The 72,089-nt window shown below is 35.6% G+C and overlaps 2 protein-coding genes across 3 annotated transcripts; one reads left to right on the forward strand and one right to left on the reverse strand.

Moving 5' to 3' along the window:
• Positions 1-5,293: 5,293 nt before the first annotated feature.
• jph1b (junctophilin 1b) lies at positions 5,294-40,521 on the reverse strand. Of its 2 annotated transcripts, none has more exons than XM_056476891.1 (6): positions 39,861-40,521; positions 35,028-35,790; positions 16,738-16,856; positions 9,215-9,897; positions 7,468-7,565; positions 5,294-7,306 (listed from the first exon to the last, which is right to left on the reverse strand). In XM_056476891.1, exons 1-5 carry the CDS (start codon positions 40,237-40,239, stop codon positions 7,485-7,487), a joined length of 2,025 nt encoding a protein of 674 aa, XP_056332866.1. In that variant the 5' UTR covers positions 40,240-40,521; the 3' UTR covers positions 5,294-7,306; positions 7,468-7,484. The 2 variants fall into 2 exon arrangements, with proteins under 2 accessions (XP_056332866.1, XP_056332876.1); XM_056476901.1 differs by having other exon boundaries at positions 5,295-5,780; positions 39,861-40,520.
• A 23,047-nt stretch (positions 40,522-63,568) lies between these two features.
• Positions 63,569-67,506, forward strand: pi15b (peptidase inhibitor 15b). The gene is made up of 5 exons (XM_056466847.1): positions 63,569-63,838; positions 66,306-66,424; positions 66,693-66,825; positions 66,896-67,011; positions 67,133-67,506. The coding sequence occupies exons 1-5, from the start codon at positions 63,569-63,571 to the stop codon at positions 67,266-67,268; spliced, it is 774 nt and encodes a 257-aa protein (XP_056322822.1). The 3' UTR covers positions 67,269-67,506.
• The last annotated feature ends 4,583 nt before the right edge of the window (positions 67,507-72,089 follow it).

A 72,089-nucleotide genomic window follows, 5' to 3' on the forward strand; every position in this document is an offset into this window, starting at 1 on the left:
TTAAAAGTATGTACTATTTTGTGAAAGAAAAATACATACTTTTGAGTGTGTAACAAAAGAGTATGCAAGCTTTGGGACATACTACTTCCTCGTTAACAAATCGTTGTGTTGCTTATGAGCCCTGTCAATCATCCACACGTCATCCACATTTCTATCATATTTAATTTCCTACCTTATTGGAGAAGAAGCAGCAGGTAAATCTCCTATTCACGAGTCTTTCATGCAGAGAAATCTCCTCAGGTCTTTGGATAATTATAATTCAGAGCAGACGTTAATGTCCAAACACGTCTTTATATAAGTTCAGTATTGTTGTTGCAGATTATATAACACAGAAAACGCAATTTAAATATTTTCCAGCGAGCTAGATGTTACTTAACAGTCATTCAACCATACCGAAGTCTCTCTACCTGACGGTTGGTCTCGCGCGTCCATCATGACTGTAGTTTATTTACACTTTTCACCCGCGATTGTAGTTCAAATCGAATTCAAATCCAACACGCAATGTACTGTGGGCAATATCAGTGGTTAGAGTATTCATTCATTCAACTTTATTTATAAAGCACTTTTCAACCACCCGGCAGCTGACCAAAGTGCTTAACAGTAAAATGAAAAGGAAAACATTAACCACACATAACACATAGTATACATCTCAAGAAGTAAAACAACTGCATGCGCAAAGGCTGATTTATACTTCTGCGTCAAGCGCACGCGTATGCTACAGCGCAGCCTACGCGTGGACGCATAGCCCCTTGCCGTGGCCGTCGCTGACGCGCACCTCTCGAAAAATGTAACCGTACGTTCAAACCGAAAGCGGCGAGAGCGTCAAAGTAGCCGGAAGTCATTCATTTTCAATGAAAGCCGGCGGCGAGGAGCAGCGCGGCGCGGCTTCGCCAGTGTGGGCGTCGAGCAGAATTTAAAAACCAAGTCAACTTTATGGTAATGAGCTATGACGCAGTTCGGCGGCAAGCAATAAGAATGAAGAAGTCCACCGCTCGGGAGTTCAGAGAACACAGACCTGTGAACTGTGGTTCCGACCACAGTTGTTCCCAAGGGTTTTATTATTGTGGTAAATAAGTTAAATAAGCATTAAATAAGTTACTGGCGAGTTACTGATGTGCATTAATGTTATATATATTTATCTTTAAAAAAGAGGGAATCTCACGCGACAGTACAAAACAGTATTGCTGCTTCAGGATATTTCAGACATATGGACACATTGGATAATTAAGTGGAGCAAAGCCACACCACATGCAACTTGATCTTCCAATGGTAAATGAATTTGATAAGAAATGCGCAACATTTTCATGCTAGAAAGCATCTTTTATGCAGAAATGAACTAATATGCTGCAACGGCTCCTTTAAATATAAGATCAATGTAGCGAAGTTGGACGCTCTCGCCGCCGGAGCTAAAGGCAGACCGCGTTGTCGCCAGGGCGGCCAGAGCGACCTTTGACGCTCTCACCGTTTTCGGTGTGAATGCACAGTATGCGTAGTGCAAGCTCTGTGGATTGGTCAGCTTGGTAGCGCTGACGAGTGTGGTCGGAGGTGAGAGTCACACGAGCGTGATGCAGCGGGTGTTTACAAGTGTCGAGTCCCGTGAAGGAGCTCCGGATGGAGACTGCTTTGTGTTTACCTTATGATTAAAGTTGTTGCACGTCTGCTGGTTCCCGCCCCAAAATGAGCGAATTTAAGCCATTTGGACATTAAGGAAGCGTTCAGAAAAAAAAAATGCCAGCGAAGGAACTCGACACAGAAAAACAAAAACACCTACTGCCAGCTAGCGGTTTGGAAGTGTATTGCAGAGCAACAGAAACAGCGCGCAGAAGTATAAATGCACGGCTACGCGCAAGGTTTGCGCCGTGGGTCACACCGATCACTTGACATAGAAGTATAAACCAGGCTTAAGGCTTACATACATACTTTCCAACAGAAATCAAATCAGGTGACAAAGGAAAGTGATACATTTTTTTATAAATTGGTAAAATGTTGGTATTTGTGATGCAGCATGCGCAGAGACTGATTTTATATATAGTTCTCTTTAAAGTGTGATATGACTAAAAAGTGGCCATAAACGAACATTTTCTCAACCATACGTCACAAGACTCACGACTTAACAAGCGGATAGGGGTGAAGCAGATCAGATATGTAGGTTGGGCAGAACCATTTAAGGATCTAAAGACAAACGAAATAATTTTAAAATGAATTCTATATTGTACAGGTAACAAGTGAAGTGTGGATAAAATCATAGTGATATGATCAAACTTACGACTTCCTGTTAAAAGACGTGCTGCAGCATTTTGCACCAGCTGTAGATGGGCCACAGAAGACCCACTTATGTAGAGTGAGCAACAGTAATCTAGGCGGGTAGTGACAAAGGCATGGATTACAGTTTCAAATTGTTATCTTGACAGAAATGGCTTTATTTGCCTCAGTTGTCTCGTTTGGAAAAAGCAACTGAAAGTATGGACGCTTCTACACTTAAAATCTTTACCGGAAAAAGAAAACCATCCGGGAACCTTTGGCATACTCTTTTCAACATACTACGATTTGGGACATTCTAATTCTATTTTCAAATACTATTTAGGACAGATAGTATGTGAATTGGGACGCAGCAAAAGCTTCTTTACCGCAAACCTTTTCTTTAAAAGAAGTGATGACCTGTGAAATATGAGCCGCTGAGTGTAGTTTGAGATGGTTGAGGTTTCTCACTGTCTCCCATTCACATGCCACGAATTCTGTGTAACCGATGCTGTTCGACCTTGGCGATTCCCACTGAAATATTTCTCAAACTACCCAGCCCCTTAGTTTGTCTCAGCCATTTGAGTTTCAAAAAATGACGCAAAACAATGGCAGAGGAAATTCCGTCAATGCCAACACTGTGATGCCACGTAACCACCATGCATGATCCTCTTCCTGTCCGTGCATCAGCAGTGAGATATTGAAGTAAAACGTCACGTGAGATCAGACGGCTGATGAGAAACAGAACTTTGTGTGTTATGTCTGTTGGCAGAGGCTCTATTTCAGTCCCTTTCTATATTAGCTGGTCGACTATGGGGTCCGTGCTCACATGCTAAAAGAGAACAACAAAGCAGCTGCTGGGTGACCTTCCACTCCGGTGAGACGGCATAGGCTGGCGCAATACTCAAATACGGCCCTCTCCCAGCCAACAGCAGCTGCTTCACACTATTTTGGTCTTAGGATCACCGCAGCAATCCTCCAGACAAGGAACAATTTTCACACTCAAGGGGGAAGGACTGCTTGGAAATAAAACATATCTGTAAGCCTGCTAGAGAGACGTGGAAGTAACAGGAGCCCCCTGTATGAGCTTTTCTCTCTCTAATAATTTTCTGTTTTAAAGGCACTGTGTAATTAAAGTACAGTTTTTTAGATGTTAGCATCAGTGTGTTAGTCTTGAGGATATCTATTAGCTAGTGTGCTCGAAAATAGTGACAACAATCGCATTTAGAAGATATAAACATTACAATTTTTTTGACATGACCTCATGCTTTAGTTTCTCAGCAAATCTTCTGACCAATGAAAAGCTCTATAGTACCGGACATGTCCCGCCCACTTCAAAATGCTTCTAATTAGCTTTTTATTTGATTCGCTCGAGCCATAGATTGTAAAAATATAGACGTAGTATCTGTTATGTCACCCATAGGTTTCTGAAGAGCGCAAATGAAGCTCAAGTAGGCCTGGCCAACTGTCGCTATTTTGTTCGTGCGTCATTGCACCAACCACGGGTAACCAAACATGGGCAAAGAGGCGAGGCATGAGCGGAGCTACAGATGCCTGCTAGCATTTTGTTTGGATGGGTTTTTTTTTTGGGAGAAACGCTTAATACTTCATTACCTGCCACTCGTTTGTGTTCTGACCAAATGTGCTTGGCTGTATACTATATTAATAAATTATCTTTGGTGGTTTAAAACACTGTTAATATAGTCAAATATAGTCTGTGTTAGAAAATGCAAGGCTATTTATGAAATCCAGGCAACACTCCATAACGTTTCAGATGAAAATTCAGATAGAATTTTTAAGAATAAGAATTTCACTCACCTGGGAAAAGGAGGTCACTTGACTGGTTTGTGAGCTTGAAATAATTCCAAAAAGACAACTGACTGTGTAAAACCACATAACACAAAACAAAAACACAATATATATGCAGAGCTCTTCAGCTAATCAGCTGGAATCAGCTGAGGTGATGCGACGGCAACCAGCGAGACGTAGCTGTCACTCAAGTGGCCACGCCATTAATTATGCAGTTTTAATAAACTCCATATAAATTAAACAGATGAGTTATAAAGAAATTCACCCCTCTCACAGTTGTCATGAAGGGTAATATTAGCTATATGCACCAAAACCATCTTTTGTACCAGCTGTAAAAATGGCCAATTTACCATTGCAGTCAGTGAACATCTGGAGTTCCTAGAGCCAGCCCCCAAAGGCCAGTCGATGAATTGCAATTTCAGTTACTTCCATAGTGGCTTCACAAGGGAGAGCGGGATGTTGCCACTTGGCTTGAGCTCAAGGACTCTAACTGGAAGAGCTGTGATAAAAAAAAACAAAATGCTATTGGCTGTTTTTTAAAAAAGGGAGGGGCTACACTATGGTACCTTTAATATCTGTGATCTCTTCTTTGTAATTTTTTAGAGTCTGGTTTCTCTCAAGTTTTTTTCCCCTTCACTTTCGTCAATTGGTGAAGTTTGTTCCTCGCCACTGTCGCCACTTCCTTGCTTGGTTAGGACTTGTGGAGCTGCGCATCGATGGATTTGCTCTTCAGTGTTTGGACTTTCAGCAGTGAAATATAAACCACACTGAACTGAACTAAACTGAACTTCAACTCTGAAAACTGGACTGACACAGTTTCAGTTTACTAAAACTTCTTGACACAACCTACATTGTAAAAGCGCTCGAGAAATAAACATGAATTGAATTAGATGTGATTTGGGGTGCATGCTGGTCAATGAAATTGGAAAAAACAATGTCAGGACAGGCTTCAAGACTTTGCAAAGTCACCTTTTAATTGTATCAATAATTTTCCAAAAAAATATCATATATCTTTAAACATAGTTTTCAGTTCCAGTAAGGTGTGTGGGACAGTTCATATCAAAACTTGTAACATTTTTGTTCCATCTTTAGAATGAACACAATACATTCAAATCAGTTTGAAAATAAGACAGATTAAAGCCATTTCATATGCTGTTTAACCCTTTCGTGCTGTTGCAGGGCATTTATTTATTTACCAGTTTTATATATATATATATATATATATATATATATATATATATATATATATATATGTTTTACTGATTTTTCTTCTTTATGTCAATTAAACCCGGTAAAATCTACACTGGATCTTAAAAATCATATCAGCAGGAAAGAGCTAAGTCAAACACTTTTTACTTCAGAAAAAAAAAAACAAATACAGAAATTTGTCTGGTAAAAAGATGCTTAGAAACAAAATGACAAGAATCTTTTTTTGTTTAACATCTGCCAAATTTCACGGGGAACTTTGAATGACATCTAAAATGTACCAGGATGGAATATAAACAGAAATAGAAAAAAACAACAACACAATTAGCCATATACATAGCCAATGAGTGTAAATCAGAGGTGTTTCCATTCCCTGCCACAAAAAAAGATCATCTTTCTTTAAAAATAAGTCTGTTCTACTTTTGAAGATTAATCTTTCTTGTCAAAAGACAAGCCACCATCCATTCTGTTGCTCTTCTCTTCCCTCCTCCTTCACTCTCACATACTCTCGCAGTCTGACAAAACCTCTGTAAAAACAGTCACCCTGTTACTGCTGAAATTCATGCTTCACACGACACATACAGACCCCCATCGGTAGCCGCCAAATACACCATGCACACTGGATGACTGAATCAATCAGCAAAAGTTGCGGTGCTGTAATTTTAGTCAAGGCCATTAAGTGTCCAACTGTCGACTAAATATATTCTGACTTCGTATATAAAATAGATCTATTAATAAGTATGCATTTGTCGTTTAAATGTGCACAATAATTGCAACCACATCCTCATGCACCACCAGACCAAACGAATGGAGAATAACAGCAGATTTCCACTAAGTTCCCAATTAAGACAGCATTTGAAAAATCACATATCGTCTGAGGTAAACTAGAACACTGGTACAAATTCTTTAAAGGCAACCATCTCTACATTCGCATATTCAACCAGTGGGTTGACCTGAATGTATTCAACACAATTTAGCAGGCATAACATTGAGGCAGGTACCGCTCTGCGCAATAAGGGGGTAGTGCGAGGATTTTTTTGTGGGGGGTTTAGAGGGCACAGTCTCAGGCCATGAAGATTAAAGGTGCAAAATGTCACAATTAGTCATTTCTCCAAAAATAAAAGCCATGCATTATACCCTACACTAAGTACAATGTCAAACATACTCCCTTAAAGTGTTAGAAAGAAACACACAATTTCACAATAATGCTTCAAATAAATATATATATATATATTAAATTCAAACCACACAGTACTGATATTTAAATAAATAATAGATTTCTTCTTCTTCTTCTTCTCTGTTGGACATGTTACAAATGTAACATGCTGTTATTTGAATTACAAGAACGAGAATGCAACGGACTAGCGATATTTTCATCATCTACAGGTGCAGAGAAAAAACCAACACAACAGAAAACAAACAAACCAACGAACGAAAACGAAGTCGTTAAACCAGTACCATGCACAGGCATGTCATGGATGAATCTCCTAAAACAGGAGCTGGAGATGTTAGACAAGGCTGTAGAGATGGGTAATGGAATAAGACTGGCAAGTGACCCTTTCAAAATGTGCATGGTGTTTTAAACCAAGCAGAAAGCGGACACTGGTACACACTCCTGCTGCCCACACACACTGGCAACCCACTGCACATCTCCCCTTTAAAACGTCAGTTGGTAAAATAGTAAGGCAGCTGTTCGCTTCCGTCAACTAAAAGTGCATCTCCGAACATATCCAGTTAAGTCCCCCCATTCCACCCCTCCCCGCAGAGCAGCGGGGTGGACATGCACTTGACTGGGTACGGCTTGGATCAGCAGATTCTTTTTCTTTCCCAACGACTGCTTGCTTCAGCTTTCAGAGCCCAAGCGAGTCACAAATCATCGCCAGAGGAACTGGGCTGGCTCAGGCCGAATGGTCCGGGTTTCGTCTTTCTCCCATGATTTCATTCGTCCAGTCCTTTGCCTGTGTCTGAGTCTGACTGGCGCCATTTTGTTTTAAAGGCCATTGACGCAACTGCGGAGAATTAGGGGCCTATGCCGCTAGTTTTCATGAGCTCACTGAAGGGTCGAAACAGTTAGAGGGTAAGTAATTATGTTGAATAACATTCAGGCACAGCTGCAATAACATGGCAAGAGTAAGGTAGACTAATATTTAGGGGGCAAAAGATCAGGTTCTATGGCAACCTGCAAAATCCTCCATCTGAGTGCGAGAGTCTTACCTGAGGTTAATGTTCCGTCAAGTGAGGAAATGGACAAAAATAATTGCCAGTCCAATATTTATCAGCATCACTAGTATGACCAATATTGAGTTGGGACCCTGAGGAATTAAGGGAAGAGACAAAAATGGACATCAATAATTGAATGTCTGATCGAAACAGCAAATAAAACACTTTCGAGTATTAGTAGATTATTAGAAGACTGTTAGGTTAGGGTTTGGTTAGGGTTTAGGCTCTGATATACTTCAGAGAAATCATAGACTGAGAAATCATATACTTCATAAAATCAGAGAATGAATTCGTGTGATGTTTTTTTCAAGTGTTCTTTTTTATATATATATCTAGTGCAGTGAATTTTAATATTAAACCTCATTTTCACGGTCCACTTTAGATATTTCTTTGTCTATGAGTAACTTTCCAACAAATCAAACTCGGTCCTAGAGGTCCGGTGTCCTGCAGATTTTAGCTCCAACTTGCCTCAACAAACCTGCAAGGATGTTTCTAGAAAGCCTAGTAAGAGCTTGATTAGCTAGCACAGGTGTGTCTGATTGGAGCAAAATGGTTGGAGCTAAAATCTGCAGGACACCAGACCTGAAGGACTGGATTGAGAACCCCTGCTTTGTGGCCCGTTTCCACTGAGTTGTACGGTATGGTTCGGTACACTTTTAAGGCTGTTTCCACTTTCAATAGTTACCAAAAAGCGAACCGTTCCATACCACTTTTTGGGTACCCTTTGGGTAAAGTCCCTAGCACAATAAAAGAAGGCGGAGCAAGACATGCAGCTGAACGCTATTGGTTTACAGAGATACATCACTAGCTCATGCACAAGCTAGGAGAATGAAAACCAAGGAAGCGCCAGTTTTAAATACACAGCCGAGACATTACACCGTAATAATATATACATATAATAACGAGCCGTGGTCGACCCAAGCTTAAACAAACCTTGTAGTCTTCTTGTTGAACAGCCACAAAGCCAAGAAAAAGAGCAGAACTACCCTGTGCCCCTTAGTTGTTTACAAGGCTGACTAAAGCATGAGTGGTTTCGTTTTCTCGCGTGCGCTCACCGCACGTCTATATTTGAATTAACAAACTTCTTGAGCTGATGATAATAACGTGTGCACGACTATTGAAGTGCTTCTGACATCCGATCCTTTCAGAAACAGACAAACATGAGAGTGAAGTGCGAAAAAACAAAGAAGAAGCCAAAAAACAAAACAAAGAAGTAAATGATTGTTTCAGCAACCTAAAACATGAACAAACTGTTTGCACTGACTGTGGGCTTTATGTTGCATGTTGTTTTTGAACCCAAATAAGGCTAAGATGTATGCTGTGCGTAGTTTTTCTGTAATTGTTAACATACCGAAGACTGTAAGGGTCTGTATTTGTACCATTAGTACCCTTTTGGCTGTGGAAACGCAAGTCTGATAAAGGTAACCCGTACCAACCTGTACCGTATCGTACTGTACCACTCAGTGGAAACGGGTCATTAGACTAAGGTTTGGGTTAGGGTTTAGGTGGCGATATACTCCCAAGTGACGAAATGATGTAATGTCATTTCAAACAATCAATCAATATAAATTAGTTATAAATATTTAAATAAAAAAAAATATATAAATGATTTAAATATATATAAATATATAAATAAATCTTATCAAATGATATTGCTAAATATTATGCATCACTGAAATAAGACATTAAACATATTGTGGAAAGAATATAGTCAAAATAAAAACATCATCATATTACTTACTGATTCCTCCTCAACAATGTCAGTAGTAATTTCCATGCTGGCTTTCTTAGTTTCTGCTAGGCTCTTTGGCTTCAGCGATTCCTGCTTCTTCAGTTTCGGTTCGGGTTTGCTCTCTTTGGCCATTACTGGTTTGGGGGTGGGAGCACGATACTGCTTGACAGGTGGGGGCATCCTGGTAAGAGCAGTGGATGTTTCGTGATGATGGTGATGATGGTGATGATGTTCTTCATCCTCCAGTTCATCGGGCGGCATCATCACCTCCGCTTTCACATAATAGCCGTGATACTGGGTGTGCAGTTCACCGTTCCCAGGGCTGGAGGCGTTGGCGACTGGTGCCGGTGGTTTAGAGGGTTTGGCTACAGGTACGACCTCCTGGTTGACTTCCTGCTTGTCTGATATCCTGGAAGTAGCCTTGCTGACACCCGCGGCCACGTTTTCGGCAGCAAGGGGCTTGTTCTCTTTGATGGCTTTCGGGGCACTTCTGTTAAAGAAGGGTTTTTTCTTGGTGACGGGGGGAGATGGAGGTGGTGTTGGGCCAGGGCTTTGGGAAGGAGACTGGGTTGGGGTTGTGCCTTTGCGATAAAAGTGCGGACTTCCTGAAGGCGATTTCTCTTTCTTTTCTTCAGGTATTTCTTTAATCTCGATGGGCTCGCTGGAAAATCTTTGCTTGATATAGTCGGGGCCTATAGAAATATAAAAAAGTCTGAATTAGCTCCGTATTTGTTTTCATTGTATAATATTGTTGCTGTTAGGAAGTTTTTGCTATTTGTTCATATTTCAGTTTTAATGGTCATCCTTTTCATCTGTTGCAAATATTTAACCAATGAAAAGTATGTGTGACTTGTTACATCTTGTATCTGTTTTGCATCTTCAAACTGTCAGTAAAACTGGCAGTAGTTCTGCCCGCTACCATTTTGAGACAATCTTAGCTTGTTTGCAATAAAAGAGTAAAAAAGAACTGGTTGTTTGAATTAATGCAGTTTAAAAATAAATAAATAAATTAAAAGAACATCCCAGCAGGCACAAAACATAATAAGACATTAATATTAGGTTAGATTTAGGGTTAGGGTCATGTCAGGTGACCAAAATTCAATGTCGAGCCAGCGTCTGAGGACAACATTATTTTGACATCCAATAATGACGTCAAATGTTGATTTTTGGTGAATTTTTGGTTGTGTTGGAAAGTTTTGGTAACTTAAAATCAACCAAATATCAACGTCATTTGATGTCGTTATTGGAGAACAAAATAACGTCCAACAAAATCCAACGTTGAGCCAACATCTTAAACCAACGTCATATTGACGTCAAATACTGACATATATTCATCAGGTATGGAATCCAAAATCCAATGTTTGATTGATGGTAACATCCACACAACATCAAGCTGTAACATCATCAGACGTTGATATTTGGTAGATTTTGGATGATGGACGTTGGACATTGACATTGGCCTGACGTTGGATTCTGACATTGAATTCTGACGTCAACCCGATTTTTATTTCCAAACAAAATACAACGTCCCCACTACATTTGGGGTACAACGTCAATCTATTGTCATGTTGACAGCCTGTGCCTGCTAGGCTGTGCTGTAGAGCTGTAGAGGCTGATGTTTCAAAAATTTGAGGAGTGTAGAGGAGTCTTGAGGTGCGTCCCAATCACATATTTATGCACTATTTTACTCCATTTTGTAGTTTAAAGAATGTAAGTAGTGCGTTTACACTGGAAACTCTAAAAAGAATAAGTGCACTTTAAATACCCGGATGATACACTTATTCAATCGTTAAAATCAAGTGTGTAATGATGGACACTTCACGCACTCAACAGTCGCTGCTTTGCTCATGTAGTAGAACAGGCGGAGCTTCTGGGCACTGATGTTGGATTACTTTATTTATGTTGTATTGTGAAAGCAAAATATTCCTAGAGAATGATTATACCAACTCCCGATGTTGAATGCGGTTATACCCATGGCAGGTATTATTTAGTATTTTGGACATTTATTTCACTAATTTGGCAACCGTCAAACGTAATCAGGGAAACAGTCTGAATTTCCGCTTAGTAAAAAAATGTTAGTGTTCCATTTGGGACAATACTACATGCATATACTATGCTGTTGAGTGTGTAAGTGCATAAGGAACTAGTGCATAAGTCCATAGTGTATAGTGTGCCATTTGGGATGCAGCTGTAGTCTAGCATTTGCTGTCTAGCCATAGCTAATACTGTATTTGCACACCCCTTCATCTATTGTAAGGTGATATAAAAACCTCATAATTCCACTTGAGAAAGATGTAGAATTTATTTTCATGCAGATTATTTTAGTTTTTCGACAGTTAAGGTTTTAAAACAAAATCAGTTGTCCACTGTATTTGTTTGGTTCTGTTTGTTTATTAATTCCCAGAAATATTGCATAAACATTTGTTAGCCTAAATGTTGGTAATTGGTTTCTGCATACAAAAATTTATCGGTGATCGTTTTCAACAATTATAAAAATAACATGTTTAATTATATCAATTAAATAAAAGGTTTCACTGATTTCTCAAAAACTAGCAGGTTTGGACATACAGGTTTCATATGTGACTATTAGAGACCACTTAAAAGAGCTCAGATTCTCTGGATATATCAGGTACAGGTAAAACGCTAATATTTGATTGTGTTCTATGAAAGTCAAACAACATTTCTTTCAATTTTCAAATAGAATTTCTGTCAATAAGACGTCAGAATAATGAATGTAATTTGGCACAACTAGAAGTCGTAAAACCAGAGAAACTGGGAATTTTAGCCACTTATTTTTTTCCATAGCTGTAAACAGTATAATATAATATAGAATATTGCATATTATGTATATGGACTCACAATAGTAAAAAGATTAAATTATTACTTTCTGACAAAAAAGTCTATGCTACACTCTTAATACTCAGAAACAAAACATCTCAGAGTGCTGAGTGCTGCTTGTGAATATCAAGCTCAGAATAAACTGTCGGCACAACAGATGCAATTTCACGTTTTCACAGTTTCAGTCTGTTGCTGTTTATGCAGAGACGGACATCAAGAACTTTGCCACTTGCTTTATGATTGCAGCATGAGCTTCCAGTCATTCTCCAGATTCTCCAGAGCACGGATGTGGCCGCAGTGGCCTCGCAGCTGACACACATGGGCTTTCTAGAACTTACCCTGGACAGAGCCCAGACTGCAAATAAATCATACTGTTTTTCAGTCTTTTTACAAAGCTGAGTGTGGAACAGATCATCTGCGGAGTGTCTTAAAGAGCACTCTAACAGGACTGAGTATGTTTTATAAAAAAAAAAAATCAGTACATATTGTTCCCCATGAGAACACTGGCACAATGTCGAGGCAGAAATGAGTTTTCAAATTTCTCTATGATATTTCTACATATTTCAGAAAGTCTCCAGGATATGTAAAAAATAATTGTTTGTTATATTTAGTTTGTAAATATAGTTTTTTTTAAAGTTTGTAGTTATCTTGGACAAAGCCCCATTAAGGCAAGCCATTTCACTCTGCGGCCATCTTTAAAACGCTCAGGCATTCTGTCTGAACGGTGAAACACTAAATTCTCCAAAACTGTTAGCCAAGCTTACGATTACATAAAATATGTGGAATCACCAATAAAATTAAACATCAACTATCTCATAAGTTTCGTTTCTAAACGTCCGAATCAAACAAAATTGGTATATTTTCAGGTTGCCCTGGCTAATGCGCACTTGAAATGAACGAGATCACGACACCAACCTAATTTATGGCTGTTCTACATATTATCATCTTCTGGATAATGATCGCACTGGTCTTCTGAAGTAATCCACAACTTGGTCTTGATGGAGAATCTCCTCCAGAAATGACAGCGACTCTTTGTTTACAAGTTTGTGGGGCGTTTGAGTAGTTGCTGTCATGTGATGTGCGTTTGACAGGGTGGACTGTACCTCGCGTTTGTTTCATACAGATTACAAAACCAAAAAAACTTTTGTTTTTAAGTGCACTTGGTTCATTTAAAACTACAGATTTCAAGCTTTATTTAAATATATTTCTTATGTCTGTGAATCAAGTATTCGTTGAGATTCCAGTGCGTTTGTTGACCACCAAACTGTCGTAAAATCACACGTCTGGTCCAAGCTTCTCCCCCAGACAAACATCAGACTATAGCAATCGATGATTGGCTCCTATACTAGTAGGCAGGGCTTCATTCTCCGTATTGACTGTTACACTTTTCCCCATTTAAAACTACATGAGTGACATGTGTTGTGAATTCTATAGCCTTGGATATAGTAACCTGATTTTCAAATGTATATACTAGCAGCAGCTTAATATCATGAAGTCCAACATGCTTTTAAACAAAAAAAGTGTGTCTGACTACAGTAATTTAAACATTTAGCATATTTATGCTAATTAAAATTAATTAAAATGTATTTTAAGAACTATGACAAGTCCTGGACAATATTTATCTAAAATGTGAGGTCAGTGAAGGTTGTGCAAAATTGAAATCAGAACTGCAGAATTGAAGTTGTTCTCATATATTGAGCCAGCAAGCAATGAAAATGTGAGTCATGTTATGCTTGAGTTTGAGTAAAGCCATCCAAATATTTTTACTAAACTCATAATTTTCCACATACAGCTCAACAGCCCTATGTAAAATTGGCCATAACCTGCAGTTAATGCATTCTGAAAACTTAAACAATTTGCAACCTGATCCAAAAAAGTTAATTAAATATGATGAAATATATAAACCGCCGTGCTCCAGGTGGTATTTCAAACCCTTGAATTCAGCGATATGAATAAAATCCACCCACTCCTTATAATGGAGTTATTTTTTCCTCTAAACAGGAGGTTTAATCTAATTGTGGTTGTGCTGTCAGAACAGGCTATTGTGCAATTAACTGACCGCGTCTAAGCTGCTGATAATATAATACCATTTTATTTGACAGCAATGGGAGGCTAAGATATGTATTTGAAACTCAATTTCCATGGTCGACAGCTACTACTATACATCCTGAAAATAAAACCCATATTGAGCATTTCAGGAAGCTAGATTGATTATGAACAAGACTACAAAGTGTAAAATATATTTCACTTTGCAAGGAAGACGTCACTGAACTGCCATGCAGACCTGCCTTCGAGTTGGGGGTTGAGATTTAAGGATTCCACTTGGAGTGTTTGGGAATTATCCCGAAACCATTTGGTAATGTATGGACAAATGCCAAAGGCTTTTTGGCTTTAACAAGGCTTTATATCAGCAGAATGAGGTTGAAGAAACTCTGGCCTCACTGAATTGGGGTTAATGTGATATTATTCTGGATTCATCAAATATCAAGTCAGTTCATGTTGATAATGCTAACATATCAACTGACATGACTGATACGATAGGTCATTTGATTTCCTGAAGGAAAACTTGAAAAAAGGTTTTTGAAAATAGAATCATAGTCCCATAGAGTTTGACCATTTTTAATCCATTCAGCCCATTTCTAGGTCTGGTGGGACCTTTCACCAAGTTAAATTTAAGACTTTCTAGACATTTTTAAGACCATTATGAATTAAATTTTAGACTCATGAAGGGCTAAAAGCTAAAGAATTTTTCAAGTGGGCCAGACGGAAAAGATTTTTTTATGTGCCGTGTCAAAAGAATAATTATAATTTAATACATTTAATAATACAATGATAATAATAATTATAATAATAATAATAATCTAATAACAAAAAATACATATTTTAGATATTGTGTCAAAACAAGCAAGCTCTAGTTATGTACACACACGCACACGCACACGCACACACTTTGTTTATCAATATAAACTTTCTTTTAAAAAAAATTAAGATGTTTTAAAAGTTTTAAAAACTATAATAAACTATATCTATGAATGATAATCTGTCCAGGTCAGTGTCCTCAGCAGTAAATACACGGAGAACTTTTAAACAAATGTTAATGTAGGGGACATAATTAAACCATTATGCTAAATAGAGTTAAAAACTATTTTTTTTTAAATAAAAAGTTTAACGTTTTATTGAGATGAATTGTTGGTGAATCGATGTTGGCCACATTGGGTAGCAATACATGAACAAAAAAAATAAAAAATCTGTTTAAAAAAGATTTATGACCTAGAATACAATATTTCAGTATATTTAAGGCTTTTTAATGCCTAAAATTCAGATTTCAAGATTTTAGACATTTTCAAGTCCACCTGTTTTACTTAGCCTAACTCATTAAACCAGATTAGACCATTAGCATCTCTCTCAAAAAAAAGAGTTTTGAAAAGTTGCTAGTTTCTACGCTGATATGACTAGGAACTATACTTAATAACCAGACACAATAAAATTACACAGCGCCTGAAAATAGTCCACAGCTGGATAACTAGGTAACAGTGCTGCTTCGTCCCAAATTTCTTGATCATTGCGAGTATAGTTCCTAGCCATATTGGTCTTAATAGCCCACATGATGTAACCACAGAAGAGTCTGAGGAACTTCAAATAGGAAAATTATAGAAACTCTTTTTAGAAATTTTTGAGCAAGATGCTAATGGTCTGATTCAATGATTTATGCTAAGTTAAGCTAAAGTGCTCCTGCCAGACCCAGAGATTAGCTGAATGGATTAAAAATGGTAAGAGAGAAAAAAAAAAAAGAGTATTCCTTTAAAGTTAACCAGGGTAACCAGGGCTTAATAGGGTATATGCTGAGCTAGTGTTGTTCCCATACAAATAAACTTCTGGTAACCTGTTATTGTGAGTTTTTTCATCATTTTATACGGTTCCTTTTACAGCATCGATGTTGTAATGTAATTCAAATACAATTGGTTAAACAGACTTTGGCATTCATTTAGTTGTTGAAGCGTAAAACGAGACAAAAAGCCGTTTGCTCGCACGCACCCATCAGAATTGGCAGGCTAGTGCAGAAGCTCCATTGAATATACCTGGGTAAAATAAATGCTCATATTATAAAGACATGTTGGGAAAAATGTAATTTAATGCAGTGCTTCTTGTACAATCTGAGACCCACTTTATATCAGATATCACTCAGCCTGTGGAAATCGCTGATTTTTAAAGAAAACAGACCTTAAATGCGCCGATTTTGCATTGCATACACTTCACTGGAAACGATTAACCCAGGTTACTGGCAAATTAAAAGTCCTATTAGCATGCTTCAGCATATACCCTAATTGTGCCAGAACATGCCAGATCCGGCACCTGTGAAATCTGATCCAGCACCTCATGTTATCCTTCTAGATTAAAGTGCATGATAAAGGTGCATGTGTTTTTGCCTGTGGTGTCTCACCTTCACTCTAATGTTTTTCTTAAAATCATTAAAAGCATTAACAGCAGCTAAAGATGTTCTCTGAGAAGTGGTAGATAATGTATGCAAATGCTATTCCTCCCTTTCACAACTCATTTGCAGTTGCATCTGCTCTCTCTTTTTTCTTCGTTTGACAGGGAGGCAAAAAGAGACACTTGACCCAGACATAAAGACAAGGACACCAAGGAAGTAATTAGTGCTGCAGGAAAGTGAGTGAATGTGGACGGTGGGATACCTGGTTGGTGGAAGTTGGGGGACAGATCTCGGGCCACGGCTCTGGCCAGATCAGACTCCTGGCTGGCAGAAAGCGAGGCCTGGTCTGCTGCCTCCGCTTTGGCCCTGGCGTGTGCGGTTCTGGTTAAAGCAGAGACATAGAGCCCGAGTCAGACAGCTTGGAGAATTAGATATGGGAGAAGGGTGCATCAATTTAACACCGTTCCTGGCACTATCAGTCTCCACCACTCACAACAAGCAAACAGAGCATACATTCATTAACAGAGGCTAAGGAACAAGATACTATACTGTGTGCTGCTTTGGTTTTCGCATTACCAGAAAGTGAGGAGTTGAAGAAAACAGAACTAATTGTTAGCATTAAACTGTGGAAGAGACTGTCCTCTGTCTATATACAAACAACTCAGGATGAGTGACCAAGAAGTCAATTAGTGAATGAATAAAGAATGAAACAAACAAATTTATTAATGAGTGAATAAGTGAATGAATATATAAATACAAACAAATAAATAAATACATTTAAAATATTTAAGTATTTGATTGAAGTAAATTATAAAAACTAATACAATAAATGAAATACAAGTAAAACAATTAATTAAAATGGTGTCTTTAATGTAATACTTCACTATATATAGGGTGATTCAAAAAGAATACCACAACTTTGAAAATCTGTATTTAATCAAAGAAACACGATGACAACAGTGCTCCTAGCGGTCAAATGAGCAACCAAATGAAACTTCAGGGCTTCCTTAAATCATCGACAAAAACAGCTTAGCTCTCCTTTTCTTCTTTGCAGAGTTCTCGATTTTCAAAGTTGTGGTATTCTTTTTGAATCACCCTTATATACAGTTGTCAAGATTCGAAGTGGATCAAAAAAGTTTTTCATTGTCCCCAGATAATAATACGGGATATTTAATAGTTTAAAGGTAACGTTGCGTCTAATTGTCTTCAGAAAGATTTTTTTGTTGTGCTGGTTGAAAGTCTTTTCACATTCCAATAGGCCCACACAGAATTTGTGCACGTAGAAATCCTCAGATTTCTGCAGATTTTTAGCCCATCATTGAGTCTATGTATTTACATATGTAAATGTGCGTAAATTTATATTTATTCAGTTTTTTTATTAATTTCAGTAATATTATTGACTAATATGAAAGTGTTTGTTAGATTAATTTACAATACAGTTTTTAAAGTCATATTTTCTGTTTTTTAGTAGAGATATAATATGAGAGTCTTGCTTTTTTACCAAACAAGTGGATCAAGATGGATTGGTATTGTAAACATTAAATAAACTTTTAAAAACTAATATTTTTCATTTCATGTAAAATGAGGCCGACAATTGTCTTTATTCTGAAAAAGTAAACCAAACTGTCTGTCAACAAATGTAGATTTGTACGTCTGCACAGCTGTTCACGCAGATCTGTTGATTGACTGTTGAGAGAGAGAGTGACCGGTAAAAACAAATGCTCAATCAGAACTTTTTAAAATCCAGAATCCATATTGGAGTTAATTTTGCACGCTGGAGGAAGGATGAAACCAATGCTGAAGGATTTCAGGTAATGTTATGCTTTAAAACTATTTTAGTCACCCAAATGTGCACAGAAGTGTTGTTCAGCCACTGAAATCTTTCAGCTAATGATTGATGTGACTATTTTCAGTTTCAGTTTACAGCATCGATAATGTCGATTTTTACTTAGTTTAACTTTACTTTACTGAGGTGAGGTTGGTTTCACATTGGTTCATTTTTGAACAATGACACCCTGTGATGCAGTCCCTACAGTATATTGTTTATCCTGCTCCTTTGAATATTCAGTCTGAAATGGCATGCAAGTATGGTTTAGTAATAAGTGTATACCTGCATGCCGCCGGCCAACCACTAAGCATACAGTAGTCGCTTTAGGACAAAGTGAGTGATAGAGTGAGACCAGCGATCCTTGCGTGCTTAAAATACTGCACATTTTGATGAGTTTTACTGAAAATGTGCTAGATAAAATACAGTTTTTGATCGCAATTGTAGTATTATAACATACTATAAACTATCTAACTGGCGAATGACATGACCTAGTGGGTTGTCTACTGTCATCTTTAAGCTGCGCGTTCATGTTTCAGGAAGCGTGACTTTGTATGGCAAAGGTAGGACTATGTTTCAAAGATATTATGCTAACCAGTTAGCATTTTGGCAGATCACCTACTGCACCTTTAAGACAGCTTTGAAGAAAGGTTTTGATCCACTTCAAATGTTGACTACTGTATATAAAACACAACGCAATACACTGTTAAATTCTAAAAAACGGATTTACATGTAACAACTGTATAAAAAAACACTACTAAACATTGCGAACCAGGACACACTCTATCCTCTCTGAATGTTCAGTGGAAATAAATAAATAAAATAACTATAACTATAAAATTAAATGAAATAAAAATATCTATTGCAACTCTTGATGATTTGAAGCTTATTTTATCCTCACTTGTAAGTCGCTTTCGATAAAAGCCTCTGCTAAAAGAGTAAATGTAATGTAAAATGTAAAAACACACTCTGTTAGCAGAATTGTATGCGTAGTATTGATAAATCACAGTATATAATTGACATTTCTTTTTAATTTAAGCGACATTCACATCTCAAATGCAGTCTAAACTGATTTCAAATGACATTTTAAACTGACCAACCTCACTTTAATGAATCAAACATCTCTAAACACATGCTTTGAAACTAAATATTATTCCATACATCTTAGTTATAACTTTTGCATCAGCCTAGCAATGCCTTAAATAATGCATCATATTAAAGATATGAGTGTGAGTCAGTCAAGAGAGTGTTATGTATATAGATGTATGCTGCAGTATAAAGCTTACATGCATTTATACAGTATGGAGTGCCATGAAAGGCGATACAAGCCTAATTTTAGTTTGTTAAACATTTCATCCAGTGTGGCCACTTTTGAAGGCTTACTCATGTCAGTCAACTGGACAAATGCATAGCGAAATATTAGTATCAGTCCGTCATCGTTTGTTAAAAATTTTACCATTACTATATTTTACCAGGCCTATAGTCATGCTATGAATGAAGCCATAAAGTGTTAACCAGCTGTTAAAGACTGTCATGACAAATTATCTTATGTCCATCCACATTACAACAGATATGCTAAGCTTGCTTTTAAGGGATCATAGTCTTTAACTCTTGCAGTGAGGAGCTTTGTATTCATCACATACTAAGAACAGCGGCGCAAATAAATTAAATTGAGTCAAAAGCATCAGCTGAATGAATGAAACTAGTCAGCCTTCTCTTTTCCTTATAAAAAAACAATATATACTTAGCGCTGTACGGCTGCGATATAAAACACTGCTGCTCTGCTGAGAATTGCAATAATGATGATAAATGAAAGCCTAAATGGGAGGAAGATCTACTGTACACTTGATTTAGAGAGAAGTGTCATGGTGTGGCAGTGCTAAAACAAATATAGTGAGCGTCTGTGGCTCATATAGAGCAAAAGTAGCTCTAATGCTCTGTGAGAGTGGAATTAATGCTTTATCATGGTTCAGTGAGGAGAGGAGATTCACTGGGACTCTGTAGCCACAGGGCTAAATTACAACTTAATACAGTTGGCTATAGTTGATACTGTACAGAATACTTTAACAATGCATAGAAAATATCTAAAAATCATAATAATAACAAACAACAGAGAAATAATATTGTTGGAATCACTTTTTGTTCCGGTTGATGAATGATTAAAATATTGATTAATCCAACAAAATCTCACAGTAATTTATATCTTTCTGATTTTGTGGATAATTTGTGCAAACTCATTTGAACATGATGTACATTCTTACAATTTGCTCATCCCCCAATGATTAGATTAGATTAGATTCAATTTATTGTCATCACACATGTACAAGTACAAGGCAACGAAATGCAGGTGAGGCACGCCACTTTTTAAAAATTGTATGTTGTATCAGGGTTTCTGCAGGTTTCAGCAATTAAATTACATTGAAGACTTTTTAAGACATTTTTAAAACCATTAGGAATTAAATTTTAGACTCGTTCAGGAATAAACATCAAGGAGTTTTTTGAATGGCCCAGTTGGGAAAAGATTTTAGCCCTATCAAACGTCTTTTTTAATAATTTAATAAATTTAATAATAATTTAATAATTTAAATAAATTAATATTTTTGTTAATTCTAAGCAAAAATACTTTAAATTCTTTAAATACTTTAAAAGCTTTAGTTGTATACATACACTTTATTTCAACATAACCTTTCTTAAAGGTTTTAAAAACTATAATAAACTAAATGTATGCACAACAGCCTGTCCAGGTCAGTGTCCTCAGCAGTAAATCAGTCCCAATGTCCTTAGAATGGCGATCCCCCACCCCTCCCCCGTCGCAGGAGTATCCTGCTCGTGAAAATACACTCTTAGACCCCGTTTACACTAATACGTCTTAGTTTTAAAATGGCATTTTAGAACGAAAACGATCCACGTCCACACTGGCGATTCATCTGGCATTTCTGAAAAGTTCTCCTTCCACACTATACCGCTGAAAAGGCACATCATGTGACCACACATACACACACACACATGTATGCACTGCAGCATATGCACATGTCTGAGCTCCAGGCAGTCAGCAGGTGTTTTGAGCACAAAACCCCAGAGAGCAGTGCATGTCACACAGTTTATCAAGGATGGTCGCGTCTCACTATAGTTATTAAACATGATATTTGATTAATCTTGTCTCTATCTAACGGCTCTTCTGTCTTTTGAATCTATCAGGTGACGTGTCACATCGTCAGCACACTGCTGCAATCTTTCGCTTTCACACTTTTTATTGAAAACCTCAGATACTGTTGGTTGGTTCCTGTTGGTTGTGCACCTTTTTTTACCAACCAGGTTTTTCGACACCATTATAACGACACAGATCACTCTGCCTGTTCATGCCAGAGTCCTGTGGAAAAAGTGATTGACAGGTGGTATTTTGTATGTAACTTATCTTAATTTATTTATGATTTGTTTATGGGTAAAACAAAGACCATGTGGGTCAGGTTGAAACATTAGGCCACAAATAATTAATTTGTTGTGAATTAATGAATTATTCATAAATAATGAATTAAACAGAGCCAATGCCATATTCCATCGCGATGGTTCACATTAGACATTGTACAATGCCAAATTGGTTGACATCGCCCAACCCTAGTAGCTATACATGAACAAACAAAAACTAAGATCTGTTTAAAAAAACCTACAACAGTAAATTTCAGTAAATTTAAAACTTCTTAAGGCCTAAAATTTAGTTTTTGAGATTTAAGACCTTTTAAGACCCCGCGGACATCCTGTGTATATATCATATGAATTGGACACTGTTCAGAGAATAAGTAAAAGAGTTACATTTCCTTGTGCGATCAGTCTGGCCAATCAGAGTCAATCATTTTTGACATTTAATCCTGAGGACATTTTAAGTGGAAGATGACAACACTCTAAAAAATGTCAGGTTATTTCAACCCAATTCTAGGTGTAAGATGGATTAACCCAACTGCTGGGTTATTATTTTTAAATTAAATGAACCAAATTTAAGCCAATGTTTGAGTTAGTCCCTATTTGGTCACACTTTATTTTGATGGTCTGTTTGTTGAAATAAGTTCCATTGTATCTACATGTTAACTAATTCTTATTAGATTATAAGTAGACTGTTAGGTTGGGGTTAGGGTTAGTGTAGGTTGACATGTACTTACAAAGTTTCTTATAGTCAGTTAAATGTCTGTTGCAGGAGCAGTATCAACAGACATTAAGCAGACAGTCTACTAATACTCAAATGGACCATCAAAATAAAGTGTTACCAAATATTTTAATGGGTTTAAATAACTTAAATATATAAATTTATATATATATATATTTATTTATATAAATTTATATTTATATAAATTATATATATTTATTTATTTTCTAATGGAAGCAGGTAACAAAAAGATTGTTGAAGTCCTATTTAATGTCCTAATTCTTTCTGAAAAATAAACATTGCATATTTTTACAGCAATGCCACAGAATACTCTTAAAAATAAAGGCTTTTATTAGCATTAATGGTTCAATGAAGAGATTTTATTTGTGTGATTTATTGAGTGTGTTTGAAAAAAATGTTTGGTGTCGTCTGTGAAAAATCTTATTATTATGGGTTGGGTCCTAAAAGAAAAATAGCAACACATCAGTTTTCAATATCCATAAAGATCAGATGTTACCAGAGCACAAAATCAGCATATCATGGATTCTGGGCCTAAATAAGGTACATTGAAGAAAGCTGAAAACCTGTAATCATTGACTTGTATTTTCAACTATGGAAGTCAATGGTTACAGGTTTTCAGCTTTCTTTAAAATATCTTCTTTTGTGTTCAACAGAACAAAGAAACTCAGAAAGGTTTGGAACCACTTGAGGCTGAGTAAATAGTAAGTAAATTGTAGAGATTTGTACAGATGTTCTTTGTGTGTCAGGACCACAAAAGTGTTTATATTAATGTGCATCACTCACTCAAACACACTCACACACAAACCCAGCTTTGCCATCAGAAAAATTAATTAAACTTCTCAATTTTGCAAGTATGGAAATGTCATAAAGGTGACATGACAGAATTTCCATATTTCTACTATCCCATTAAATATGCGACTCCGCAATCAGTAGTCATCTCTTCCTATTGATTACAATTCCAAACTATTTCAACTCAACAACAAGCAAGCGTGGCCCGGTGAATATTAAGAGAGCATCTCCATACAATCCGTCAGCCAAGTAATAAGCAGCACCTTCTCCAGGCGTTGATGGACCTAATGTGATATTCACTGGAGTCTGAGCCAAAGCACATCTCCTAGGCGACAGATGGAGCACTTGCAGAAATTCAGAGGGTTTTAATTTGGCAGTGTCTCCTCACATTCGCCCACTCCATCACACGCAAGAGCTCAAATGAAGATGAAGAGGAGCACATCCTCACTGCTACTCAACAAGTGTCTTTATTCGGATCTGTCCTGGTAGCCTTCACTAATGTACGAATTCATATGATGCTAGATTGGATATTTTAATGTGCAGGACAGTTGATATACACACTTATGAACTACATTGTGTTTCTCAAACTGACACATGAACAGCTGTACAAATCTGTGATATGCAAAGTAAGATGTTTTGGTAGCAGGGTTAGTTCACACAAAACTGAAAATTGACTTGCTATTTACTCAGCCTCAAGTGGTTCCAAACCTTTATGAGTTTCTGTATTCTGTTGAACACAAAAGAAGATATTTTAAATAAAGATTGAAACCTGTAACCATTGACTTCTATAGTAGAAAAAACAAGTCAATGGTTTGCAGTTTTCTTTAACATGTCTTCTTTTGTGATAAACATATGAAAGAAAAACAAAGAGGTCTGGACAAAGTAAAGGGTGCATAAATGATTACTTAATTTTCAGTTTGTGAACTATTCCTTTAAGTATAATTTAATTTCATATTTTAAAGAAGTCCAGGGGTGCATTTCTGAAAACCATTATTAGCCAACTAAGGTCGTAAGTTTTGTTGTTACAAACATAGTTTGTTGATTTGTTGTTTCCCAAATCCGTCGTTCAACGAACATTCGCTAACTGCATCGCAAACTTGTACGCTCACAACTACACCTCTAGAGCTGTAGTTAGAATCATGGTTCTTGGCTGTGTTCTATTCCCAGTTATCCCCCTATGCCTTATTCGTTTAGAACATTCTAACATTTAAATTTGGAATGATTTAAAAAGAAAAGTATTAAAGTCATCTCTCTTAGTTGTAGTTTGCGTTGAAAGTATTTTTTAGAGTTCAGTTTTAGCAATCTTCATATTGACAATTGTGCCCCCTTCGTAGTGCACAGATTCAAAACATTCATGCCATTTTTAACGCAGTCTTGGCTCATGAAGAAAGCTGTAGGTGACCTATTATTTAAAAGTGGTTATGTTAAGTCTTCATAGCTTGTGAAAACTAAAATATAGGCGTATGATACGTTAACGGTTTAAATTTATAGTAGGTTTTTTATTAAGAGATGTCTCTTTACTGTATATGACATGGGCCTGTTGGTTAGAACATTTCTGCAGTAGTTTGAATGTGTCAAATTGTAAAAGTAGACTTTAAAAAAACAAAACAAATAAAAAATAAATAAACAATATCACACCTAATAATAATAATAACTACTATTAATGAATAGCCTACTGTGAATTAGGCCTACAACCATTAAAAATTTATATTTGAGATTAGAAGAAACATATAGGTGTTGTTTACATATATTTCAGTTAATATGGAAAACGAATGCATGTTTTTACCAAAACTAATATTGGATTTTATTTAATGATGTGTGTGCGTGTAACACAATATAATTTGCACAAAAAATGATGGGGGTTTTCTTTAAAGTAGTTACTCCACCCTGTTTAGAGCTTCATTATGGGTGTTTTACGTTATAACCAATGTGGTTCAAATGATGGGTCTGCGACGGAGAAACTACGGTTTTGGAAAACACTCCTCACTACATCCTTCTTTTTGCAAACGATGTATCGTACTATGAAATTTAAGCCTCGAGTTACGTCGTTGTTTAGGAAACGCACCTCACATTAGGGCTAATTAATATAAACGAGAAATACATTTCGGCAAATACTACAAACAGTAATAAACATCGTCAACATGCACTACTATTCAAAGGTTTGGGGTCTATAAATGTCTAAGCTATTCATTCTTCAGTAAGTTTAAGTGATCAAAACGTTTATGTTATTACAAAAAATAAATGATTTAAATAAATGTCCTTTTGAACTTTCAAAAAATATCAAAAAAGTCTTAAAATATGTTACTGTTTCAACAGAAAACTGTTTATGCATTTATAGTCATAAGATAACTACTAATTTATCATATTACTATGCTTTCTGAAGGTATATGTGATACTGAATATCAGAGTAATGATGCTGGTTATATGTATATACCATCTACATATATAAATATCATATTCCACTTTAACTGTCCTTAAAGCAGGATTGACTCTAATTGGCCACCCTTAACTTATGAGGAAGTATAACTATTTTACATATTGCCAGATACTATACGTAAAACGTGTATGTATATATATACACAATGAAACTCCAAGAGTTCCCTTATTTGTTTGGGAACACAATGGAATTCCAAGAGTTACTTTAATGTTATACATTAGATTACTAATATATACATTAGATTTGTCAGTACTGAAGCCAAATCTGGGGCTTATATAACAAAATAACCTATGATAAGGGTCCAAAAACTAGTACACCCAAATTTATATCTCATAGAAAAACAAATAAATACAAATTTTAAAAAGAGGCAAAATCAAGAGAAACAAAAAAATTGAAAAAAACTTGTATGTTGTAATTTTTTTGGCAATATTTTGCTTGAATTTAATTGTATTTTCTTTACATTTCTTAATATGTTTGGTGACTAAAATATAATTTTAACAAATATATCTGTTTAATAAATCAGTTTTGTTTAAATGCACCAAAATACATTGCCTATATTCACTGAGAAATAGATAAAAATATTCATTTTCAAAACGGGCTGTACTCAATTATGCTGAGCACTGTATATTAAAAACCATAAAGAATATTTAATAATATTGTATTTTGATCGAATATATGCAGCCAATTTCATTTTTCAAAAACAAAACTCTTACTGACACTGAACCTTTAACTGTGACTTTAATTAACATTAAAGTAACTCTTGTTTGAAGCTGATTTGTTCCTAATGTATGCATTTTATACACTATTTTTGTGTTTAACATATGTTTATGCATGAACTTGACCATCATAAACCAATAAGCAGCAATAATACAAAAATAAGGGGTAATTAAGAGTCAAATTAAGTTGCCTATGGAAACATTTAAAACATCTGCTAGCGTCAAATTAATTTTTGCAACAATTCACTACAAAACAAAGCGTATAAAGGAGACTATCATAAAAGAAAACATTCCTCTACATAAACTGCTGTGGAGGACAAACAGAAGCTTAAGAAACATGGTTAATCTGTTAAGGTAATCCCATATATTAAAGCCTTGACCAGATCTAGAGATTCACAGGATACATAAATCTATCATATAAAATCAAAGGAATTGTTCCCACTGGAATACCAGTCTTTACAATGCCGCATAAAATAAAATTAAATAAAATAAAATAAAATAAAATAAAATAAAATAAAATAAAATAAAATAAAATAAAATAAAATAAAACAAAATAAAATAATTATTCATTCATTCATTTACTTTTCGGCTTAGTCCCTTTATTAATCTGGGGTTGCCCTTCCAGCTGCAACCCATCCCTGGAAAACACCCATACACACTCATTCACACACATACACTACGGACAATTAAGCTTACCTAATTCATCTATACTGCATGTTTTTGGACTTGTGGGGGAAACCGGAGCACCCGGAGGAAACCCACGTGATCATGGGGAGAACATGCAAACTCCCCAAGAAACAGGGAGAAATGCCAACTGACCCAGCCGAAATAAAATAAAATAAAATAAAATAAAATAAAATAAAATAAAATAAAATAAAAAGCAACAACAGAAAAATATTGGGAATAACTACAAAATTAAAAAGCTACTCATTCTTGAATAATTAATTCTTCAAAGTTATTCCTGAGAAGCTCTGAAAAAAAAACACAGATTGGGACCATTTTTTAAGCATGTGTGAGGTAACTACGTATTTTATCAGGAATTATGATTGCCATGAATAAAAAGAAGAAAGTCAGTGCTCACATACTCACACTTGTAAACCTGAGTGCTCTAGCAGATGATAACAGGACTCAAACTGGCTACTGTATCAGTGACGGCTGCAAGACTATATATTCTCCTCAGCGATTGAGAAGCTCAACTCCTGCCTTGCCTTATTTAGTCAGGCTCAGTGCTGACACACAGTACACATATATGTGAGAGAGACCAGGTCTCACAAACCTCTCTCTCTCTTTCTCTCTCAATCCTTTTCTGCACTCCTTCAAGGCAATCCAAAGCCCTCTCAGACTCTCCACACATTCCCTGAACCCTCACAGTGCTTATCACTACTCTCAGTAACAATCTTCAAAGGCACTGAGAGATATTTAATTCATCCAGCAAGCTCTGGGACATATTACTATTTCATTAGCTACATGGACTGTGCAAGCCTCATTATAGCAGCAGCTTTCATTAAAATTCATGCTCTTTCAGCTATCAGAAAGAAGCACATGGTAATGAATGAATAGGACAAGGACACGTTTTTTGTGTGTGTGCTGGCGGAAAGAAGTAAATAACACTGTTAACAGAATAAAAAAAAAATGAGTACATGGAAAACAAGGAATGGGTGTAATACAAAATGTTGTGTTTATTTCTCAATATGTTGTGGTTGGAAGGGCATTTGCTGCGTAAAACATATGCTAGAGTCGTTGGGTTTATTGTACTGCAAACAGACTATTTCCTGATTATCAGTGACTAAACCGAAGGAAAGAGAATGTTGTGTTTATTCAGTGTTTAAATTTCAGGTGAATTTTTCTTCCTTTTATTTGGAAGACAAAAAGAAGAAAAAAAAATCACAGTCTTTGCTCTTGAGCTTTTAAATACAAAAGTATCACAAAAGTGGCTCAGACTGAAATTAAGGTCATTGTTCATTGATAATTGTCAGTGAATTGTTTACCACTAGAACTCTATAAATGAGTACAGATAAGCTTGTGAATTAGTTTGGTAAAAAAAAATTCAAAACAAATCATTCAGACAGGTGATAAAGTTAATTAACTGATTTGTAAAATAACAATCAGATTCTAGAATATATTCATTGATGAATGAAACTGTTATTGAACACTCTCCAACATGACAAACAAATCAAGGATTTTTACTATACAATATCTAGACTGGATCCATAATAATTCCTGTTAACTAACATAATCTCATGGCAATTCATAGTCAATTGACATTTTTGGTGAAGTATTGGCTAATCTTATTTGTACAATCCATTTATAACTTTTCCCCCCAAGAAATCATATTTTTGTTTATTAATGATATTGCATGCAAATATTCAAACCAAAATACTTACAGTTGAAGTCAGAATTATTGCCCCCCTGTATTATTAGCCCCCCTATTTACTATTTTCCACAATTTTTGATTAACAGAGAGATTTTTTCAACACATTTCTAAACATAATAGTTTTAATAACTCATTCCTAATATCTGATTTATTTTATATTTGCCATGATGACAGTAAATCATATGTTACTGAATATTTTTCAAGACACTTCTATACAGCTTAAAGTGACATTTAAAGGCTTAACTAGGTTTATTAGGTTAACTAGGCAGGTTTGGGTAATTAAGCAAGCTATTGTATAATGATGGTTTGTTCTGTAGACTATCGAAAAAAAAATAGCTTAAAAGGGCTAATAATTTTGACCTTAAAATGTTTTTAAAAAATGTAAAACTGCTTTTATTCTAGCCAAAAGAAAACAAATAAGACTTTCTCCAGAAGAAAAAATATTATCAGACATACTGTGAAAATTTCCTTGCTCTGTTAAACATCACTTGGGAAATATTTAAAAAGGAAAAATATTCAAAGAGGGGGGTTAATAATTTTGACTTAAACTGTATGCTTTCCCAGATAATCTGTTTTTTTCTTATTAATTAATTAGTTTAATGACTTTGAATGTCTAATGTATTTGTACATTTTGATTAAATTACTTATTTAGTGAATTCAAATAAAAATAATTACAGTAATGAATCAAAACAACAGAACATTAAAAATTTTAACCAACCAAAAATAGCATTTCATTTTTCTTCAGCTTAGTCCCTTATTTATCAGAGGTCACCACATTGGAATGAACCGCCAACTTATCCAGCATATGTTTTATGCAGCGGATGTCCTTCCAGCTGCAACCCAGTACTAGGAAACACTTATACACTCTCACATTCTCACACATACACTACCGCCATTTTATTTTAGTTAATTCACCTGTACCACATGTCTTTGGACTGTGAGGGAAACAAAGTTAGTTAACAGATTCGTTGAAAATATCTGACTCTTCAAAATATTCATTGATGAATGAAACACTGGCTGCATGGTGGTGCAGTGGGTAGCACGATCACCTCACAGCAAGTAGATCTCTGGTTCGAGTCCCAGCTGGGTCAGTTGGCGTTTCTGTGTGGAGTTTGCATGTTTTCCCTGTGTTCGCATGGGTTTCCTCCGTGTACTCCGGTTTCCCCCTCAAGTCCAAAGATATGAACTATTGAGGAAGCTAAATTGTCCGTAGTGTATTTGTGTGAATGAGAGCGTATGGATGTTTTCCAAGTGATTAGTTGTGGCTTGAAGGGCATTCGCTGCATAAAACATATGCTGGATAAGTTGGCAGTTCATTCCGCTGTGGCGATCCCAAATTAATAGAGGGACTAAGCCGAAAAGAAAATGAATGAAACACTGTTACTGAATATTCTGAATAACACGACAAATAAATCAGGGCTTAGTGTAAAGATTTTCAGTATACAAATTATAAACTGATTCCAAAATAATACCTGTTAACTAACATAATCTCATGGCAATTCATAATCAGTTAACATTTTGGTGAATTAATTGCTAATGATATTTTAATGAATCTTCCCCCCAAGAAATCATATTTTTGTTTATTAATGATATTGCATGCAAATATTCAAACTAAAATATTTATGCTTTCCCAGAAAATCTGATACTTTATTATTAATTAATGAGTTTAATGACTTTGAATGTCTAATTCATTTGTACTCTTTAATCAATTACTTATATAGTAAATTTTTTTAAATAATTACATGAGCAATGAATCAAAACTACAGAATGTTAGGAATTTTAACCAACCAAATCTAGCTTTAAAATGCACAAGCAAATATAAAATATTAAAGGCAACACTTATTTCTAAACTACTTTTCAAGTCATTTTGAAGTTTGTCAAAAGTCTTCTAAAATTAACATTTTAAGTTTTAGTAAATGTGAGATTTTTGTGAGAAACAAAACCCGAATAAATGAGTGTCTCATTCTCAATCTGAAAGGAGCATTCCTAATCAGAAGGATCAGAGACACCACTTACTGTATCATCCCTGTTTAACAAACGCTGATCTTTTTCAACCTGCTTCTACTTAATGAAAAAAAGTACTTTAAACCGGCTTTGTCAATGAATTACAAGTAAAAGAAAGAAGCTTTCAGTAGTTTCTAAAGTGTCAAAATGCCTGTTGTTGTGTTTAGAAAACAGTATTTCTTCCACTACTGCATGACTGCATGTGCGGCTTAATAATTATTTGTGTATGATAGCTATTAAAAGCTCTGATGGTAATTCGATCCCAGAGGTATGAAGCAGCTTCGCCTTTGAAAACGCATTTGGCGTTTGATTTACACATCCCACCACACCACTAAGTTACATAAGTATCTCTTTTGAGCTTTACACATCTGTGCTTAACTCTTCTCAGGAACATTCAGGCCTTTTCATCGCCATAATGAGCGGTAACGATAAAAGTAGCATGCCATTTGTCCTTTAAAAAATATTTAACTGAGTGTAAGCGTTACGACAGGCACCCCTGAGTCCTCTGCGACTTCATTCAGCACATCCTGTTGGCCCTGCATTGATTATGTGATCAGCATGAGAGCTTTGGCCGGAGGGCTTGTGATGGCACTCATGCAAACAGACTATTCAAGGGGGCTATTCTGCACAATAGCTGCCTGCCGGTTTGCCTGGACTCCTCCCTGCTGCGTTTGGTTCATTCACATAAGAGAGAATGAACAGACCTCATCTCAGATACAACATGCATGTCTGACACTACTTAGAGGTAGGGGTGGGAATCTTTAGGCATCGATCCAACTCAGTTCTGGTTTTAAGAATGACAATTCAATTCCTTAAGGCTCCTATAGAGCAATTCGTACTACAGTTTTATGTTTTGGTCAATTAGTGACATTCATATTTGCGTATTTTCACACAATGGTGGTTATGATTAGAAGTAGGCATTGATGCTTACTTTTTTCTGAGAATCCTACATTTAAATGTTATATAAAATCATACAAAATAGCCATTAATTCACCAAAATGTGAATCATTTAAGTTTCTTGATCCTTTTTGTCTTAGTAATTATTTTCTTTAAATATATGCATACTATAAATATATTTAAACAAATGTTTTTGTGCATTTTTCTTAAAATTACTTTGAACTATTAAAGTACTTTTAGTATAAGTTCCATATTAAATGAACACTCCAAGTTTTAAACGAACACTTTAGGACTAATTTTACAAGTCACCTAAACACTTAGCTTAGCATAAATCATTGAACATGATTAGACCGTTAGCATCTCACTCAAACAAAAAAAGAGAGTTTTGCTTATTTTCTAATTTAAAGCTTGACTCGTTTAGTAGGAAAACTACAGAAACTCTTTGGTTATTTTTCAGCAAGATGCTAATGGTCTAATCCAATTTAATGATTTATGCTAAGCTAAGCTATAGTGATCCCAACAGACTCAGAGATTGGTTGATTTGATTCAAAAATGGTAACTCTTTAACCCTAGATGACTTGTAAAATGCCTATTTCCAAAAAAAGTGGACTGTTTCTTATATAATAAATCAAAACTAAACTAAATATAGCTTCAAAATATACAAGTAAATTTAGATCTCAGTATCTCCTATATAATAGAGTGCTTTAGGTATCTGAAAATTTCCAGACAAGCTGTTTAGTACTACTGATGACAGTATATTAAGTAGATAGGATGCATTCAAGCTAATGCACAGATCTAATTTTAACATATCAGATATTCTCAAGACATAACTGACCATCTTTTGTAGTAAGGCTTAGTTCACCTCAAAATGAAAAAATTCTGTCATTTACTCGTCCCCCACTTGAGTTTCTTTCTTATCTTAAACACAAAAGAAGATTTACTGAAGTATGTTGGAAAAACTGCCATTGATTCCATAGTACGTAACTGCCTTGAGCAAAACTCACTCCAGCAGGTCAAAGGGTTCACAGTGAGAGAGAGAGAGAGAGAGAGAAATGGAGTGTACTTTCATTCTCTCAATTACAGTGAAATAGTGGCTTCAGCTGTAAGTGTAAGCGAAAGACTGTCCAGCAAACACACACGCAGTGAAAATGTGCACAGTTTCTGCGTTTTCAAGTAGTTGGAGTGTTGTAAACACTCGCACTCGCCTCCCTCGCCATTGTAAGCTACGGCGACATAGCGCATATGAGATAAATGACGTCACTACATAATAACCAGTTATGATTTTTACTGAACCGATACCGAATTGTCCGGGTCTGCATCGCGGTGCACAGAAGAAACAATTAATTTTGACACCCCTAATTAAGGGTGTGTCCGAATCCACTTTTGCTTTTTTAAGGACGGATAAATACGCTTTGCTCCGCGGCGGAAGGTCTAACAGGGTTGTGCTTATTCTCTTAATGAGTTCTGGGTGTGTTTTGAGAATAAACCAATCAGGGTCTCATCTCCAATTCCCTTTCAGAGTTGTTGCATTGCGCCATGGCACATTTGCTATTTACATGTTGGACTTTGTAAGAGGAAAAACTGAATGTTTCACTAGTGAGAGAAAACAGTTAAACAGACCATCTGCAGTGTAAGGATAAAGAATGAGCCTCCTCCAATCGGCCTTTAAATTGACTTTTTCTTTTTCTCTTTCGTTGATAAGGAAACGGTATTGTATGCACAGACATCCATTAGCCTACATAATTAATTTCGTTTGTTAAGCGCAAAGATTTGTGTCAAAACTATTTCTAAATTCTGTTCTAATTTCCAGCAAATTAATAAATGAACAACAATAACAAAGTGTGGTCAAAAATCTGAGTTATCCAAATACTCATGCTATGCCCTAGATGGTCCAAAACCTGACAGGTGGATCTAAGCTTGTTTTTAATAAAACAAATATAAATATGCATATAATAAATAATCATGCATATAATAAATAGTCATGAATAAACTAAAAAAAGCCACCCAAGATGAAGAAGGCATGGAGGTAGAGGTTTTTATATTTATGTAGAAAGTAATAACTTTTGTAATAATTTATTCCTTTAATAATTTTTCATTTGTGAAGATATTTGCGTTTTGCTTTACATCCTGTACTTTTCAAGCAATGTGTAAGCGAGGCGCATAACTAACACGCTCTGCGCTGGACTTTAGACCTGCTTTCAACTAGTCTACTGCACAGTCTATTTTAGTTCCTCAAAATATCAACGTGCCAACAATGCGCCTTAACACACCTCTTTTCTAGACCAGAACACCCATGAGTCCACAAAGTGGCACAAATGGATTTACTGGGAAAAATACTATACTATAAACTGGAAAATTAAGGTTGCGTTGCTCTGAAAATAGTAACACGTTGGGGCAAACACGTGTTGTGCCTTATTGCGCTGGGTGTATGATAGGGCCCTAATTTTTATGAATTCTAAAGATCTCCTTAGTACGAAAATTTCTATTTGTTAACTAAAATAGTTACAAATTTCTGCGAGACTGGCTATGTCTGAAATCATTTACTCTCTTTAACTGATACTGATACTTATTCTAAATAAGTAAAGCCATCATGAACAGAAAAAATTATGTTCTAAATAGCATGAATGTGTATAGTTAGTATGAATGTAATCTGGACATACTACTGTATATTAGTCACTGTCATGTGACCAACCAGAATGAGTTGCATCGCTTAGCTGTCATTCACAAATCGTCTTCTGTGGCTTAGTAAAGTGTCTAGCCATATACAAGCTTTAAAATGTATCCAGAAATGGTTCATCATACTTTACGTCATACTGGCCACTTTTTCGTTGTTGTTGATTACAATTAACTGCAAGCTACTTATTTTGTCACATATTTTCATAATTTAAAAAGTATTTGATTTCAGCTTCACTGTTGGCTTATGCAGGGTTAAGAACAGCCGATTCACATACAAAGCAAAGATGAGCAGTGGAAAGCAGCTGCCTGTCAATAAGTGAGCGTTGTGTATCCAATTTAATGCTTTCCAATCTACAAATAATGCCTTCATATTGCCTTTGCAAGGTATAACACTTGAACTATGAGCTGGTGAAACATCACTCTGTCGAGCAATTAAATAAAGTCCACAAATGGCCTTGAATTTAGCTTAACCTTAAAACTTTATGCAGCTCTTAAAAAGTTTTTTTTCTACCACCTCTACTTGATGGAATGCACTTATTCTGTGCAACAATGTAGGTTAGATGAAGACATGTAGGAAAGAAAGCAAGAAAGAAAGAAAGAAAGATGTTATTGGTATTACACCATTGAGATGTAATTGTAAGTGTGATGTAGGGCAGATCTGAATGAAGTATTAACCTTGAGGTGGCAATTTCTACTTTTGTTCGGGCAATGGCTGATGCTCTAATGGCTCCTTCGACAGCACGGTCCACTTTCTGCTTCGTCTTGGTGTTCTTGAGGGGAATAAGCTGCTTCTTTATGCCCCGCACCAAAACGTTATTTTTATACTTCCCCTCTTCTTTCGTCCCATCAGGGAACATTGTGCACCCGTAGCCGTGGCGTTTGTTGTTTATCCACTCTCCTTCATATTTCATCCCATTGGAGCGTTCGCTGACACCGAAACCGTTCCGCTTATCATTTTTCCACTCCCCCAAGTATGATTCTGTGGTGGTGGCATCCACGTTGTCCTCAGCCGGCATGTATTCATCAGCCACTTCTCCATCTCCAAAACTAATAGTGGAGTTTGCGTCGCTAGAGCTGATTCGGCTCATGGTGGCGTCACTTCGTGCAGAACTGCGTTTGCTGGATATGGAGGACCGGGAGTCCGACTTCCTCAGCTGCTTGAGGCTCCCAAACAGTGAACCTCGTCTGAACAGGCCCTTTTTTTTGCCGGAGACCACTTCGCTGTCGCTGTGGAAGTTGAGGACGAAGCCGCCGCGGGTGCCAGCAGGGCTGTCGGACATGTGGTCCTGGAGGACGGAGCCATTGCTTTGCTCGCTGCGGAGAGAGGCCAGTGAGGTGCGCAGCGGAGAGCGGATGACGGTGGCCATGCCGTAAGGGACGCTCTGACGTACGCCATATCCGTGCCGCATGCCACCCATCCACTGGCCCTGGTATGTACCTGGCAAAAGGGATTAGAGAGACTTTAGTCTAGGTATTGCATAATACATAATACAGGGATTACAAACAAAAGAAAACACAAGAGGAACTGGCATCTCTGGGTGATTTAATGTTGGTTTTTGATGTTTTGAATCTCTTTTTTTTAATTGACTGATGAATGCTGGTGGCTTAGATGGATTATAATATTAGCAAACAATTACTGGCTATTTTACAGCTAAACAAAACAATTTAATCTAAGGGTTAAGATATAAATGAACTGTTTTATAAATAAAAAGGCTTATTCCTGGTTAAACGAAGCTAAATGAAGTATTTGTTAAATAATTATCTCTGATGAATGAATTTTAGTCTAATCTAATTATCAGGATTACTGAAACAGTATTGGTAATGGGCTATATACACACGTACATTTAATTTTCAGCCAAGCAGCCCAAGGCCTTCCGGTGAACTGTCTTTCCATTACAAAATTGTCACGTTTAAGATCTAATTTCTTTAAAAATCAGCAATCTTCCCTGCCTGTTAGATATACGATATAAAGTGGGTCTAAGATCGGACAAGAAGCACTCCATTAAATTCTATTTCCACCCGTCATGTCTTTAAAATATGACAGCTTACTTTACCCCAGTATTTTCAATGGAATTTCTGCAGTAACCTGTTGCTACTGATGGCACTAGTGGTTACTACGGTCTTTAATCTCGTTTTACGCTTGAACAACTAAATAAATGCTTAAGTCTATTAAACTAAATGTACTGTAATTACATTACAATATCGATGCTGTAAAAACAACCTTGTGGAATTGAAACAGTCGCATTAAACTTTCACCGGAAGTTTATCGTTGGCATTAAAACTCTAGCTGTGCACAGAGCCCATTGATAGTTCTATTTACTATTTTAAAGTAGTTCTGAATTTTAAGTTTTAATTCGAGATCAATTCATTTCTCACTCCTTTTATTTTATTAAAAGACTGAATTCAAGAATAATGCTGAAGGAAAGCTTTATTTTTTGATTAATCACTTCAAGAACCATTATAATATTTTAAACTTACTATACATATTTTTTTATCCAAAACTAGGTTGCATTTATTTGAAAATACAGTAAATATATAGTAAATACAGTAACATCAACTCATGCAGTTTTTCTATTTATTAAAACTGTAATGCATTTCTGTGATGTCAAAGTATCAAAATCTTCATTACACTACTCTTCAGTGTTGTGATCCTTCAGATATCATTGCAATATTTTGATCTGATGCTTAGAAAACATTAATTATTATCAATGCTGAATAGGGCTGGGCGATGTGGCCTAAAATCGAAATCTCAATTGATTGAACATTTTACTCGATTATGTTTATTGAACGATTTTTACATTTATTTATTTAATTTTTTCTGCCCTCATAGTTCACTGACAGGTTTTGTACAGTAAATATGTTCACATATTACAAATGAAAGATTTCTGAATGAAGGGTTCGATTACTTGATTTTAAAATAACTGAAGGAAACACACACTATCTACTATCTAATTTTCTAATTTTTCCTTTTTTATAAAAAATAAATTATTATTTATTGAACATTAGCGTTGAACAGCTGAAATTAAAACACACATTGCCTAAACTTTTTTCTTATACATTCACTTTTATAAAAGTGAAAATAAATAACTTGCACTTTTGGAAACAAAATAAATTCTTTTAAATGTTTTTCATATAAAAAAATAAGCAGTATCTCTTATAAATAAAATAACTCTTGTGCATCCTGTAAATAATATTTTAAGCTGTGCATTTCTTGCATTTTCTGTATACAAATATTTTAATTTAAAAAATAATTTCAATGTAATGGAAAGTATGCCGTCTGAAGGCATTTAATGTTAAAAATGATTATGAAACTGCTTAAAGATTTTGTGCGAAAAGATACATATTTTGAGATTTTTAATGAACAGAAAAAACATGTATTAAAAAATTGTACATAGTTAGTTTAATGTGTTTTTTTGCTATATAAGGCTTTTAAAAAAAACTTCCTGACCCCAAAGTTTTCAGCGGCTCAGTAAATCCTCACTACTCATTACAGACATAAAACTTTCTTCCCTTATACCGCCATGTACGGTTTTATTTGAATTCTGACCTTTAGCAAATATGTAAAGTGCTAAAACACATTAATAAAATAGTATCAGATAAGAATTGAATAAATTATTGTCAGGCTAGAATTATACAAGCGTAATCCTATCCAGGTTATGACGGCGAATTGACGACGTGAACAGCTCTCCCTCCTATATCTCATATGCCGGCCTGTCAAACCTAACAGCTTCAACAGCAGAGCCAGCACTATTTTAAAACATGGAAGTAATCTGAGCCATTGTGAAGTTTGTGGATCCAGCCAACCATAACTCTTATTTATTTACCTATTTATCCTCTCATTCTGCGTATGTCTTTGGCAGGAATGCTGAGAAGCTAATATTCAATTAACAGTTAAAGAGGCCGAATGGAAGTCATTTAAGATATATAAAGTGCAAAAGAGCCCTCATCTCAGCAACCTAGCTGTGCTATACCTGTACTTTCAGGATGTCTCATGGATGAAAGTGAGTTATGAGTGAGAGGTAATGTGTGATCCTGCCTTATAAATTTAACAGCAGGCCCAAATCTCTAACGCCACCACTTTTCAAAAGAACTTCACAAAGTCTTTTAAATATCAAAACAGCTCGGATTTAAATTTATTAAAAGACTTTATAATATTTAGTGGACGAAATATTTGAATATTAATGTTTTTTTATATATATATATATATATATATATATATATAATTTTAAGGGGTTTTCACCTTTATTGGGATAGAACAGTGAAGATTGTACAGACAGGAAAGCGTGGGGAGCAGAGATAGGAGGGAGATCGGCAAAGGACATCGAGCCGGGAATCTAACTCGGATCGCCGCGAGCACCTCAGTGCTATGTGTCGACGCACTAATCACTAGGCTATTGGTGCCGACATAATAATGTTTTTTTAATCTTACTGTAGCTCATACATTAAAATCAATACATCAGTTTCTTAAAGTATACAGTTTGACTATGTACCCTGCACTATTTTAAAGATGATGCAATATTAGCATCAGGTATTCATTTTGTTAACACATACTGTAGAGAATATTAAAAGTTCAACTGCTCCAGGAAATTTTTGATTTGTCAAGTAACTGTAAATAATCTATGTTGGATTTAACATTATTATATTATTTATATTTCCCAGTGATGGGTTGCAGCTGGAAGGACATCCGCTGCGTAAAACATATGCTGGATAAGTTGGTGGTTCATTCCGCTGTGGTGACCCCACTGTGGGACTAAGCTGAAAAGAAAATGAATGAATGAATATTATTTATAATACAAAATATATAAAAGCTGAAAACGCAGAACTATGTTATCTCAATTTATATGTTTAGGCGATATTATTTTGTCAATGAATATGAATTCAACAATTGACCTTACCACTCGTTTATAAGTATATTTTACTACACGAAATATCCTTATGTATCTTTTGTATATACATATTTTTGTTAAGCAAATTTTGTTAACTGTAACATGTATTTGTCATTTAGGTGTACAAACAAGTGAATCACTTAACTTCCAGCCAGCACAGAATGTTCATCTAGCAACACAAAATGTCTAATTCAAAAGAAATAAGCAGAGACAAAAGCTTGTCTGCTAGTCTACTAGTAGAGCTTTCATTTGACATGTTGCAGATGTAACTATTATTAGCCATGACCTCTGTGAGCAGCTTCTGCTGACCAGTTATATGCCATACATCAACCCAACCACATGGGCAAAGTGCTTCATAAATCTGTAGAGCATGATTTAGGGGTAAAATCTAACAGTCGGGCACTGGAAATAACTCAAGGCACAGTCTTGTTTTGATCAAACACACATCAAAAGAAGAGGAAAAGCTATACTTCTTATAATTATACATCACATCTCTAAGTTTATAATGATATACATTACAAAACAGACCTGATTTTACTGAGCAGCAACAGCAGCATCATCATGACACGCGCAAGACTTTAAAGAACACTAAATAGGTCAAGTGATGTTTAGCTGAACTCACCCCCATCCCCGTAAGTCTCGACCCCATATCCGTCTTGCAGTCCATTACTCCATGTGCCTTCATACCTGGCAGGTGTATTGAGGCTCTGGCGAACCCCGTAGCGACCCTTAAATCCGTGGCTCCACTCCCCGCGGTACAGCCACCTCCCCTTGGACTCTACGCCGAGCCCGTGCCGCTTCCCCTGAGCCCAGTAGCCCTTGTATGTATTCCCGCTGGGCCAGGTGTAAACCCCGACTACCTCAAAGCCGTTGGACCAGGACCCGGAGTATTCGCCCTGGCCTTTGGGGCCGGTGCAGATGCCGTGTCCGTGGGCTTTTCCGTCCTCCCATCCACCGCAGAAAGTGCCGCCATCGTCGAAGTCGAACCGTCCGCCCGTCATTCAGATGAAGGGTTGAATTGAAAGTGTTTGCGTCTCGATGGCCGGTCGGATGCTTAACGACAACAGCAGTAAACGGGGTGAATGTCAGACTGCGGTGCGGTGCGGTGCTGTCTGCTGGAGGTGCTGGCGGAGCGCGCGCATCGGTGCGAGTGTTGGCGGTGAGTGAGAGGCAGGATCGCGCACAGGCGCCGGAGCCGCAGGCGCTGTCACTGTCGCCGTTCCGGGCTTTTTTTATGATCCTCTCCCCCCTGTTCGCTTCACAGGGAGGGAGAGAGAGAGAGGAGACAGGAGCCCAAAGCCGGGCGAGAGACACCCAGTTGATGACGTCAGTACTACAAGCCCGCCCTCGCGCTGGACCACATTCACAGTTGGGTGAACGCCATAAGTTTGAGTTTTTCTTCATCAGAATAGATAGGACCATACGGGCAGCTTTTTATTAATATGATTTCTAATTAAATGCCTACATTTTCTATTTATATATAGCATATTAAGTGGCTCTCAACCTTTCTAAAAGCCCTCTATATTTCAAAACAGTTTTTGATGTCCCCAATGTCCCTCCATATAGGACAGAACTGTTTTTAATTAATATGCTGCATCCAATTCTTACATTTTATGTGATTGGAGCAGAATTTATGTAAAAAAAAAAAAAAAATCTGAGGCCCCCTAGTGGGAATTATTAAAAACATAAAATATTTGTAAAACAATCTATAACATGATTGCAATACTATAAAGTAATTTCCTATATATTACCTATATTTGCCACAATAAAAAAGAAGGCTTTTAGTTCTGGAAAACAGACACTAATTCATATAGTTAATATAATTACAGTGCTTAGCATATACAGTTGAAGTCAGAATTATTAACCCCCTGAATTATTACAGTAAATAATATTTGACTAGATATTTTCAAGACACTTCTATGCAGCTTAAAACGAAATTTAAAGGCTTAACTAGGTTAATTAGGTTAACTGGGCAGGTTAGGGTAATTAGGCAAGTTATTGTTTAACGATGGTTTGTTCTGTAGACTATCAGAAAAAAACTTAGCTTAAAGGTGCTAATAATTTTGACCTAAAAATTTATTTTAAAAACTATAAAACTGCTTTTATTCTAGCCGAAAGAAAACAAATAAGACTTTCTCCAGAAGAAAAAATATTATCAGACAAACTGTGAAAATTTCCTTGCTCTGTTAAACATCATTTGGGAAATATTTAAAATAGAAAAAAAAATCAAATGGGGGCTAATAATTCTGACTTCAACTGTATAAGTACACTCCTCACAAATCTATCTTTTAAATGAATATTTTTAATAGGAAGCTATACAATATTATATTTGTGCATATTCATTAGATTAGTCAGTACTAAAGCCAGTATATACTGTAGCTTATCTAACTAAAAAAACTTATGATAACAGTCCAAAAACTAGTACACCCAAATTTTTGTGTTATAGAAAAATATTAAATCCAAATTTAAAAAATGGAAAAATCAAGAGGAAAAAAAAGAAAAAAAATTTAGTTGAAATTTTGTAGGTTGTAATTTATTTATTTTTTTGTAATATTTTCTTGAATTTAATTGTATTATCTTTAATTTTTTACATATGTTTGGTGAGTAACATATTATTTTAGTAAATATATCTGTTTAATAAATCTGTTTTGTTAAATGCACAGAAATACATTGCCTATATTCACTAAAAAATGAATAAAAATATTAATTTTCCAAATGTTGTGTACTGAATTATGCTGAGCACTGTATATAAATATTATAAATATAACGTTATTTCTTTCCCAGTACTGGGTTGCAGCTGGAAGGGCATCCGCTGCTTAAAACAACTACTGAAATAGTTGTCAGTTCATTCAGCTGTGGCGACACCTGATAAAAAAGGGACTAAGCCAAAGGAAAAAAAATGAATAATAATATTTCAAATAATTTCTGGAAAATCAGAAATTGAGTAGTGGTCAATTTATTTAAAGTTTTCAATTAATAAACCTAAAGAAATGTATACCGCCATAAAAAAAAAGGGTGAAAATAAGCAGCTTGGTGAAAACTGCAGCAAAACACTAGACATTTCTTCTTTAAATATTGCATTGCAGAACAGTGCGCCTAACAGAAACAATCGTAAACAGACCAGTCAAACATATCCCAGCAGCTTATGTAGCAAAGTTTTGAAATCGCATCGTTGACAGCTTTGTTGAGCAAATTTCATAATAAATTTTGTTGCGACAAAAGTGAGCTGCTGAACGGGCCTTGAGATTTATGTATCTGGCTTAGACATTTATTGTTCCTAAATTCTCCCATCAACAGTCAGATCAGTTTAGTCCACAATTAGATCTATAATTATGGAGCTTACCCTGGCCATACGTTTGCCATTTCATTGTAACTACTAAAGAAAACAATGTTGTCACAACAAAATAGTCAACCACTGTCATGATCACAGATGTACCCACGTTTGTCCCAGGTGGACTTTATGGCAGCTTTAGTGGCGGTAATGACTGACTACTATGCTTGTCTAACTAAAAATAGATCCTGAATATGTATTATTTCTCAATGGCATCAAAGTCATTTAAGCTACAGACCTGCTAAGACCCGACTGAACACATTTCTGCATTATGTTGCTTTGCAGATCTCAGTTTCAAGACTGAATGCTCAGATGAAGTCAGACACTTGGTGAAAGATGAATGAACTTGTGCCATGCAAAAGGTGACAAAGAACGTCATCAGGGCTCAGAATAGAAACACTGATCCATGTGGACAGTATTTTACAACACTAAAACAATGAACAAGGACCTACATAGCCTACCGTTGTTATTTAATTAAAGCGGAGTGGGAAAGGTGGAAAGTAGCAGTACTGTGTTTTATTTGCATTTGGGAATTTTTAAATTGCATTTCTTGAATAAAAGTACTGACTGTTTTTTTATTTAATTAAATAATTTAAGGTATTTTATTTTCAAATAAACAGCTTTAATCAAATAAACAAAAAAGTTATGTTACTGCACTAAAAGTCTTGTTTGTAATATTTTGTAGACTACTGTTATTATATATATATATATTATAATATGGCTAGACATTCATGAAGATATGAGACATTACATATAATATTTTTAACTGCTTTTCTTTAGTTCTTTGTCATTTTCTAAAGAAATAACTCAAAACTATATCAGCCCACAGTTTAAATTCTATTATGACAAACAGAAGAAATCATGAAAATTTACCATCTGACATGCAAAAATGTTTTTTGCAACACACACAAAGCGAACAGTACCTCAACATGCAGATGCAAGTAATGCTGCTTCAAGTCATGAAGTGGGACACGACCATGGCCTGCCAGCTCCACACACTGAGAAGGATGGAAGGTTTTTGACAGTCAGCAAGATGCAAAGCTGGCTGAACACTAAAGAAATGTCTAAGGTTTGAGCTCACTTTCACCAGTTTCTTCTTTTCTCCTCCTTTGCATCTTTTTCTCATCACCTTCTGTTTTTCCAGCTACTTCTTATTCTTCTCCTTCTCTTTCATCTTCTCCTTATTCTTCTTCTTTACCATCTCCTTCTTTTCCATCTTTTTCTCCTTCATCATCTCATCCTCCATCTTTTTTTCCTTCAACTCCTCTTTCTCCCCTTCTCATTTTTGATCTCATTCACGTTCAATTTCTTCTTTTCTTTCTTCATCTTCTTCTCATTCTCTTTCATTTTCTTCTCATCTTTCTCAATTTCCTCCACCTTCAATTTTTTTTCAATTTCATTTTCGTCTTTATTTGATTCACCTTCTTTTCCACCTTTATGTTTGCTGCTTCATCATCTCACTCTCCTTTTCCTTATTCATTTTCTCTGCTTTCTCATTCTTCTTCACCTCCTCCATCTCCTTCATCTTCTTCCCCTCTTTCATTGTCTCCTAATCCTTCCAATTATTATTTATTATATAAACGTAGAAACTTTCAGATTATGTACAAATATCAAAAATCAAACAAAAAGTGCTCAGGAGTACCTTAAATAATGTATCGTTGCTCTTTGGGCAAGGGATTCATCAGAATAAACAGCAAAAATCAGTCAAAGGCACTCTAAAAATGCGGAAAAAAATATTTTAAAAGAATATTTTATATAAATAATGTATATTAAAAATATGTAATATATAATAGGGCGACGCAATGGCGCAGTAGGTAGTGCTGTCGCCTCACAGCAAGAAGGTCGCTGGTTCGAGAATCGTTTCCAAAGATGGGTTGCAGCTGGAAAGGCATCCGCTGCGTAAAACATGTGCTGGATAAATTGGCGGTTCATTCCGCTGTGGTGACCCCGCATTAATAAAATGACTCTAGACTATAGGACTATCAATTACCAAATTTTTACCAAAATATTTCTTATTTTATTATTTATCAAAATATTATTTTACCAAATATCAGTTACCAATTTACCCTTATCACTGGTTTTGTGTATTCCAGGGTCACCAATTATTTATTCTCAAACTCTAATAATTCATTCAGATTTGTCACAGGTATTCTTTCAAATAGACCCACACCGTGCTATTTGTAAAACTGTTAATGCACAAAAAAGAAAAATGCAAGACTATAAAACAACATAAATATGGTTCATTTTCATAAGAAGGGCAAAAGCAGTTTTCCACTCTTCTACTTTTGTGAAATATGCATTACACTGGACCATTATTCATTCATTTTTCTTTGGCGTAGTCCCTTATTTTTCAGGGGTCGCCACAGCGGAATGAACCACCAACTACACCACGGCAGATGCCCTTCCAGCCACAACCCAGTGGTGGCTGGAAAACCATACCAATAGGTTTGGTTTATTATGTGGAGGTTTTTTTAACCATTGTCAAGTTTTATAAGCATAAGACGTTCTATAAAAGACAGCAAGGACGTTTTTACTTTCACATCGAGTCAGTTCAGGAAATTCATAATCGAAACATTCGGTTGCAACAGGACCTTTTACCATAATCTACCACAAGGTGTCAGTGTGTGCTTAGTACATTTTCTATTATACAGTATATGTAATACACCTAAAAGTCACGTTACTGTACACAATGCACATCCCTTTATTGAAGCATGAAAATCTATAAATACAGATCCTTCTGATATTTCTCATTTTGGACACAGCCGTTGGTTCTAAATTCACATTCATTTCAGTGCCATGTCCGAATAACTGTTCCAATCATTTAGAAAAATTATTTGAAGCAGGCCTCTGGCTGGTTCCATTTGGGCAAACGTGGTTATGATGTCAGTGTCCTTTTCCCAAAACAGCAGCTGTGTTTAAATAAACAAGCAGAGACAGAACCACTCCTCAAAACAGCTGATTTCTATTCCTAAAGCAACTGAAAGGAAAACTAATAAAGTCTATTTTCAGATAAGCACATTGTTTTATCCAGTGGTCATATCTCTATTTTATTCCAACCAGCCAAAGTTTACTGTAAAAAAAAGATTCTTCATTGCATCATAAACCAAACATGACAAATTTATAATCACTTGAAAAATGATATTTGCCTTACAAGCATGGTCACACCAGGAGCTCATTTGGTTGCATCACTGTTTTCCAATAGTTGGCAATATGGTTATCCAATGCAATTTTTTCCCTATTATACATGGCCACCTGACAAAATAAAGCAGCAGCTGGTCATGTAAGACCTGTTTCGTGCCTCTAGGCAATAGTTCATGGTGGTTCTCACAAAGGCTGGGCCCTCTGTATTTGTTTGGGGGGCACAGGACAGAACTCAGGCCTCAAATGGGAGGGAACCGGGACAGCGAGCCAACAATAACACTTGCTAAGCACTTAGATGGAACAAAGACAAAACCAGGGCTGCCAGAGGGCATTGCAAAGCCAAACTATATTCCTATAGATAAAGCCATCAGAGCACTTTTCATCTTTGTAGGAGAAATGAACAATAAAGGCCCGTGTTCCTCTGTGCCTAAAGAAATATGGCTGAAGATAACACACACAAAATGTGTTTATTTTTTGCTGCGTAATAGACAGGTTAAGAAATATGAAATAGTCTTATCAAGACCTTTTTGCATGCCACATTGCAGTGGATTTTCCCCGGCAGCCCACCAAAGCTCACATATAACCCTTCATCAAGGACAAAACGTCAAAGATCGGGGGCTCAAATATCTCAGAAAAACAGTCAAAGTGCTCAACTGGTTTTCTTTCCCTGCAAAAACAATGTAATTGATATTGTACAGTTGGCATGGGCTTTGCAAAGTGTGAACAGAGTTGGGGAGAAATTGAATATCTGTAACTTACTGAAGTATTTCAAAGACTAATAAGATACATTTTAATGAGTGTTAATCCAATTATGTCTGTAAATATTTTAGATTACAATTATGGTGCTTTGAATTTTAATGTCTCATTTCATCCGTTCATAAATTTTCCTGGCTTAGTCCCTTATTTATCAGGGGTCACCACAGCAGAATGAACCGCCAATTATTCCAGCATATGTTTTACTCAGCTGATGCCCTTCCAGCTGCAACCAATATAGCGGATGTCTTTGGACCATGGGGGAAACCGGAACACCTGGAGGAAACCCACACGAACACGGGGAGAACATGCAAACTCCATCCAGAAATGCCAACGGGCACAGCCGGGATTCGAACAAGCGACCTTCTTGCTGTGAGGCGACAGTGCTAACCACTGAGTCGCCTGTCACATTTCATTTATACATTAATGAATAATGAGTAATTGGCAATTAAAGTAAACAGCAGTAGGGGATTATCTGAAAAAAAAAAACAAGGGGAAATAGTACAGATGATTTAAATCTGGGAAAGGATACATTACAGTTAACATCACAGCTGCATGTGTTTGTGCTTGTGAGAAAAATTCTGTCGGCTTAAAAGGATTCAACATCTAATCTGTGAAAGCATCTTAAGTTCTGCTCCTCATATGTTTGCACACTCCTTAATTGCAGAATATGCCAAAATATAATAATTTAAAGAAAAAAAAATAAGAATCATAAATTGCATTACTACATATAATGCATATTTGGCCCCAACAGAGTGATTTATGCACAGCTACTAATGCTATTAGAGGAAACACAATGCATTAATGACAAGGATTGTAAACTTTTCGAAGTCGACTTCTTGGCTTATACATTTTATTATTATTATTATTATTATTATTATTATTATTATTGTACTTCTTTTTCAAAGTTACTTAATAAATAAAATCTATGCTGATTATCCAATTATATGTCTGATCAGCCAACTTACTTTTTAAAACATGTTGGCTCTTAATGTACAGTGTTGCTTTCCTTAAAGGTACAGTTCACTCAAAAAAGGAAAATTAAATCCCAATTCAGGTGTTCAAAATCTATTCAAGATTCTTTTATTCTGTTGAACACAAAAGAAGACATTTTGAAGAATGCTGGTATTGAGTTCTATAGTATTTTTTTCATACTATAAAACTCTGTGAGTCCCAGCAAACCAGCATTCTTCAAAAATCTTCTTTTGTGTTTAAAAGAAGAAAGAAACTCATAAAGGTTCAGTTCATTTTTGTTTTGATATATGTGGGGAAATATAGCCTATTAGCCTTGATGTAAAAGTGAGATTTTTCTTTATTTTCTTTCATGGAGTGAATCTATAAAGTTACAATGGGGCACACACTGTCAATAAAATTATCTTCAGTCTTCATCTGTTTGAGTTGTTTCATAAAGTTGATCTGTAATTGTCTTAATTCAATTCTTTCTCAAATCAATTCATGCTTTATATTACTTCATCATGTTCATGAACTCTATTCACTTTTAAAAACCTAAGAGCCTTTATTGGCATCTTAACTGGTTCCATGAAGAACCTTTTAAGGACCTTTTAAGGACAAAATAGGATGCAAAATCAAATTTTGAATAATAAGATGCAAAATCTTTTGTCTTCAACATTTGTAAGCTGTTTCGACAGAACTGTGTGTAGGTATAGTGTCTCCACTGTCATATTGGAGTGATAAAAACACGACAAGTCTCTTTTTAAAAAATTCCTGATGTAGGAAATAAGACCCAAATCCCAGTGATTTTGAGGCTCACTGCAATGTGACGTAGGAGTGTGGTTTTCCCCACCCACCGAATTGATTGATAGGCACTATGTTTCTGTAATTACATGTCTACACATGTCCACAGAACATTTTTTAAAAAGAAACTGAGATTAAAACATCTGTTACAACTCTCTGCAATCAATATCTAATTTTAAAACGTTTTTAAAACAGAGCATGTTTGTAATAAAGAGAATAAAATTGCTATGAAATTCTTGACTGCTATAATCACCACGGCCGAATGGTGTCAGTAAACGCTAATATATGTGTGTGCGTGTGTGTGTACTGCAAACAGCATTTGTGTGTGACTCATCATTTCAAAAAGGCTTGAATAAACTCCACCACAAATACATCAAATAAACTTACTTGGTATTTTTGACTAATGAGCTGTATTTCAGCTTCATCTGTGTCTGTCTCTATCACTGACTGCTGTTTATCTGATGTAACGCAGGAAAAGCAGATATTCACATTGGAGCGGTGGGCAGGGAGAACCAGCTTATTTGCATTTAAAGCCACAGGCTACAAAAACAGCTACTTAGCCCTCAGACACCAAAATGGGCAGATTCAACATTATGTAATGAATATTTTGAGCTGAAACCTTTCAGACACATTCAAAGTCTTATCTTACATATTGTAAAAGGGGTAAAATAGGTGCCCTTTAACATCTTTGCATTTACAAAAAGCGTCTGTAGATTTTCAAATTGTTTTTCACACTATAACAAAAAGAAATCTTAAGTACTTATTCACTGGTTATTCACAGGTTCACTGGTCCTTCAATGCGCTTCAATCATTGATGGTTCGATGAAGAACCTGTAAAATCCATGACCCTTTCATTCAGCAAAAGTTCTTTAGATTGTTAAAATGTTACACAAATGCACACACATACACACACGAAAAGGTTTCATTAACAGTAAGAAGTGTTCACTGAAAGGTTATTTGAGAAACTAAATATGGTTCTATGGCACTGGTGCACAAAAAATCCCTTTTGTAATGTTTATTTTTAAGAGAGTTTGGCATGACTATGAAGAAGCTATTTTAGAACTGTTATATTTAAGAGTACAATTATACACAACACAAAGACATATAACAAAATGACTATGCTGATTTATTGCATGATTCATGTGGAGGGGTGCATTTGAAACCCTGCTCCTTATCGGACCCCTTCTATCAGCTTGAACAACATGGTTGTATGACATCATCTCCTTTCCGAAACTATGATTTCAGCCTGTACAACATGAACTCTTGCCATTATGTCAGCTGTTATTGTTAATACAAACCTTTTTTAAAAGAAAAAGTCGAGTGTTACCGTTTCCTTTCGCTGATGGCATGAGAATGAAATGTACTGCTCAATTCTATGCATTTTAGTCATAGTTATATTTTATAGGTTCTGCATGCCAACGTATTGTGTAATTTCTATAAACAGTATAGTCGCGGTGGATGATGATGTGGCTAAGTAATAATCTCCTGAATTAATAGTTTGGATTTTTGTCAGTGTTTTCTGCTAGTTCTATTTCTGTAGTGTAGTTCTATATATGGTGCTGAGAGCTCTTTTCTTTGTTGGCAAACGTGTGAATTGAGGAAGAAAAAAGATGTTGGAACGCTGTAAGAATTATTGCACAAGTACACACATCGACACATACAGTTACCATGCGCTCATTGCAATTGAAGACAACCACAAAGGAGAGTCATTTGTATTAATACATTTGTTATCAATAAAAAGCAACTTAGAACGTATTAAAAGCATGCATGTTTTCAACACAAACATATGTGCAGTTTTTACACCTATTTTACACCTTTTACAAGATGTAAGATAAAGTTTTTCTGTCTCCAGAATGTGTCTGTAAAGTTTCAGCTAAAAATACCCATCACATAATTTATTACAGCTTCCAGAATCTGCCCATTTTGTGTCTGAGTAGAGTGTAGCTGTTGTAGCCTGTGGCATTAAATGCAAATGAGCTGCTTCTCCCCGCCCACCGTTCCACCAATACGAAAGTAACTGTAGGCAAAGCCTACTTGTAGCTTCATTTGCGCTCATCAGAAACCTATGGGTGACACCATGGATACTACGTCCGTATCTTTTACAGTCTATGGCTACATCAGATAAACTGCAGTCAGTGATTAAGACTCGGATAAACAGAAATACAGCTCATCAGTCAAAAACACCAAGTAAGTTTATTTCATGTGTTTGTGGTGGAGTTTATTCAAGGCTTTCTGAAATGATGAGTCACACACAAATGCTATTTGCAGTACACAAACACACACACACACACACACACATTTTAGCGTTTACTGACACAATGCGGCTGGGCTGATTAAAGTGGTTAAGCATTACATAGCAATTTTACTCTATTACAAACATTTGTAATTTGTAATCAAACACTCTGTTTTAAAAATGCTTTAAACTTATAAAAATCACAGAGAGTTGGAACAGATGTTTTAATCCCAGGTTTTGTGTCCTATTTTATTATCAGGAAATAAAAAAAAAAGACTTGTTTGGTTTCTATCACTCCAATATGACAGTGGACACACTATACATACACACAGTTCTCTCCAAACAGCTCACAAAAGTTGATTTTCATCATAGGGGCCCTTTAAAACAAGTGTCTTATTAGTGTCTTCAAGATCACTAGAAAGCTACAAGCAGGTGTGTTTGATTAGGGTTGGTGCAAAACTATGCAGGGACACCGGCCCTCCAGGCTCGAGTTAGCCCATCCCTGGTCTATATGTTCCTCCCACACTGAAATGTGGGCCATTGCCACTTCCTGTATAAAACCAGACATCTGACCAGCCCAGTGCACCATCACTTTAATCACTGCAAAAAATACAACTCCTGTCTCATTCGGTCTAGACCACATTAAAATTCCTCTTTGATACAACATGACATTTTACAACATTCAACATTAGTCTATGTGTTATTCCACGCTGCACACTATAATTCACATTTATTTAAAGTGCTTGCTCTGGTTTCCACTGTGCATGTTTAGGCCAGAACTGCACCAGATACATTCTGTGATTCAATCTCTTTTAGCTCTCCTAAAGAGGTTTAGAGTGGGATCATCTCAAAGGTCATTTAGTGGCCAGTATTTATTCGGGAATGACTTTTTCACGTACATTAGTGTAGATGTTATCAGTTGAATATTTGAAGTGTCAGCGCTATTAATTGGATGAATGAAGTGTTAACATTAAAGCTGTAGTGGTACACACCCTCTAAATTACACTGTTTCTTTCTTTCTTTTGCTTTCTTTCTTCTTTTTTTGTGCTATTTTGGCATTACGATAGGACAGTATATTTTGATTGGTGAAAGACGAAGGGGAAGCGAATCAGGAAAAGTCCTCGACATGAGTTCTGAAATACTATTTTATATACTGATTATTTCTAAATGAAGTATTTAAATGTAGATGCAGCAGTGACTTGATCAAAGGGGTTCTATTATGCCCTCCTTTCAAAGTCTTGATTCTGTTTTGGGGGTCTATTCAAACATGCTCTCATGCTTTGTAGTTTTTACATAATTTACATTATTGCTATATCTTTCTTCCTAGCCTGGGACAAACTTCTAGTTACAGGTTTGATGAAAGCCTGCCTTCTGACAAAGAAATGTTTTTGATTGGTTAGCTGTCAGAGTGCTTTGTAATTGGTGAACAGCTTAGACATTGAGTTTGTTTACATGGACACCAATAATCCTTTTTTAATATGATTAAGACAATACTCTGATTAAAAGTCTACCATGTAAACAGCATTTTTTAAGTAATTTTATTTGATTGAGGTCATATTAGAGCTTAACAGAAATGGAATTTAAGTCACATTATTGAAGTGCAGTACAGACATGTAAACACCTTAATCAAACTATACTGTCATGTAGGACTTTCACTGCATTTTGCAACAGGATACACACACGGCTGTTTGACACTATTCTCTGCACCTATCGAGTCAGTGACGAACCACAGACGCCTGCATTGTGAAATGCAAAGGTTTTTTTCCAATACAGAGTGCGGTATCAAATTCCATTAAAACAACACTCTTCAGTTGGCGCCAGTGGTGTAGTGGTTAGGGCGTTGACTCATGCATTCAGGTGCTCACGGCGACCCGAGTTCGATTCCGCTTCGTGGTCCTATGCTGATCCTTTCCCTCTCTCTGATTTCCTGTCAATTCTTTCTACTTTCCTATCCAATAAAGGTGAAAAACCCGAAAAAATTATAATTTTTTTTTTAAAACTCTTCCAGCAGTTTATACTCGCATCCAATATCTCGTTTGTCATGAGGGGCATGCATGAAATGTTTAAAGTGAAAGTGCCAAACTGCAGTTAAAGTCCACCAATTGAAAATGAAACACCCGAAATTACATGAAACTATGGAGTAAATGTGGATAGCGCGATGATGCAATGACCTTAATCGAATATGTGCTATAACATTTAAAACGGGATCGTGAAGGGAACATTCGAAAAGCAACTCATGTAAACATCTTAATCATATTATTGTCTTATTCAGATTAGGCAAATAATTTGCTTACTAATATCCACGTAAACATAGTCAGTGTTTCAGTACTGCCTTGCCCCTGGTGCTAAACCAGAGAAAGTGCATTACTTGTCAAAGATCAAAACTTATCTGTAACACTTTAGTTTAGGTCACAATTTATGCTACTGGCTTATTACCTGTCTATCATTCAGATATTAACTGTTCATTAGTAGTTATAAAGTATGATCTTATTCTGCATCCCTAATCCTACCCAAAATCTAACCCCAACTTTTACCTTATTATTAATAAACAGCTGATTAGTAGTTTATTAAGCTAGCAGTGTTAGTTAGAGCTACATTTTTTGCAGTTTTTGTTTTCGCTAATCTACCAGAGGTTGCTGTAAACAGACTGACTGACTGACTGATCGACTGATCCACTCTCTCCCTTCTTTAAACCCAGCCAATAGTGTTGTAAAACTTGACCAATTGGCCTGCCCACCCTCTTCCCTAAACCTAACCGACAGCTTTCAAAAGCAATCCAGAAAAAGAAAAGCCCTCGCCTGATTTTTACCATGTTTTTAGTTTTTATGACATTCTCACCCTGTTATTTACTTGTTTATTTTTATTGTTTGTATTCTGTTTTTGTCTTAACCACTTTCTGGAACAACTTCGCCGGACTCTGTCATTGTGGTTAACTCCTCTCTGTGTCTCAAGTCCACTAACATACATGGCAAGCTAACTGGACTGACAACAGTGGGAAAGTCGTCCATACGGAGGTAAGCGGTCAGCTGATAAGCGCAAAAAAGAACAGTCATACCGCCCCATAGTGTTCATTTTAAAATCAAAATTTTTAGTTTTTAGAATGAGCCTATGTTGCGACTATCAAAGTATAAGATATTTAGCAATAAAATCAAAATGAGCCAAGCTTTGCACACACAGATATATCGAGCCATGTAGTGGTAACTTTATTGTTGCTTTGACCCTCGACACCATCCAACCCTTCAAATTCCATATAGGCAGCAATTGGGCTATATAATTAAGCCCAGTAAGCAGCCATGTCGGCAGCTAGCTCTCTGCAACTCTCACATTGTCACCCACTGAAGCTAAGCAGGGCTGCACCAGGTCAGTACCTGCATGGGGGACCATATGGGAAAGCTAGGTTGTTGCCGGAACCCAGCAGGGGGCACTCAATCGGCAGTCTTTGTGGGTCCTAACGCCCCAGTATATTGATGGGGACACTATATTGCTCAGTGAGTGCTGTTAAACCGAGGTCCCAACACTCTGTGGTTGTTAAAAAATCCCAGGATGTCCTTCAAAAAAGAGTAGGGGTTTAACCCCGGCATCCTGGCCAAATTTGCCCACTGGCCTCTATCCATCATGGCCTCCTAACCATCCCCATATCATAATTGGCTTCATCAGTCTGTCTCCTCTCCATCAATCAGCTGGTGTGTGGTGTGTGATCTGGCACAATATGGCTGCTGTCGTGTCATCCAGGTGGATGCTGCACACTGGTGGTGGATGAGGAGATTCCCCCAATGTATTAAGTGCTTTGAGTGTCCAGAAAAGAACTATATAAATTTAAGAAATTATTATTATTATTATTATTTGTCAAAACTAGCTGTTTGTTGTACATTGTTGTTCTTGAAAAAAGTTTTTAAATTAATTATCTCCCTTTGGAGTGGACTTTGGGATTTGTAATTTTCTAATAATTTCTTAAAGTCCAAACACACTAAACACCATCTAAAACTCAAACATACAGTGTATGATGGTTAAAAATTTTGGCCATCCCTGATCTAAAATACTCAGTTATTCATTAGTAGCACAGATGCTGTTTCTCTGTTTGACCAATATGTCTGCATTACACAGTAGATTATACTCAGAGCCACTGAGTTTACAGGCAATGTCCTGTAAATAAATCTGATGTGTGAAATCCTTTTCCACACAGTTAGACCGCCATTTTCTTGACCATGCCAAAGATACAATTTCCAAGCCACAGAGCAACCACTTATTGCTATAAACCACACTATATTTAGTGTTCTTCTTTTGATTATAGATTCCCACACGTGGTTTTATTTTAGGTTGTGTGGGATTCATCTCTGGTGGAAGGTTTGGGTTTGGGTCATCTTATAAATCATTTAAAATCCTGATTAAAAAAACACTGCACTGTGTCACGGTGGTCACGAAATTATATCAAGGTCGGTCGCTGCTATCAGCTTGAACTGTTAGAAGGTAAATCAAAGATTACATTTGGAAGCAGATTCCGACAGTTAATCACAACATCAGTGCGAGCCAACTTTACTGAACCAAATGACTCAAGTAATATATTAGCGTTAATGAATTTCACCATAGAGACTCCAGAGGCTTAGTTTGGTGATCTTCCCAATAGAGCTTTAACCCCATTACCGTGCTTCATCTGAAATACAACTGTTTTCATTGGAGAGTTCATAAATCTCACACATTAATAAATATCCAAAAACATGTATATTATGTTAGGATGATGAGGTGATCCTCCTATAAACAGCACTACAGAGTGCATTAGAGGTCTGTTCTCTTTTTGTTCCAGGGAATTCTGTTGAATGACTCATGATCGTAGTCTTTAATCACTTTTTTTTCATATACAAGCTGTAACCCAGTGCTTTTATGGAGTACTGAGAGACTTGTTGTGCTTGGAGGTTCCCTTAAGAGGGAAATGGCTTTTCTCTCCTTACTCTGACATGTCAAATGTAAATAAAATAAAAGCAATGATTTATTTGTTTGCTAGCGCTCACCTTACATCATAATTGCAGTGTTAGTTTCTCTGTCAACCTTGAGAGTGAGTCTAAACCGAGCTAAATTGTTAGCGAGTAAACAATGAAGCAAGAAATGATGTCAGAGATGTTTTGACATTCTGAAACAGACGGTTATTCAGGAAAAAGAGAGATGTATTTGATTAAGTGAATATCAGATGAACATGGTCATTTTAGTGCATGCTTACAAATGTAATTCCCTTCAATGTTTTTCATTACAAGCTGTCGTCATAGCAATTTTTCCCCCTTAAACTTAAATTTACCAGCTTTGACAGGACTGAAGTGCAGTTTTAACAAAAAGGACGTTCATTTTGCGAAACCTGCTGGTCTTCATTTGTGCTTTTTTACCAACATATCAGTTCTTTCTCACCTAATGCTGATGTGAGACATATCCAGTCAATATCCAACCATGCTCATTTGCTTAAGCTAGAGGAGAACTGATCCTCCGAGTGAACCTGTTTTCTCCCAAGGTTTTTTTCCCCTTCGTCTCTGTGACTTTGATTGAGTTTGTATTAGTTTTCACTGATGCCTTTGGCTTGCATATTAAGGCCTAAAACACATTTAACATTCAGTGATAACTCTAGCTTGACAGCACTTGAACTTGTTTTATAATCAGTGAACTTTTCTTTGTTATTGAACAGAACCGAATCTCTTTACTGTATTGAGTTAAGATGAATACGAACACTGTTTTCTTGATCAGAGTTATTAGTTATCATTAAAATATTTATTTTAGCTTGAAATTTTCAATTGATATCAGCTTGTAATATTCAGCTCATGTTTTCAACTAAAAGACTATAGCCAGAACTAAACTAATGCACTAATGTAATTTACAAAAATTAATAAGACTTTAACTAAAATGAAAATTAAACCAAAAAATAAATAAATAGTTGAAAGTATTAATTAAGACAGTTCTGGCTCTACTTTTGTGTTTAATACTGTGAAATGGCTTTTAAACAGTTTTATTGTACAGTACAAAACAATAAATATGACTTGATTTAACTTGAACCATGTCTACTATGGTGCTGCATTTTAGACCTGACCTAATAAAATGCATATCCTGTACTGATAAATTTGTGACCCTGGACAACAAAACCAGTTCTATGTTGTACAGGAATATTTTTGGCAACAGCCCACCATTTATTTTTAGGTCAAAACTATTTTTGTTTTATGCCAAAACCATATGAATATTAAGTAAAGATCATTTTGCATTTAGTGAATTTCCTTGGTAAATATACTGTAAAAAACCCTATTTTTATCAGTAATATGCTTTGCACTTCAGACTATTTTAAAGGGTTTTTTCTCAATATTTCAATTTTTTAACCCTCAGATTCCAGACTTGTTTTCAGCTTTCAGACAATGTAAATAAATCAGTGTAAAAAAAACCTTTTGACTGGTTTTGTGGTCCAATGTCAAATGCGATTCATTAAAAGGTAACACTTTATTTTGATGGTCCATTTGAGTATTAGTAGACTGTCTGCTTAATATCTGTTGATACCTACCGCTCCTTCAACACATTTAACTGACTATAAGAAACTTTGCAAATACATGTCAACTTACCGCAACCCTAACCCCAACCTAACAGTCTATTTATAATCTAAGAATTGTAAAAAGAACTATAATCTGAGAATTACTTGGCATGTAGATGCAATGTAACTTAATTTAACAAACGGACCATCAAAATAAAGTGTGACCCATTAAAATAATAATTATTGATCCAAAATTTGATTACATTTTAATTTTACATTTTAATTTGAGAGTAAAGCATGTTCAATATAGCTAAACAGAAAAGTTGCACAACTCCATTAGTTGACAAATAATTTGTCACATTGACAAACACCCTCCCTAACTGTAAGCACAAAGCTCTGAAGCTATTAAGAAATTGATATATTTTGGATGATCTCCTCATTTTTATCAAGTAACATATCAATCTGTCCTCTGTCCCAGATATATTACAATAAGATATGTTTCTTCATAACAAGCACAAGTTATAATAAATATGTCTTTGATAATCCATCAAATTACCAGTTTCTAATCTTTCTATAATACTAGACATTCTGTCAAACTCATGTTTCAGGGATAAATTACTTTTTAAAACACAATAAAAAAGCAGCTGTTTTAAATTATATTTAGATTTCACAATATTACTGCTTTTACTTGAAATATGAAGGAGGACATACAAAGGCTTTATGACTTATGAACCCCAAACTTTAAATCACAGATATATTGTCTATATTTACATTCACAATACATGTCTGAGGGCAACTAGTTACAATAAAAGGTAGCCAACAAATGAATCTGTCAGTTGACTATATATGGACTGATCTGTAATGGCAATGACAGCATGATAGAAAGTCAATGAACACAAAGTTCCTTTTTGAGATTTTTATAGCTCTCTAAAGAATAATTTAAGGTCATGTTTCTGTTTTTAGTTTTTTTATTTTTAAATTAATTAGTTATTGCTATGAGTTTATGTCAATAACAGGGTGCTGCATCTGATTATTATTCATGAAACATTTTTACATACCTTTGAATACCTCTGCTTCTTTAAAAAAAGTAAAGGTATACATTTCAAGAATTTAAAAGTAAGCTATTATATATTACACTAAAATCAGGAGTAGATAAAGTGAATCGCATAATCATTAAGTTCATTTGTTCAAACCATCTGCATCATTCATGAAAATATACTGAGTCAATCGCTAATTGATTCACTGACTCAACTCAATCATTCAGAATATCTGAATCATTCAAGAACCACTGTTTGTTGGAGGACATTTAAAAAAAAAATTCTAGTGGCAAAATCATGCAAAACAGCTAAAACTAACACTGATTTGCATAAAATGTATCAGTTAAGTTGAATTACATTTGTAAGCCCTGCTAATATCTATATAAAATATTTTATCTTTAAATAATATTTAATTATTTTATGACATAATTACCTGTTATATCCGAGGTCAGACTAGTTTGCTTATTGTTGAACTTAATGTGGGCTTTATTGGCATTATAATATTCACCATACACAAACAGCACTGAACTTTAAGACAAACAATATACCTGCCATCATTGCAAAAAGGTCCAAGAGACATGAATATTGCTTGCCAAAATTGATGCCATGCCTCAAATGTAAATAAAAACATTGAAACATTGAATCCTTTGACCTACAGTAGATAAATCTATGCTCACACCTCCATATATTAATCAACATCATCTTTTTTTAGTTTGTTGTGTCTCGACTGTCATAGATTTTAAAATTAAATATGGTGTACATAATTACAATATATGATTGTAAATTAGGAGACTGAAATGAATATTGCATCCATATAACATTGCAATCTTTTAGACTGCAAAGTAACCATAGGGGAGAGCGGGGCACAAAATAACACTTTTTGGTTTTGGCCAAATAATGAACAGAGTAATGGGGTTAGAATGGGCAATGCGGTGGCGCAGTAGTTAGTGCTGTCGCCTCACAGCAAGAAAGTTGTAACAGACAGGGTTAGTTTGTGACACATGCTTATAAAGTCAGATTTCACACAATTCATTTAAATTCTGTTTACTTTTAATAGTAGCTATATTTCGTCAGTAGCTATTTTTTTATTCTACACAGTATATTTATTTATTTATTTTAAAAATATTTTGTTAGTTTAAATGGTGTCCAACAGTGTGTGGCTTATGTGTAACACCCTGTTACAACTAACCCAGCTGTGTCGTATTTTCCTCAAAACTGGCTAGCAGGCACTGTGTGTTTTTTACAACTTTCAAAATGGTTTCCACGAAATTAAAAAAACAACTACAATAAAAAAATACTTGTATGCTGCAAAAATGGTTTCTCTTGTGTTTCTCATCCAAATTTCACCAAACTTTTTAAACAATTGGCAGGAAGACGTCTGCCGATACTGTGGTGGAAACTTTAGAAGCATGCCATGGTTAACCCTCAGTAAATACCTTAAATACCTTCTGTGCTACATTTTACCCCATGTTACTTTGTATACACTACACTCCCCTACACTGTAAAAAATATCCGTAAATTAACAGTTTTCCGTATTTTGTGATTCACATTTTTTTTTTGTCATTATTTAAGCTTTTGAAGCGCATTATGAGACCTTAATCTTTCCTTGGACAACTTTTAACCTTAAAAAGTTGGAAAAAGTGACTCTTATGAACATTAAAGTGATATATTGTTTGGGTTGATGTTGTATTTTATGCTGCAATAACCTTCTAATAAGCTGCCAGTACTTTTTCTGTTATTTTACAGATTCATTTATTTATAGTATATGTTATTTCTTATACATTATAGTATTTCAAACTACAAAAATATCACTAAAAGTCACATTTTCAACATCAAAAATCGACAGAGAAGAGTTCAAGGTCCCATTATGAAATTCACAACCATAAACAGACAGAAAATACAAAATAGGGAAACAGATAACAGATATTAACAGATGTTTTTTACAGTGTATGCATTTTTTCTAGAAAAATTGACAGAATACAAACTCAAGTAAGTTTTTAGGAATGTTAACAATAGTTATATACAGAATGCACTGGCTTTAGTGAACCGGTGCTCATGCAGACTTTTCACTGGGACAGATTTTACCTCCCGAAAAGAGCACGAGGTAATCAAGTCCTTATTCTGTTACAGTGAGCTGCCAGTTAAGAACATCATTGGGTGGAGCACACAAATGCTAAGCAGGGATACGGATGGCTTGGCAGAAGACCTACTCTTTTTCTTTCTACTGTACTCTTCTTCAGTCAGCTAACACCACCAGTCCACTAAATGAACATACATTATAAAATGATCAAATATGAGTGGGTTAAGGTTTAATTTAGATCAACACACAGAAAAGCTGCAGGAGCTTGCATTTTAGTTGCAGCTTACTACTGCTGAGGTTTGCTCTGTGTGTATCATAAAACTCAAAAAACAGAAATTAATTCTACTAAATTAAATACTGTGGACTTGTAAAAGGAAATAACCAGATATCCTGGGCCTCTATTGTATATATCTGGTTTCGCACTTGCTGTTTGGAGCTCTTACTTTTGCACATACATGCAATTTCAAAGTTACAGCCAATGATTCTCTCCACGTTTGCTGATTTATTGCAAATCACTATTTTGTGTTAGCATTAGTTAATTATAATAAAAAAAAAATAGAAACCCTTTCATGAGCCCCTCAACAAGTTGCATATGTTGCACAAATGTAATGTTAAGCAATTCTTTTATATGCAATTTAACCCTAAAACTAGACGTCAAACTAATTACTACTTGGCCACAGTAAACACCTCCTTTCTGGACTGAAGAATGCATAAGCAGTGAGAGTCAGTTCCAAGAAAACCTGCAAATTCACAGTTCAGCGGAAGAGGGGAGGAGAGCTGAAGGGGAGTGGGGTCGAATGTGCGTCACATTGCTCTTACTCAGCTTCCACCTGCCAAAGAAAACGATATGCCTCTGAAGGGGCTTCTTAACTTGGCTCCACACACATGCTGGCAAAATGGGCTCTTTGGACTCACACTGAACAAGTGTATCTGTATAATAAATAAGACAAGAAAAAACATATATAATATAAAAATCAAATCTCACTGACTTTATGTGGCTAAAGATGTTTCATATTTTGCTGTGTTTGGTGAACTGTAGAATGTGAGTTTATATTTTGTGAAATATGATCAATAGCTACATACATCACACTGTGACCTGTTATTTGGTGCCCACCCAATATATTTATTAGACTGTGATATATTGATATATTTAGTTTTTTCTTAGTCTATGTTTAGACATATTTTTAAAGTCTTTATGAAAGTGTTATAAGAATTAACCAAATTTTTATTACAAATTTATTTCTATTTGATTTCATTACAACCTTTTATTTGAAACAAATAAGTATATAAAAAGTATAGGTGGGCATAGATAATTTTTTTACTCTAGATTAATCTCACTGCAATCTTGGAATTAATCTAGATTAATCTAGATTAAAATGGCTCATTTTAATTCTGCCAAAGGCATTCAGAATATGTGTGCTACCCAAATAATGACTTAAAGTAAGTCTTTGAGAACGGGTTTCTGTGGCGCATGCAGGGGCTCATCTCCTGTTTCTAAAATGCATCACAAACTGCTTGAGAAACTGTTCTGCTATGATAATTGGTGATGAAAATAAAGTATGTTCAATAAGATGTACTTGTGTTTACTGTTTATTCAGTTAAACATGAATTTTCAACTGTAGGCCTACATAAACTCAAAACTGCGATTTTTGATTACCTTAATCCGACTGAAGTCATAACTGAACTAAACAGAAATAGAATTAAGATGTGGAGTATGTATATATTAGTGACATTATTGAAGTAAACACCGCAATCAAACTACCGTCATGTAGGACTTTTCGCCCTAATTTCCGACAAGATCAACACACGTGCTGTCAGTAAAGGACCACACACACACACACACAGACACATCGCGAAATGCGTATGTTTTTCTTTCCATTCGGCGTGCATTATTAAATTCCATAACACTCTCACCAGTGCTTACTACTTATTTCCATCTAATACCCCAGTTTGTCACGGGGGCATGAATGAAATATTCATGAGTGAATGTGAAACTGCCGAACAGCAGTTAAAGTCACCCAAAATTACAGAAAACTCTTACATGAAAGAACTTCACGTAAACACCTTAATTATTTAATTGTCTATTAAGGCAAATAACTAGATTACAGATGTCCATGTAAGTGTAGTGAATAGAGTCTTCGAAGTAAGTGAAAGATTCAGAAGGGCATCCAGATGATTTGATTCAGAAGGGCTCTTTTTTGTCAGACGGCTCATCGGTCAGGTATACATCCGCACTAAAATATCAAGGTGAAAGTCATCATAGCTTGCGTAGAACAGACCCAGCTCCCAACCCAACTTTGAGAAGAGATTAACGGCGATATTTATTTTAGCACGGGATAAGAGTCTCGCGTTAGCGCAGCACGTTAACGCCAATAACGGCCCACCACTGATAAAAAGACAATAAGACTGTATAATTGCAAGAACTACAATGCCAAGAACGATTACTAATGAGATTATTCGGGGAATGCAGGAATCCTTAAGGTAATTTAAATACCTTTGTAAGACTTTATAAAGACCTTCTCAAAATATTTTAAGATCTCATTGCCACTTCAAGTTCTAATCAGAATCAAACCTTTAACGTAATAAACAGTTGTTAATAAAGTTAAATAAATCAATGGGGCACAACCTTTTTGTTGTCTGTTTCACTATGGTTTTGCTACACGACTTCATTACATGCTTTATGAGAGCAGACAGAGCAAAATATCTGTTAGTGTTTGTTTTTCTCCTCATGGTGGTGACTCTGACTGGTGGAAATTTCTGTACAGCATCATGGGTAATGTAGTTTTTATCATTTTTTAATCAAATCTGCTATTACAGTTTTTTAAAGTATAGATTTATTGAAGATTTTATTCCAAACATATAACTATTATTGGAAAATGCAGAGATCTGATAACTGTGAGGTTGTCTCTTTTTATTTATTTTTTCAGAGCTGTACAAAACTGTACATTAATAAAATAAAATAAATAATAGTAAATTAAATAACATTAAAATAAAATAAAAGTACTTGTATATTGACCAGGGTGCCAGACTGAGAGTGACTGTGGTTCACTACACTACTAATAAAGCAGTAGCCTATACTGAGAGTTTAGGATAAGCTATTAGATGGTGAAGTGAGCTACTCTTGCTGGCAGGACAGACCCTGTTCAGGTGACCGGCGGGCAGTGGAGCACCTTGCGCTTGCCTCCTGAATCTCAGCAGCACAGTATAAAAGCCAGAGGCAGAAGTTGAGGATGAGAGATCTGCATCTGCATCTGGATAACTGACTCAGAACTGCTGCTGCTGCTACACCGCAAACTCCTGCATACTAAACGGTACGATGCTCACGGGACACTAATTAATTAGCCTATTGAAACTTTTTATATAACATTATATATCTACTGAATGTCATCTCTGCCAGTCTTTCTGTCACTTATATATCGCTTTGAGATGCAAATGTTCAATATTTAGTTATTATTGTTGTTTTACCTGCAGATAACTCCATAATACGGCTACTTTATTCACCAAAGAGGGATGAAGACCGTCAACTTTTTTACCAACTTGCTTCTTCTGTTCATAGCCAGCGATGCGAGCGCTTGGATTATCAGAAATGCGACCGAAACGCCAGCCGGAACCAATCTCACTTTTAATACATCGGAATTGGGGGTTGATCAAGGATTAGCATCCAAACCCAAATCGAGGAGAAAACGGTACATTTCGCAAAGTGACATGATTGCAATTCTGGATTATCACAACAAGGTGCGTGCGAATGTTTTCCCACCTGCAGCCAACATGGAGTACATGGTAAGAAATCCACTGATCACTTTCATGATTCATAAAGAAAAAAACAAACAAACAAACAATTTAACACTCACATCAAAACTAGCTAATGAGTCTGATTAAAACTGACATGCGATGATTTCAATCTTTAGACAGCTCCTCCTGCTGGATACAATACAATATCACAATAGCCTCGCCTGACAAAATAGCTTTGATGCATATAGCAGAATTAATTTAGAGTTGAAAAACATGTTCTTTTTTATTTATAAAGAATTTACAAGTAAATGCACTGTACGGATTTCATGTGAACATTTTTCAAATGATGATAGTGGTTGTTAAAGGGACAGTTTACCCCCCAAAATAAAATGTGCTATTGATTTCATAACCTTCAGCAATACAAGATGTAAGTAACTTTTTTCAGCAGAACATCAAATAAGATTTTAGCTTAAACTCATGGTGATTCGTAAAATGAAAGTTAATGGCTACTGGTACTTTCAGAGTCAACAAAACATATACAGGCAAAATACAATTAATACCTCTTGTTTAATACTTCTTTATGATACTTATGTTGAGTGTCATGATGTTATGAAGGTTCTGTGCATTAAATAAGCACAGACTTTTATTTTTAGCCAGCCAGCCTTAGCGATTCCGGTGAACTGTCTTTCCATTATAAAATTGTTAAGGTCTGATTTCTTAAAAAATCAGTGATCTTCACTTCCTGATAGATATATAATATGAAGTGGGTCTCTGATCGGACAAAAAGCACCGCATTAAATTCCATTTTCCTTCGCCATGTCTTTAGAAATATTTCTTTTACCCCAGTATTATTTACCCCAGTATTTACAATGGAGGGGCTGCACGGTGGCACAGTGGGTAGCACGTTCGCCTCACAGCAGGAAGGTTGCTGGTACTAGGCTGGATCAGTTGGTGTTTCTGTGTGGAGTTTGCATGTTCTCTCCGTGTTCGCATGGGTTTCCTCCGGGTGCTCCGGTTTCCCCTACAAGTCCAAAAAACATGTGGTATAGGTGAATTGGTGTATGTGTGTGAATGAGTGTGTATGGATGTTTACCAGTGATGGGTTGCAGCTGGAAGGGCATCCACTGCGTAAGACATATGCTGGATAAGTTGGCGGTTCATTCCGTTGTGGTGACCCCAGATTACTAAAAGATAAGGTATAAAGATAAAAGCCGAAAAGAAAATGAATGAACGAATGAATTTTTAATGGAGTTTCTTCACTAGCCTGCTGTTGGTGCCAGCGATTGCACATCTTTCATCTCGTTTTACGCTTGAACAACTAAATGAACGCTGTAGTCTATTTAACTGAATGTATTGTAATTACATTACAACATCAATGCTGTAAAAGGAACCTTTTGAAATTGAAAATAATCACATTAAGCTTTCACTGGAAGTTCATCATTGGCTGAAAAACACTAGCTGTGAATATAGCCTATTAAACATTATTTATTTACAGTACAGTACTTTTAGCTTGCAAACTTGTTCAAAACTGTCTAAATGTGCACCTGCTGTTCATATAATGACGAAATGTGTGGTTATGTGTGGTTGTTAACTCAGATGTAAACTGATACAGTTGAAGTCAGAATTATTAGCCCCCCTTTTATTTATTTTTTTATTTTTTAAATATTTCCCAAATGATGTTTAACAGAGGAAGGAAATTTTCACAGTATGTCTAATAATATTTTTTTCCCTTCTGGAGAAAGTCTTATTTGTTTTATTTCTGCTAGAATAAAAGCAGTAAAAGCAATAAAAGCAATTCTGACTTTAACTGTACAGTACTAATGGTACCTAATCCATTGGCTAATTCTAAGAATCAGTCAACAAAAGCAGTAATCAGTATTGTCTGATTATTGCATTCAAAATTAATTTGTGCTTTGTGGAAAGAAAATGATTTTTTGTGTAACAAATCTGCATGTTGTAAGCTCTGAACCACTAAAATATCATGAGGTGTAAAAACTTTCAACACATCTAATCTGATTCTGCATAGATGTTTTAATTGAGTTGATGCTTTGTGTTGAGTTTTTTAGTCAGTATTGATATGAATTAATAACATTTAAAATGGAAAAAAAAAACTTATCTTAACACTTATAATTGTATTTGAGTTTGTAATGTTAATCAGTTAATAATTAGTCATGTATTTTGTGTTTGTAACTGAAACCAATTAAACTGATTATTCAGTATGTTCTCAAACTGATTTTTTTAGCTTGTTGCATTTTATTTGAATTTCTTTCAAAATTGTATAATTACTTACTATCATTTTAAAAGATGGTTAAAAAGTCAAAACCATTAATCTATTTTGAAATTAGCTTTCATTTAAAATTAGTATTAAAATCGGCAGATATTGATATCAACCAACAGTATTGATTGATACATATTGGTGCATCATATATGAATCCTTTATGTGTTTTTATGTGCTTTCCAACATGGTTTCAACTAGAATTGCAAATAATTACCTCTGATGATCTATATTCATTAGCTTTGGGATGATGGACTGGCCAGGTCAGCAGAAGCTTGGGCAGCCACCTGTATTTGGGAACACGGACCACCTTACCTTCTTCGATATCTGGGTCAAAATCTCTCAGTCCGAACTGGCAAGTAAGTATAGCAGGTGAACATTTGGTTGGCATTGATAGAACAACCCCTTGGAACTGTATTATTCTCAGAATAAAAATCACTGGTGCTTGTTTAAGACTTGAAATGTCACTTTGGCAGCATTATCAAATTACAAAGGATGAACGAGACACAAGGCAATAGGCCAGACCAGAGTTTTGTGTTTTGGATGAAGTCCAGCAAGTGGATAATACAGGACTTTAGTTTTTTTTCACTTTCATAATTACACTCAGATTGTTTCTGCTCCTGCCAGTTACCGCTCCATTCTTCAGCTGGTTAAACCGTGGTACGATGAGGTCAGGGATTATGTGTTTCCGTACCCACGTGACTGTAATCCCCATTGCCCGATGCGCTGCTATGGACCCATGTGCACACATTACACACAAGTGAGTGGTTGCAAGTCATAAATCAAAAGAAGTCAACGGTGAAATGTTTGACACTCTCTGAATGTTACAGATGGTGTGGGCGTCATCAAACAGAGTTGGATGTGCCATCCAAACCTGCTACAATATGGTGGTATGGGGCGCCGTATGGAGGGAGGCAACGTACTTGGTCTGCAATTATTCCCCAAAGTAAGGTTTTATCTCAATGCAACTCTAGCCAGATCTTACAGCCTGCAAGAGCACAGAGCGAACCATTCTTTGGCTGATAACATGCTTGTTATTGTAGCATATTTGATTTTTTTTTTTTTAGGGGCAACTGGATTGGTGAAGCACCTTACAGAGTTGGTGTGCCTTGCTCCGCCTGTCCTCCAAGCTACGGAGGTTCATGCAGTAACAACATGTGCTTTCCTGCTATCAACTCAAACTTCATGTACTGGTTTAAATGAGGCAGTGTTTTGGCTATTGAGGGCATTTTTACAGTGATGTTGTACTATCTAATAGTTTCAATAAAAAGAAATTATAATATTGATGCAAATGTTTGCATCAATCCTTCACTCTCAGAAATAAAGGTTCAAAATCTGTCACTGGGGTTTTACCTTCTTAAATGGTACACTTTTGTACCATACTGGTGGACATTAGTTAACTTTTGTACTTTTAAGGTTGAGTTTTGTACCTTTAAGTTGCTGTGAGGTATTATTTTAGGTATTGATATGTACATTTTAAGGACCAGTTAGGAACAAAAATGTACCTTTTGAAAAGGTACTGCCCCAGTCACAGATTTTGTACCTTTATTTCTGAGAGTGTTGAATTATGACAAAGAAACCAAGAATGTTGGGGTTTAACCGAGAATGTTAGGTTGTTTTCCCAAAAAAGAAAATTCTGTTATCATTTACTTGCCCTTTACTTTTTCAAAACCTGTTTGATTTTTTCTTATGATAAGCACAAAAGAAGTTATTTTGAAGAAAGCTGGGAACCTATAACCATTGACTTTCATAGTATTTGTTTTTCAATGTTTACATGTTTTTTTTTTTTTTAGCTTTCTTGAAAATAAATAATTTTGTTTTCAACAAAAGAAAGAAGCTCATAAAGGTTTATAACCATTTGAGATTTCATTTTTGGGTGAACCTGCCTTATGTTTAGGATGAAAACATCCACTGAATCAAACTTCCCAACAGGGAACAATTAAGAATACATAAGGTGTCATGGCTTTTCAATCAAAAAATGGTATTATAATGGCCAATAACAGCCAAAACAGGCACAAATATAACGAAAGGGTAGTAAATTTGCCCACAGACTATTGTTGAGTTCTTTAAAGTAAGATTTGTCACCAAAAATCATTCAATTTGCTGAAGCACAGAGAAAGTTGTGGCCACATTAACACTCAACAGCACCCCACAGTGGATTCAAACGTCCCCAACATATCATAAGGGTTAAAGGAGTTTATATAGAGTGTGAATACAAATTAGTTATAAAAATGTTTATTATTATTATTATTTGATCTGTTTCAATTAATATCAAGAGCTTGCATAACACATAATAAATGTAGTTTAAATTAACTTAACAAGATGTTACTTGTCATGTGTCAGTGTATTGTAAAGTGTCCTACTGGAATCCATAACTATTTTATGTTCTGCCAAATTATTAGCAAATTTGTATTAATTAATACAGTCACATTCATACAAACATGTACAGTAATTGGAAAATGAGCAGATCATTTAATAATTCATACAAAATAATTCATACAAATTAGCCACTAACATAATATAGTTATACAATGCCGTGATATTTGGTCAGTTTTCCTATATATATTTCAGTCTTTCACACAATGGTTAGTACAAAAACATAAACATGCCATAAAATTATTAAACAGTAACAGAACTTTCATTCATTCATTCATTTTCTTTCAGCTTAGTTCCTTTATTCATCAGGCCCTTCCAGCTGCAACCCAGTAGTGAGAAACATCCATACACTCTCATTCACACATATACACTATTTAGTTTATTCAATTCACATATACTGCATCTCTTTGGACTGTGGAGGAAACTGGCACAAACACTGGGAGAACATGCAAACTCCAGCACAGAAAAGCTAACTGACCCAGCCGGGACTCGAAACAGCGACCTTCTTGCTGTGAGGCAACAGTGCTATCCACTGGCCACCGTGTCACTCTTAATAAATAACATAAAATAATCAAATCAGTAGCTACATTTCATTAAGTTCACTTCACAATACCAGTGCGAATAACCCTGTAACAAAGTTAAAACTCGCTGCGATGATTAGTTAAGACATTACTTAATTTAATCGATAGTAAATGATTACTCCAATTATACCAACAATTTCACACATTTTTGTGTTAATGTAATTATTAGCATTAGGTTAACAGAACTCAATTTAATTTAAACATTTAATTATTTTAAGTCAAATTTGACCTAACAGGACCCTGAATTATTATTGTTATTATTAGAGTTTGTGGCTTTTAAATCGATATGCAGTTTGTACAGCAGATGTAGCAGTGTTTTGTACAGTATGTGATACTATTGAACCCAGAAATGGTGCTAATGTTATTGTTATCTTAATGTGACTGTTTTAGAAGCAGTCATCATCATATTGATGCTCATGGATGGTTAATTGTTCTCTTCTGGTGCACAGATCAAATCTGTTTACTTATCACACTGTATAACAATGTTTATATTCCAGTATATAGCTATTTCTTAAAGATTTCATATTGTCAGGGGTTTTCCAAGGTGCTCAGACATTATTCAAGCTATTTTTTTTCAGGTTAATTAAAAGGCAGTCTCAAATTTTTTACAGTTTTTATAGTTGTCTGGGTATTTTCTGTAGCAAAACAAAGTATTCTGGGGTTTTATAATGATAATGATTTTATTTTATATTGGTCATTTAAAGTTGTCACATATTAAGTAGTGTTTTATGCTCTTGTATTTCTTTGTGCTTTGTTTAACCATATAGATTGGCAATCTATTATAAATATTCATGGAAAGGTGCTCTGATTTTGTTTGCTTTTTTTTTTTTTTTTTTTTACAATTCTCTGCTTGTCTGAAAAGAGAAGGTGCGTTACTAAGCTTTTAAATTTCTAATGTAATTTCATATAAATTAGTTTGATATTATATTTAATGCCAGAACATGTAAGTTGTTTTTTCTTTCAATTGATGGCTCATTGAGATGATGATCAGCTGACATTTGTTGTACATTCCCAGCACATAGTAGCAGTATTTTAATGCCTGTAAATTAATTTAGCCCCTTAAACAAGATACATTTTTACTTCATTCCACAATGCAGTTTGTGTTATTTTTTTATTAAGTGTTTTTGTATTAAATGTTTCTAATTTGTGCTGAAAATATTCTAATAAATATGCCTTTGCTATTTGTGAGTGTGTATTTTTAAGGTAGTTTAGGGTAAAAGTGGTGTCATTTAAACAGTTACATTTACATTATTATTAGTTTTAACATCAGAATAGGTGGACACTGCATAAAAAACAGCAAATATCGCACTTCTTCGAGCTCAATAGATGCATTGGGTTCGTTTGTAAACACATTTCGAAGATTTTCCTGGCACATGTCGCTTATTGTTTCAGTGTCTTTCAGAGGCTGCCGCATTACGTGAGCTTTATTGATTGTGTAAACTTGTGTGTCTGTGAAACTACATGGCTCCAATTTTCCAGGACAGTTCTTCAGTGTTTCTCCTTCATTGCCAGATTCTATAATTAATTTATTTTATTATTATCATTAATTTTGTGCAATATTTTTCACTACTCTGAACGGTCTTTAGATCTGCAGGCCTGAACAGTTTTGAGACACCTAAAAATGTCCCTGATTACTGTGCAAGACAAAACATTCTCAGCATTTCTGTATGTTGATCAAGATGAAATATGAGCAATGGTGAAGCAGTAGAATGTTTTCTCAGAAGGAAAAGCCCACAATTTAATATTTGTAAAATTCTGCAGACCATCAGTATTGGCAATTGATGTGAGCAGAAATTAACTGAAAGACTTCCCTCCTCAATATATAACAAACATAATCCAGCTCCCTCAGCAAAATATAGGTCAAAACCACTGCATACATTAACTGGGCTGACTGAAGGACTTAACAGCCAACAGATACATAACATTGAAATCATTCTTTTGCACACTTACGAAAGACCATCCTTTATGATACTACTATTGCATGACTACTACTGACGCTAAAGGAAACGTTTTTGCACTACGACAGTAGATGACGGAAGTACATATAAGATTCTGATTATTACAATGTATGTCGTGCAAATCAGAAGTATAAATGTGGTGAAATTTGTAATTTATTTATAGTGTAGAGTAGTTAAATTTCATGATGTTTAAGCGTTGTTTCCATGAAGTAAATCTTGATGCAAAAAGGACACTCAAAACTGCCATCTGGTGTTTTGTTTGGAATATAGCAAAACAGTTCATATACTGTACACAACATTCATTCCAAGTTTTTTTGGGGGCCTAAATTGATCATTAAAGGAATTAATAATGACAATTAAAAAGCATAGTAGCTGATTATAAGTTTATATTAAAACAATTAGGCTACATAAATAATGCTTTAATAGGAACATATCCTAGTAGTACACTTACAGTTTTTCTCAGTCACTTTGGTGCATTTGTCACAACACTATTTACATGTGCACAACAGTTAATGCATTTCTCAAAACAATTAGTACAAACTGCAAAACCTAGTTGATAACCTGCAAAAGTGTGTCACTTGCTCAATATAGATAGCTCATTCCTCAAAAGCAAGTATTAATGTCAATGAAAGTGTCAGTGTCATCAAGATGAAAAGTCCTGACACTATTGTTTATGAACAAACATAAACTTCTTTTGGGTTGAGCTGTGCACAACTGTTAACAATATTGCAGTACGTTTTGGAAATGAGCATACAACACACATAGGTCTGCATAGCATTCATAAAATTGCTCAATTTAGAAAATATTTTCAGGAAAAAAAGATATATATATATAAATTTTCTTTTTTAAATAAAATTTGCTTGACAGATTTTCACAACTAGTTCAACATTTTTTTATGTAATGACTCAAGTAATAAAATGAGGACTATCAGTTTTATATGGAATGACTATTCACCATTCACAAGTATAGTTAATTTTAACTGACATGACATAAGCGAATGATAATGTTATAAAACAGCAGAGAGTTGCATGAAAGAAATTGATGCATGTCCAAAAGCATTTGCGATTTGTTGGAAGGAATGAAAAACTGCTAATATGATGTGCACAAAT

Source organism: Danio aesculapii, chromosome 2 (assembly GCF_903798145.1).
Source record: "Danio aesculapii chromosome 2, fDanAes4.1, whole genome shotgun sequence".
Classification (NCBI taxonomy): Eukaryota; Metazoa; Chordata; class Actinopteri; order Cypriniformes; family Danionidae; genus Danio; species Danio aesculapii.

Bases quoted from the DNA above. Each gene is read 5' to 3' on its own strand.
- jph1b (XM_056476891.1), bottom strand. From the start codon at position 40,239: ATGACGGGCGGACGGTTCGACTTCGACGATGGCGGCACTTTCTGCGGT. The intron at 16,857-35,027 runs GTTAATACTTCA...TGCTTTAACCAG, and splicing joins GTAGAAATTGCCACCTCAAG to AACCGCACACGCCAGGGCCA. The intron at 9,898-16,737 runs GTATCCCACCGT...ATATTTCTATAG, and splicing joins CCCCAACTTCCACCAACCAG to GCCCCGACTATATCAAGCAA.
- pi15b (XM_056466847.1), top strand. From the start codon at position 63,569: ATGAAGACCGTCAACTTTTTTACCAACTTGCTTCTTCTGTTCATAGCC. The intron at 66,425-66,692 runs GTAAGTATAGCA...TGCTCCTGCCAG, and splicing joins CTCTCAGTCCGAACTGGCAA to TTACCGCTCCATTCTTCAGC. The intron at 67,012-67,132 runs GTAAGGTTTTAT...TTTTTTTTTTAG, and splicing joins GTCTGCAATTATTCCCCAAA to GGGCAACTGGATTGGTGAAG.